Below are 72,089 nucleotides of genomic sequence, written 5' to 3' on the forward strand. Positions count from 1 at the left end.
GGATCTCTGTGATTTACCGATCACTTGCTAGGGCTGAGATCAAATCACTCTTCATGAGGGAATGGGAAAGTGATCTACAACACACATGGAGTCTTGGGGAATGGCATAGAGCTTCTACTGCAGCATCTAAGGACATTTTGAATATAGCTTTAATTGAAGCAAATATGAAAGTCCTCATGCGGTGGTATATGGTCCCTCTCAAAATCTCCAAAATCTACCCAAGTGCTTCCCCTATGTGTTTTCGTAATTGTGGGCATATTGGGTCCATGCTACACATTTGGTGGGACTGCCCTAGGCTCTGGGGTTTATGGAATAGGATCTTTACTATCATTAGGAAAATAACGGGCTTCCCAATCCAAAAGTCTCCTCAGCTAGCTCTCCTGAACTTTCCCTGCCCAAAAACCCCTAAAGTAGTCCAACGACTTATTATGTTCATTTTCCTAGGGACCAAACTCACGATTGCATGGGCCTGGAAAAGACCAACTGTTTCCTTTCTCTTGGTTAAGAGAAAGATTTCATGGATCATGGCCCAGGAGAAGACGGTTAGTTTTCTCCTGGACACTACCTCTAAACACGATGCTGTCTGGGATCCATGGGTTAGATACATATCTCCACCACCTTTGGCTTCTCCTTAACCCGGACCTCTGTGGCTGAGCGAATACCGTCTTAGGATGTATCATTCCTTTTTTCTCTATCCTCTCTTTTCTTTTCTCTCCCCTTTCCTATCTTCTTCTTCTTCTTCTATACTATGGATTATTGGCATACAGGTTGGACGACTTTGCTAACACTTGAAGAAGCTACTTCAGCCCATTCCTTTCTTACAGGTGATAGGCTTCTTCAGATGATTAACAAAGCTTATTTAATGCAGACTGGAGCTATGGTTTCGATTTTCTTCACTTATTGGACAGCCACATGCAAATTTCACCATAAGCTCTACTAGTTATCCTGACATTCTGGGTATAATACTCATGATAGACACTTCATATTTGAATTCACTCTTCCTTCTAAAGATATTGCTTCACTTTTATTTCATCATAGATCATAGGTTTAGAGGTGTGGCTTCTCCTGAGAAGGGGACCTCCCCTCCTGGCACAGCGAGTTCCCACGAGGGGTGCTGGGGTAGAGGAGTGGCCCTTCTTATCGGAGTCTGTCTTATGGAACTCAATCTACTGCCAACAACATATGTTTCTCTGTCCTAAATGCAGTTTATGTTTTGTCTGCTACTATTTGGGTAAATGTTGGACTTTTGTTGTACCTGTAATCTTGATCATCTTTTTTTGTTGACTTCTCAATAAAAAACTATTGAAATTAAATTAAGATACTTGCAGAAGGGTTAGAATATAGATAGCAGACAGTGCAAATCCTTGAAGTCCAAATTTGTGCAGGGTAGCCTGTAAGTACCCCCAATGTACCCGATTGAATGCCATTTCGGCATTGAGAGCCAAGAATGCTGATGGTGTTCTTCGCACTTCGAATATACGTATAGGATTAAGCATACAATGGGTGCCATTGGGAGCCTGCCTACCCTGAACAAATCCCACTTGGTCTGACTTGACTAATATTGGGGTGATATTTGCCAGTCTATTAGCCAATACCTTCATGTAGATTTTAAGATCTGAATTTAACAATGATATGGGGTGACAATTTTGTGGGCAATCTGGAGCTTTCCCTGGTTTTGGCAAAGTCACTATCGTTGCTTATATAATTTCTGAGGGGAAAGAAGCTGTAGAGGCTGATAGGTTGAACAATGCATTCAGATGTGGTGTTAATACATCCTGAAAAGTTTTGTAATATTCAGCTATAAACCCATCTGCACCTGGTGACTTGTTATTTGGTAATGATTTCATAACAACTAGAATCTCATCATCTCTTATAGTGGAATTTAAAGCATCAAGTTCCTCTTTAAATAAAAAGGAAAAAGGAACATTTGGCTGTGAGTGCAAACGATAGTGCCATCATGTAATGAATCATTCAGTGGACATAAATTAATGCATTTTTTGTTAGTTTTTTTTACATATACCAAGTGCAGACAGTTCGGATGGGAAAAACATTAACCTTTCAATTTATCGTTCGTTCGGCAGAAAATTTCCAAACTTGTCCTTCGTTTTTTTGGCTCAAAAACTTCTAAATGATTATCGATTTTGTGCCCATTAACTGGCCGAAAAACAAACTGTTTAAATGACCACATTTCGGCCGATTTTCATCTAGTGTATGGCCAGCATAAGGCTTTACATCTCCTCAGGGCTTTCTCATGGTTTGCTTCCAAAAGGGATTTAAAGTGCTTGTATAGTCATTTTTTTTTTTACTTTTACCTACAGGTTAGCCTATAATAAGGCTTACCTGTAGGTAAAAAAAAATCTCCTAAACCTGTACGGTTTAGGAAATATTCCCCTTGCTATGAGCCGCTGACTGCAGCGGCGCATGCGCACAGGGGATTCTCGGCTGAAGGCCCGGCAACTGCCGGACCTTGCAAGGAAAAAAATGTCAGCGGGTATACAACCGCTTTAAATTGGTTTCTATAGTGTATCAGTTCTTGTAGTTTGTCCTCTGCCAAAGTAGATTTATGTTGAGATTCAAGCTGTTTAATTCGTAAGAAGTCAGCCATAGCTTGCAATCTGCACCTTTTTTCTTTGGCTACCATATGTATCAATAGGCCTCTAGTGAAGGCCTTGTGAGCACACTAGACCAAGGAAAAGGACACATCTGGGGTGATGTTGTTGTTTTTAATTCCTCTTTAAATGGCATCCTGTAAAAGAGGCTTACATTATTACACCATATGTAAGTGAGCCTTGAAGCATTTAGTTCTGTAAGAGATGTTGAAATTGGAGCATGGTCCAACAGAGAATAGAATTAATTTTTGCTACAGACACTCTGGACAACACTTGCAAGTCAGACACAAAAAGATCAATTCATGTGTAAACCTTATGTGGGGCCAAATAATAAGTGTAATCCTTCTCTGTTGGATTGAAGCATTGCCATATATCGTACAGATCTTCGCTGTGTAAAAAGGGTTGCAATGTGGACAACAATAACATTAAAATCTCCACATATGAGAAGATCTGGTGGATTTTCTTTAGAACTTTGCGCAGGAATGCTATTAGGGGCATATATATTTGCTATGGTTTAAGTGATGTTATTAATGTCACACACTAGGACAATGTATCTAAGTTTAAAGGAGACAGTTTTTGACCGCAATTAAAGTTCCTCTTTTTTTTACTTCTGCGTTTGCAGTAAATACATGGGTAAATAGTCCATGGGAGGTTTGGTGGCTGAGAAATGGGTCTCTTGTAAACAAATGACGTCTCCATTGAGATTTTTGCCCTCTTGCTACATTGCCTTCCGTTTGTATAGGCATTTAAGGAGATAATTTTAAGAGCCATTTCTCAAAGATATATTGCAAAAGGTACCTGGCAGGAAGTTTGTTCTTTGCATAATCCAGCGGCATGGACATAATAGGCAGTTCAGCTGTGGATCTAGAAGCTTCTTGGAGGTGTACTTAGCATCAATGGTGTCAACAAAGAAATTAAAGAAAACTAAGAAGATAAGGTATAAAAAACAAGTAACAAGTCATCTGAAGCAGTAACTACTACTTTTTAGGGTGGGTGTGTCAGTTTATCAGAGCCACAGGGTTCCCTTATATTTCACTTGGGAGCCTTCCAGCTGTAAATTAACAAAACTGATATATTCAACCAGGAGCTGTGTTCCACAGAGGATCAACTTTTGCTGGTGAAGCACCATCTGACTGGCTTTGGTGCTCTGTGAGCAATAGGCCCCATTGCTTCGCTAGGTGCATTCCTTCTTCCACTGTAAGCACCATGTAATTCTTATGCTCCCACGCAACTTGGCTAGGAATCTCCAGTGGTAAATGACACTGTGATTGCGGTACAATTTAGTAAGAGAGACTAGCTTACTACAGTCTTGCATTGTGTGCTTGGATAATTCAGTATATAATGTGATTTCAGAGTATGGTTCCAGCAATTTGGATTCTCACCTTGCTTGCTGCATGAGTGCTTCCTTCACATGGTAGAAGTGTATTACAACTTGTGGTACTTTTTTAGGTAAAAATGATGGTTTGGGAAGCCTGTGCGCCCTGCCTACAATAATTTCCCTCTTTGGCATTTCAGGTAGGAGAGTTGCAATTAGTTGCTGGATATGGTTGCGCAGATCAGCTGGAAGTATTGTTTCAGCTACTCCAGAGAACTTTACATTATTTCTCCTAGAACGATCTTCCAGGTCTGTTAATTTTAATTTAATAGCCGTTAGTTTATCTTCTGCTTCATTATGAGCATTCACGTACAACACGTACGACGGGAGTAGAAAAAGTAAGTTCAATATCAAGTGCACCACCCTTTGGGCTCCTTCTGCTAATCTCATGTTAGTAGAAGTTTGGTGAGAGACGATTCACGCTTTTCAGCCTCGTGCTTTTCAGTCCATTACTGCTCTTCCGTTTGTGCTTGTGGGTTCGTATCTGTTTTTTAGTGTGTGTAGTCAGTTCGTATCTGGTTTCCAGTGCGTTCTTGTCCGCTTGTTTCTGATTTTCAGCTCACTCTTCTCAGGCCTTTCTGATTTTCAGTGCGTTCTGTTAGTTCGTTCTGATCAGCCGACTGTTTCAAAGCCATGTTGTGGGTACGTACTCATTGTAGAGTTCCTGCTATGCAGGGGCTTGGTGTTGGGGTTCTTACTTTGACCTAAGCCCAGTCCATGAACAGGGGGAGGAGGAGTTCATGAGTGAAGAATTGGTTGCTCCAGCGTGATCAATTCTTGTACATGCCTTTGTTGTGGGAGATCCAGGAAAATAATCCTGATGATTTCAGGAATTATCTCCGGATGACGGACCCTGTTTTTCACCGTCTGTTGGCTTTTCTGTCCCCTTATATTACAAAGCAGGACACCTGCATGTGGCAAGCCATCACTCCCGAGCAGAGGCTAGTTGCCACGTTGCGGTACTTGGCGATGGGGAGAAGCCTGCAGGACATCAAGTTCTCGACAGACATCTGGGGATCATTATTCCTGACACCTGTTCTGCCATCATTCTGGTCCTGCAGAAGGACTATATTAAAGTAAGTTTTACCCTTTAACATCACATTCTATGTATTTAATGTTTGCTAATGTATTGTATGTCTTTCATCATTCCCTAATTACCATGATTGTAATATGCTGTGAATGTCCTCTTTATCCTCATGCATGCCGGAAGTTTTTAAAGTTCCTTTTTTATCCTTCATGCATATTTACCTTCACTAACCTCCCCAGCATGCTATCCTGGGCCCATACACACCTAGCCTAGCCACTTAACAATGTATTTTGTCAGCTCCATTGTACTGCTTTACCCTAAACACCCCCTAAAATGTGTTTAAATGTTATTGTTGTCCTTAAATTCAGGCATAGTGCCAGAGGCTTTTTTTGGGGGTCCCAAACACATTTGGAATCCTCCCTCCCCCAATACCTAAGTAAACCAATACTCTATCTGCTGACTTTGCCAAACCCATACACACTATACCTACCTCTTTTGTTGTCAGATTTATGGATGAATTCACCAAAACATGTAGTGCAGGGGCCTGCCTGAATACTTTTAAATGGTAATGTTTAAAGTTTTGTTCTCCTATTATCTTGATAGGTAAAATGGTGCTTCAATTAGGAGAGTGTTTATTTATATTTTTGTATTATGACACTTCTTACCTGTCCAGTGGGCTTTCAATAGTGTAAGTAAGGAGGGCCTGGCCAAAGTAACACACATTATGTATGCATTCAGCTCTCAATGAAGTGGAGAGTGTTACCTGTCCAAAACATCCCCCCTGCTTTTTAAACGGGCCATCAGAGGGGGTGAGGAATCTTATAAGGGGGCCTTAATGACGGCCAGGTGGTGGTTCAGTTGTCCTGACTGGGCATCATATGACATCCTTCAAGATAACAGCTGCCGCGCTCCCATGGGGGCGCACATTGCGGCGATCAGTGGTGCAGTGTGCCAGTCTGACACGCTGCTACACCGATATTGGAAAAGAGCCTCCGGCAGAGGCTCTTTACCATGTGATCAGCCATGTCCAATCATGGCTGATCACGATGTCAACAGGAAACGCCGTTGATCGGCTTTTCCTCACTCGCACCTGACAGACGCGAGTAGAGGAGAGCTGATCGGCAGCTCTCCTGACAGGGGGGTCTGCGCTGATTGTTTATCAGCGTAGCCCCCCTCAGATGCCCACACTAGACCACCAGGGAAGCCACCTGGACCACCAGGGAAGGGGGCAACATGTGGATGGCCAGGTATGTACCCCATGGCCATCCACATGTGCAAATTATGCCCAATCTGTGCCAATCAGTGCCCACAAACTGGAACTGACTGGCACCATTATATAAGATGTAACATCAGTGATGCCCAGCAATACCACCCATCAGCGTCTTCAGTGCCACCAATTAGTGCCATCAGTGCCACCCATCAGTGTCCATCAGTGCCCACCTATCAGTGCTCATCTGTGGCACCTATCAGTGCCACCCATAAGTACCCATCAGTGCAACCCATAAGTACCCATCAGTGCTGCCTACGAGTGCCCATCAGTGCCGCCTACGAGTGCCCATCAGTGCCGCATACCAGTGTCACCTATCAGTGCCACATCATCAGTGCCACCTTATTGATGCTCATCAGTGCCGCCTTATCAGTGCCCGTCAGTGCAGCCATATCAGTGCCCGTCATTGAAGAAAAAAACGTAATTATTTACAAAAATTTTTAACAGAAACAAAGAAAAACTTGTTTTTTTCAAAATTTTCTGTCTTTTTTTATTTGTTGCGCAAAAATGCAGAGGTGATCAAATACCACCAAAAGAAAGCTCTATTTGTGGGAACAAAATTATAAAAAATGTGTTTGGGTACAGTGTTGTTTGACCGCACAGTTGTCATTCAAATTGCGACAGCGCTGAAAGCTGAAAATTGGCTTGGGCAGAAAGATGTCTAAGTGCCTGGTATTGAAGTGGTTAAATACTCCTTAAAATAAATGTTATACTGATGTTGTCCAAGAATGTTTGGGTCTAATCTGCTTGCAATGTTATGTGCAAAAGTACTCATTTTTTTTCTTGTTTGACTCCAATGTTTCCTTCAATGCCACAGGAATGGGAGACTGTGGCATCCCACTTTGCCTAGCAGTGGGACTTTCCCAACTGCGGAGGGGCAATTGATGGGGAAACACATCCACATCATGCCACCCCCCAGCTTTGGGTCATACTATTACAACTATAAGGGGTTTAATAGTATAATGATGTTGGCGGTGGTGTCAGCGACATATGAGTTTCTCTATGTGGACGTGGGGAAGAATGGCCGATGTCAGACGGTGGAGTCATCGCCCAGACCGAGTTCTACCAACGGCTCCAGAGTGGTGGCTTGGGATTGCCACCTGCAGAATACAATGTGGCTGGTCTACCATTCATCTTTGTCGCTGATGAAGTGTTTGGGCTTGGTGAACACCTGATGCAGCCATTTCCCATGGACCAGAGTGTTTTTAACTATCAGCTGGCCAGAGCCAGAAGAGTGGTGGAGAATGCTTTCGGCATAATGGCCAGCCAGTTCCGCCTATTCCTGACGCCAATTCACATGGCGGAATACAAAATAAACCATATTGTACTTGCATGCTGCATTATGCACAACTTTCTAAGGAGAAATGCTTCAAACTATGTGGCCTAAGTTGGGCCTGAGACAGGATTGCCAGATCAGTCAAACCTGACGTCGCTTGAAGCTGGCCGTCCTGGCTTGCCCCCCCAAAGTGCCTACGAGGTCCGTCAAAAATATCTGGAATATTTTGCGGGTAGGGAGGTCATTGATATGCCAGCAAATGTTTGGAGAAACATTTTTAAAATATTTTTTTTAAAAACTGAAATAATATTTCATTTGATTTATTGCTTGTGTTTCTTTTAGCTGTCTCCTAGGTTCTCCAATGGGCTTTTCTTTTTGGCCATTTCCTTCAATAGTGCAAACGTAATTTATTTGATGAGGTGACAATCTCTTCTTTAGCTAACTATTATGTTGTGAGTCTTCTACACACACACACCTTGTTTTTGTTTTAATGTATGTAATGCATTAATGCTAAAAAAACACATCCTTTTCAGCACCATGAATTATTAATTGTTTTGAGTCCTGAAAATGGCCTGATTGTGGCAAATTTTAGAGCACAGTGGGGGTTATTTTCTAAAGGCAAATCCACTTTGCACCACAAGTGCACTGCAAGTGCACTTGAAACTGCACTGAAAGTGCACTTGTAGTGCAAAGTGGATTTGCCTTTAGTAAATAACCCCCATTGCCACTGTAAACACCAACTTACTCCAAAAACTGGTATTGAGCATTGAAATAAGAAGCAACACATTGTTGAGTAGAAAACATTTTACTCAAAGCACATTCACATGTGCATTAGAAAAGGGTTTTGGAACAAACTAACATATTTGTTGTATAACATTTTTAGGTTTGACAGTACAAATAGCCTTTTTTTGGGTTAAACAGGCATTTTTAAAGCCATAAAACATACACAACTCAGGAACTTGCAAAGTTCAACTTTGACAAAATGAAGGCAATATCACAGACATTAGTATGTCCAAACTGTGTTGATATTGTCTTCATCAGATGCGGTGATGTCACCCCTGTAAAAGCCAAATTTTGAAGATGTGCACAAATTGCAAATCAAAATGTGGATTTCTCTCCTGATCCCATGCCTAATGTCAACATGTGCTAGCTCTGATCATAGGGGATCAATGGACATGTTTCGGGGGTGCAACCCCTTCCTCTCATCAACTTTAGTTGCGAGGAAGGGGTTGCACCCACAAAACACGTAGATTGATATCCCGTGATGGCAGATAGCACATGTTGACACACTGTGTGCATCTTCAAAATTTGGCTTTTAAAATACTTTAAAACTTGATTTAAAAGAAAAATTTATACAACAAAAAAGGTACAATTTTTGTTTTAGATTCTGCCTAAAACATCAACAATGTTCTTCATTTTTTTTAACATTATTGATGTTTTCCTTTAGCAGCACTAAATCACATTTGCACACCATGATCTCCCCGATGAGGACGTGTGCACTTGCACTGGTGAAATGAGATTCTTCTTCCACAACATCCACATCACCTAAAAATAAAAAAAAAAAAAAAAACACACCATGTATTATAAATATGCAGGCATACATCTATTACCTGAAGCTGTGGTCTCAGACACTCACCCATTGTGGTCACTATTTCGCCCACTACATAAACCTCTCCCTTCTCCACATCCTGTGGTTGTGGTGTGGTGACTTCCCCTTCTTTAGGAGGTTGGGGGTCCCTGGTGTCCTCTGATGTCCTGAGTCTTTTCGCCCCTATGTGAATTAAAAAATAGGTATACTTAGCACACAGATATTTGAGGACAGAATTAGGTATTTAAAACATTGCTTGGAAGTGACATACAATTGTCTGTTTTGTCAGAGTTCCAAGCTAAAGACATTATTTTTTCCCTTTCGAAAGCTAGAATACTTACCTGTTTTGTTCAAGTTTCACACATGGAGACACCCCTAGTATTCACTGGAGCACCTGTGTGGGACACCCTAAAAAGGAGGTCTGGTGTCCCACATTAGTGCTCCTGTGTCCAGATGTGTAAACAGCTGCTGAGTGTCCTCTCTTTACACTGAATCAAGTTTGCATTTCATTCTAGTTACAAACGCATCTAGAAAACAAACTTCTTTTAATACAAATAGGCATGAACAAATGTAGTTAACCTGCATCTGCCAAAAACATAGTATTAGTGGGCAAACAAACGATGTTTACTATGAAGATTACTGTGCCTATGAACCTGAAACGTGCCATGTTAAATTCCATTTTAAACTGTACAACAGTAAAGAAAAGCACATGGAGCAGCACTAAAGTAATAATAATAATAATAATAATAATAATAATAATAATAATAATAATAGGAACACACGACAAAATACTTACTTTTTCGCAGCACTCTCTTGATTCTGTACTGATCCTGTTCCCTCAATTTGAGGTCTGACCATCGTTTCCTCAGTTGATCCTTCGAATCAACCAAAAATTCTTCTGCAGACTTTTCACAACTTTAGCCATGATCTTGGCCTCTCTCACATTTGGGTTGGGTAAGGACCATGCTTCCCATCATAGTCGGCCCTACGACATATTTGAGGCCTTAATTCTCCTCAGGGATCAGGACGTTTGTGGCTCCGGGCTTTCGTTGTTCTTCTCGTTGCTGCTATCCTCTGCATGCACTTGCTCTTTCTTCACCATGTGCTCTCCCACTGTGCCAAAAGAGAAGGGGTGAGGAATATACTAGAAAGAAGGTCAGGGGAGGGCGGAGTTTCACGCATGCGCAGTGTATATAAAGCGTAACACACGTGCGTTGTACGTACAATCTGTGAGCAGAGGATGGAGTAGCGTAAGCGCCAATCGCGCTAACGAAGGTAACATTTTAACTTGGGGCATCAGTGGCCTATACTGCTTAGAGATTGAGGCCTATATTGGGACAAGATTAGGAGAGTTTAGCCTCACATTAGGGTTTGTTTTGTGTCTTGCAGATAAAATGGATAGATTTAACGATCATGACTTCTTTCCCCAACTTCATTGATAAATACAGGGAGCTGCCCTGTCTGTGGCAGGTGAAACACCCTTTTTATAATAATAAAATAAAGAGGAAGGCAGCGCTGGATCAATTACTGGAATTGGTGAAGCCAGTGATTCCCACAGCAACCATCCCCAATTTGAAGTGCAAAATTGGTGGCCTGAAGAGCACATATAATAGGGAGCACAAGAAGGTCCAGGATTTCATGAGATTAGGAGCAGCAGATGACATTTATGTCCCCAGGGTCTGGTACTACGACAGACTGCGGTTTTTGTCAGACCAGACTGAAATCAGGCCATCACTCTCAACCCTTCCTTCCACTCACTATAAAAAAAAATATAAACATTATTCTGGAGATCTGGCGACAAAAAAAAAAAAAAAAAAAAAAAAAAGATTCATGAGATCACGAGAAATAATAAGGAAATCAGTTTGTCAGAACTCTGTGTGAATATCAGCAGCAAAACAACTTCATTATTCTAGCATTATAAAGAAGAAGAGAATGCGCTGCATTAACCACTTCAGCCCCGGAAGGATTTACCCCCTTCCTGACCAGAGCACTTTTTACAATTTGGCACTGCGTCGCTTTAACTGCGAGTCATGCAGTGCTGTACCCAAACGAAATTTGCGTCCTTTTCTTCCCACAAATAGAGCTTTCTTTTGATGGTATTTGATCACCTCTGCCGTTTTTTTTTTTTGCGCTATAAACAGAAAAAGACTGAAAATTTTGAAAAAAAAAAAAATATTATATTTTCTACTTTTTGTTATAAAAAAAAAATCCAATAAACTCAAATTTTAGTCATACATTTAGGCCAAAATGTATTCGGCCACATGTCTTTGGTAAAAAAATGTCAATAAGCGTATATTTATTGGTTTTCTGGTACATTTTCTGGAATTTACACAGCTTTTAGTTTATGACTGCCTATGTCATTTCTTGAGGTGCTAAAATGGCAGGGCAGTACAAAACCCCCAAATGACCCAATTTTGGAAAGTAGACACCCCAAGGAAATTGCTGAGAGGCATGTTGAGCCCATTGAATATTATTTTTTTGTCCCAAGTGATTGAATAATGACAAAAAAAAAAAAAAATTACAAAAAGTTGTTACTAAATGATATATTGCTCACACAGGCCATGGGCATATGTGGAATTGCACCCCAAAATACATTAGCTGCTTCTCCTGAGTATGGGGATACCACATGTATGGGACTTTTTGGGAGCCTAGCCGCGTATGGGGCCCCGAAAACCAAGCACGGCCTCCAGGATTTCTAAGGGCGTAAAGTTTTGATTTCACTCCTCACTACCTATCAGTTTTGAAGGTCATAAAATGCCAAGATGGCACCACCCCCCCCCAAATGACCTCATTTTGGAGAGTAGACACCCAAGCTATTTGCTGAGAGGCATGTTGAGTCCATGGAATATTTTATATTTTGACACAAGTTGCGGGAATGTGACAATTTTTTTTTTTTTTTTTGCACAAAGTTGTCACTAAATGATATATTGCTCAAACATGCCATAGGCATATGTGGAATTACACCCCAAAATACATTCTGCTGCTTCTCCTGAGTACGGGGATACCACATGTGTGGGACTTTTTGGGAGCCTAGCCGCGTACGGGGCCTTGAAACCAAGCACCGCCTCCAGGATTTCTAAGGGCGTAAATTTTTGATTTCACTCCTCACTACCTATCACAGTTTTGAAGGCCATAAAATGCCAAGATGGCAGAACCCCCCAAATGACCCGATTTTGGAAAGTGGACACCCCAAGCTATTTGCTGAGAGGCATGGTGAGTATTTTGCAGTTATCATTTGTTTTTGAAAATGAAGAAAGACAAGAAAAATGTTTTTCTTTTTTCAATTTTCAAAACTTTGTGACAAAAAGTGAGGTCTGCAAAATACTCACTATACCTCTCAGCAAATAGCTTGAGGTGTCTACTTTCCAAAATCGGGTCATTTTGGGGGGGGGGGGGGGGTTGTGCCACCTGGGCATTCCATGGCCTCCGAATCTGTAATAGGCAGTGAAGAGTGAAATCAAAAATTAAACGCCCTTAGAAAGCCTGAAGGCGGTGCTTGGTTTTTGGGGTCCCGTACACAGCTAGGCTCCCAAAAAGTCTCACACATGTGGTATCCCCGTACTCAGGAGAAGCAACAGAATGTATTTTGGGGTGTAATTTCACATATTCTCATGGCATGTTTGAGCAATCTATCATTTAGTGACAACTTTGTTCAAAAAAAAATTGTCTTTTTCCCGCAACGTGTGTCACAATATAAAATATTCCATGGACTCGACATGCCTCTCAGCAAATAGCTTGGGGTGTCTACTTTCCAAAATGGGGTCATTTGGGGGTGTTTGAACTGTCCTGGCATTTTATGCACAACATTCAGAAGCTTATGTCACACATCACCCACTCTTCTAACCACTTAAAGACAAAGCCCTTTCTGACACTTTTTATTTACATGAAAAAATATTTTTTTTTTTGCAAGAAAATTACTTTGAACCCCCAAACATTATATATATTTTTTTAAGGCAAATGCCCTACAGATTAAAATGGTGGGTGTTTTTTTTTTTTTTTTTTTTTTTTTACACAGTATTTGCAAAGCGATTTTTCAAACGCATTTTTGGGGGAAAAAAAACACACTTTTTAAATTTTAATGCACCAAAACAAAATAAAAAAGATGATCTTAGGCCGAGTACATGGATACCAAACATGACATGCTTTAAAATTGCGCACAAACAGTGGCGACAAACTAAATACATTTTTAAAAGCCTTTACAGGTTACCACTTTAGATTTACAGAGGAGGTCTACTGCTAAAATTACTGCCCTCGATCTGACCTTCACGGTGATACCTCACATGCATGGTGCAATTGCTGTTTACATTTGACGCCAGACTGACGCTTGCGTTCGCCTTTGCGCGAGAGCAGGGGGGGACAGGGGTTCTTTTTTTTTTTTTGCTTTTTTATATCTTATTTTTGAAACTGTTCCTTTCATTTTTTTAAATCATTTTTATTGTTATCTCAGGGAATGTAAATATCCCCTATGATAGCAATAGGTAGTGACAGGTACTCTTTTTTGAAAAAACTGGGGTTTTTTAGACCCTAGATCTCTCCTCTGCCCTCAAAGCATCTGACCACACCAAGATCGGTGTGATAAAATGCTTTCCCAATTTCCCAATGGCGCTGTTTACATCCGGCCAAATCTAAGTCATGAAATGCTCAAAGCTTCCGGTTTCTTAGGCTATAGAAATGTTTTGGAGCCACTCTGATCAGCTTTATGGTCAGCTGGCTGAATCACCGGCTGCATTCTCAGGTTCCCTGTTGGGACAGGAGAGCCAGAGAAAAACATGGAAGACGGTGGGGGGGCATTCCCTCCCACTGCTTGTAAAAGCAGTCTAGAGGCTAATTAGCCACTAGGATTGCTTTTACATGAAAGCCAACCCCTAGCTGAAAAGAATGATACCAAGATAATACCTAAACCTGCAGGCATCATTCTGGTATAACCACTCAAAGTCCAGCAACATACCAGTACGTTGCTGGTCCTTGTTGGGCATATATTGTAAACTTTTTTTTCATGCAGCCTGTGGGCTGAACGAAAAAAAAGATTGATCGGTGGGTATGCCCACCATTAGAATACCTCCCTTCATCCACCCACTTCTAATGATGGGCATACATGCACTGCCGTATATATATGCCGAAGCTAGGTGCATCCTCCCACAAAAGTTAGGAGCAAATCGCTCCTCCACCCACTGCTGCCCCCACGCTTCGGCATATATGCTGAAGTATGTAACTGTGGTGGTGAAATCACCTCCGACAGCATTGGAGTCACGGCTTTATGTATCGTGGGAGCGAACGCTGTTGCTGTCAAGATAAATAAATCCGCGCTGCAACTGAATGGCGTACCTGCTAAGCAAATGATGGTTAACAATAAAACAAAGTAACATTACAGTATAACAGTAAGACTTACCATACCTGCAAAGCAAATACAAAAAAATAAAATATTTAACGCAACCTGTGCCTAAAATATATATATGCCGAAGCATGGGGGCATCCTCCCGCAAAGGTAGAAGCAAATCGCTCCTCCACCCACTGCTGCCCCCACGCTTCGGCATATATGCTGAAGTATGTAACTGTGGTGGTGAAATCACCTCCGACAGCGCTGGAGTCACAGCTTTATGTATCGTTGGAGCGAACGCTGTTGCTGTCAAGATAAATAAATCCGCTCTGCAGCTGAATGGCATACCTGAAAACAAAAAAAATGGTTACCAATAAAACACAGTAAACAGTAAACTATAAAAAAAATTGCATATCTGAAAAGCAAACATGGTAAAACATTGCAGAATAGAATACAGTAAAAAAAGAGCAGAACAATAGAGAGAGAATAGAAAGAGAGAGAACAATAAAATGACAACTATTTTTGTTTTTTTATTTTATATTTTTTTTGTGTTTTTTTGTTTTTTAAACTTTTTTTAGTAACTAACTTTTGTAACTGGTACCAGGTTTGGGTCTCTCTAAATGCAATGGCATCTTGAGAGACCCTGTGAAAGTGTGTCCTAGTCTGTGCAGTGCTGTACCCTACGCTAATACTCAACTAGTGAATGGTAGCGTTCAAAACATTCACCAGTGCATAGACCAGGATTGTCAGGACAGGAGGGACAATAATACCGGGTGTCACGCCTATATCCGCACTTTCTACAGACACGACATCTTCTTTGGGGGGCTCGTTGGGTAGGGGTACTCGGGAGAACATAAGGAAAATACCACTCATGCAGCCGGCTTACTGCATTTGGTTGGGGAAGGTGAGGTGGAGCACCGTCTGGAAACAGAAGGGCTCTGACGATCTCTTCCTGGAATTTAAGGAAGGATCCAGTCCATCCTGAAGCTCTGTATAGCACATGAGCGTTCAGCAAAGCCAATTGAAATAAATAAACAGACACTTTCTTGTACCAGCGTCTGGTCTTACGGGCAACTAGGTACGGTGCCAACAATTGGTCATTGAGGTCCACCCCTCCCATATTTTGGTTATATTCGTGGACACAGAGGGGTTTCTCCACAACACCAGTCGCCGCAGTAATTTGGACCATCGTGTCTGCATGAAGGGAGGGAAGAATGAAAACATTCTTATTGTCCCTCCACTTCATAGCGAGCAAATTATTACACTGCAAGCAGGCTCTCTCCCCTAGCCTAAGACGGGAATCTACAAGCCGCTGGGGAAAGCCCCAGTGATTAGGTCGCACGGTGCCACATGCTCCAATCTGTTGATCAAAAAGCTGACTAAAAAGTGGCACTCTCATGTAATAATTGTCCACGTACAAGTGGTACCCCTTTCCGAATAAGGGTGACACCAAGTCCCACACAATCTTGCCAGCCCTTCCTATGTAGTCAGGGCAGTTTGTCGGCTCTACGTGACTATCTTTGCCCTCGTAAACCATAAAACTACATGAATAGCCTGTGGCCCTGTCACAGAGCTTATACATCTTGACCCCGTATCTGGCACGCTTGCTGGGAAGGTACTGTTTGAAAGCAGTCAGAAAACTTAATCAGGGACTCATCAACGCAGACAACTTGATGGGGAGTAAACAAGTCTGCAAAACATTGGTTGAAGTGGTTTACGAGGGGTCGAATTTTGTAGAGCCGATCGTATCCAGGGTCTCCATGAGGACGACAGAGTTCATTGTTGTTGAATGCATGAACTGCAAAATCTGCTCGTATCGTGCCCTGGTCATGGAGGCAGAGAGCCATACAGTGAATTGGGTCAGTGGACCAATATGACCGCAACTCACTCTTTTTAGTTATGCCCATGTTGAGGGAAAGGCCCAGAAAGAGCTTAAATTCGGAGATCATAATTGGTCTCCAATCTCTGGCAAGGGAGGACTGGGGAATAGTGGCGATGTGTTGACCAGCGTATAAATTGCTTTGGTCCACAATAGATCTATAGAGATCTTTGGTGAAAAACAGCGAATAAAAATCCAGTGGTGTAAAATCAACTGTTTCCACCTGAATGCCGGGTTGGCCAGTGAATGGGGGAAGTACGGGTGCTGCAGAAGTGGTGGGTTCCCAATTCGGATTGGCGAATGCAGGAGGGGCACTATAGGCACGATGGGCCTGTGTTCATCTTCTTGGTGGCAGTGGGACACTACTTGTGCTTGCCACCTCGCCAGCTTGAACTGCACTTATGGGACTCGCCACCTCACCACGTGATACTGCAGTGCTGGATGTACGACCAGGGTGTACTAGGCCGCTTGTGCTTGCCAATTCACCAGAAGGAATAGCGGCGCTAGTACTGCTCTGCTCCATATGAGGGACCTGCAGTTCTTGCACTTCAAGGACAGAAGAAGAAGTTTGGGGTCTGGTAAGCCTGACCTTGGCAGGGACCACAACTCCGTCGTCAGAGCTATCTGTCATGGAGCCGCTGTCTTCTACAGGATCGTATTCTGAACCTGAACCAGATGAGTGACTAAAAACTTAACTTATATCACCGCCGGGCAATTAGGGGGTTAAACCTTTATTAGGTAATAAACGGCTGCCCTAAAACTATAATAAACAAACCAATTAACCAGATTCACCCGTAACAGTTATACGATGATTGCTGGTGAAAGGGTTAACTATGGGGCAATCAGGGGGTTAAAACCTTTATTAGGTAGTATATGGGGGTCCCTGTCGTTATAAAATGCTGATGGCGAACCTATATACTTACCTCCCTAACTAGCGTCACCAGTGTCACTAATACAGCGATCAGAAAAACGATCGCTTAGTGACACTGGCGACGAGGGGTGATCAAGGGGTTAACCTTTATTAGGGGGGGTTAGGGGGGTAACCTAGACCTAAAGGGGGCTAATACTAACTGCCCTACCACTTATAATTGTCACAAACTGACACCAATGCAAAAAAAAAAACTGCTATTGGTGTCACTGTGACAGGGGGTACAGGGGGGTGATCGGGGGGTGATGAGGGTGAAAAGTGTGCCTAGTGTGTTCTACTGAAAGTGTAGTGTTGGTGCACTTACTTGGATGTCTTCTCTCCTAGGCGCCGGAATGAAAAGACCGACACGAGGAGAGATGACATCACTTCCTCTGACTCTATTTACATTACAGAGGCAGAGGAATGATTTCATTGGCTGGGAGCGATCGCGAGGGGGTAGCCATGAATAGATGGCCTCCCCCTCACCTCCGATCGCCAGGGGAAAAATACCGACCACCTCGGGCACCGGGGGGGTCTGATCGGACCCCCCGCCCACGGGGGGCAAGTAACGACGTATATCGTCGTGAGGCAGTCGGCAACTGGTTAAAAGATTAAAAACTTTGCAGCGTGACGAATTACATTATGAATGCTAGTTTTACCAGACTGAGCGTTTCCGTCTCATAATTGATTCAGAGCATGCGTGGAATTTTGTGCATCTGAATTGTCTACACACGCTCGGAATTTACGACAACAGATTTGGTTGTTGAAAAGTTTGAGATTCAGCTCTCAAATTTTTGTTGTCGGAAATTCCGACAGAAAATGTCCGATAGAGCCTACACACGGTCAGAATTTCCGACAACGAGCTCACATCGAACATTTGTTGTCAAAAATTCAGACCGTGTGTACGCGGCAAAAGTGTTTACTCTCATTGCTGGTTCCATCCAATGGTTGTGTGGCTCTCTATTGTTCTTTGTAGCACTTTTTCATGATTTTTGGGGTATGGTCTAATTTTTTTGACCATTTCCTCCCTTGTTGGTCATTTTGCATTTGTTTTAGTAACTCTCCTATATGGGCTAAGCACTCTGTGGGGCCGAGGTGGCGTCTCATGGGCCCATACATATTTGGGGCCATGACTTTACTTACATATTTCAGTTTTGAGATGGCACCGTCTTAGTGCACTTTCTTTCCTTCCTGGTTCGCTCAAGCAGGTATACACCTGTCTTATTGGATCCAGGTCTTTGTCACAGAGAAAGATGGAGATGGTTATTGTAAATCCTTATTGGTTATTAAAATGAAGTGTGAAACTTTAGAATACAACACTAATTATTTTTATAAGGTTTTTTTTACTAATACAGAAGAAACCAGATCTGTTCTTAGAAGGTTATGTATAATCTTTATGAACAATGTTATAAACACTATGTTATCTTGAACGTAATTTTAACCATGGTGAATTATTGACAATCTTTGATGGATGTCTTTAACCACCTCAGTACAGCACACTTACACCCCCTTCCTGCCCAGACCAATTTTCAGCTTTCGGCGCTCTCACAGTTTGAATGACAATTACTCAGTCATGCAACAATGTACCCATATGAAACTTGCGTCCTTTTTTCACACAAATATAGCTTTCTTTTGATGGTATTTAATCACTAGTGTTTTTTTTTTATTTTTTGTGCTATAAATAAAAAAAAAGACCGTAAATTTTGTGAAAAAAAAAATGCCTTTTTTTGTTTCTGTCATAAAATTTTGCTAATTAGTAATTTTTCTTCATACATTTTGGCCAAAATTTATACTGCTACATATCTTTGGTAAAAATAACCCAAATTAGTGTATATTATTTGGTCTTTGTGAAAGTTATAGAGTCTACAAACTATGGTGCCAATCACTGAAAACTGATCACATCTGATCAGGCCTTCAGTACATCAGGTGAATCTCATTTCTTGAGACACTAACAAGTCAGGAAAGTACAAGAACCCCCCAAATGACCCCTTTTTAGAAAGTAGACATTCCAAGGTATTAAGTAGCATACTGAGTTTTTTTAAATTGTAATTTTTTCCCACAATTTTTTGCAAAATGAGGATTTTTTATTTATTTATTTTTTTTACAAAATTGTCAAATTATCAGGTTATTTCTCAAACACAGCATATGCATACAACAAATTACACCCCAAAATACATTCTGCTACTCTTCCCGAGTATGGTGATACCACATGTGTGAGACTTTTACACAGCCTGGCCACATACAGAGTCCCAACATTGAAGTAGTACCTTCAAGCATTCTAGGAGTATAAATTACACATCTCATTTCATTCCTATCTATCACACTTTTGAAGGTTCTTGAGCACCAGGACAGTGGAATTACCCACAAAATGACCCCATTTTGGAAGGCAAACACCCCAACATATATTCTTTAAGGCATGGGCTGCAAATAGGTACTCAGGTACACTGATGAGCTGCAGACAGGTCCCCAGGTAACTTGATGAGCTGCAGACAGGTACTCGGGTACTCAGATGGACTGGTGACAGGTACTCGGGTACTCAGATGGACTGGTGACAGGTACTCGGGTACTCAGATGGACTGGTGACAGGTACTCGGGTACTCAGATGGACTGGTGACAGGTACTCGGGTACTCAGATGGACTGGTGACAGGTACTCGGGTACTCAGATGGACTGGTGACAGGTACTCGGGTACTCAGATGGACTGGTGACAGGTACTCGGGTACTCAGATGGACTGGTGACAGGTACTCGGGTACTCAGATGGACTGGTGACAGGTACTCAGATGGCCTGGTGACAGGTACTCAGATGGCCTGGTGACAGGTACTCAGATGGCCTGGTGACAGGTACTCTATTGGCTTGGTATTATATAGAACATCCTGTGAGCCTCCACTAACAGTAATAAACCAATAAATCCTCTTTGAATCAGCTGCAAGTGGTAAACATGACTCTTAAACCATGTAAAAGTACTAAAATTGCATTAAAAACACTGCGCTATCAAAGGTATAAGCATAAAGCCTCTGAACTGGTAAAATGATATCCTCTACACTGTGATACTAATAATGTATAAAATATATAATAAAAAAATATATAAAACAACAAGTGCTTAATAGCCAAATAATAAAAAGTGACAATGTGCATTCATATAGTGATGAAAAAATATTAAAGCAAATAAGTCCGTGGAAATCTAAATAGATCCAAATACTGGAATTATAAAAAAGTGCACTGTGCAAAGTTTAAATTGATCCAATTTACAGGTGCGTCACCAGGTGGCCCTGCCCCTTACCTACATGAGAACTGTCAAACGGCAGAGCAGGCATTTGGCGGTCACCCTTCCTCATGGGTAGAGCTTTTTTTTTTCATTTTTCGGGTCCAGTGGTGGCGGGCTACATCAGGGAACAATGTTTATTTATAACTGAATTGACAAAACTGTGTTTGTGTTTTTTTTTTTTTTTTTTAAACAATAAGTTTTATTGAAAAAATATATGGTACATCCATCTTATATGCTGTTATGATATAATAAAAATCAAAAGGACATTTTTCTTAACAAAACTTACAGAATTAAACTCCAATGTAGTAAGTATTATTAGCAAACACATAATCCTAAACTGAACTTTGGATGTATTAATTATCATACATCTACTATATATTAACCTTTAATTGATCTATAGCATATACAGAGAGGTTATCTTTGATAGTGTCATGATATTGCAAAAGGAGATGAAATTGAAACTCTTCTGTTATCTAAACATAAAACTAGAATGTCCCATATGGGAACAAGAGATGAAATAAAAGATAGCAATTAAATGGATGGAGAAGGATAACATAGAAAAAAGTAGTGGACTCCGAGGATGAAGGTTGGTCAAAGGGGGGTTTGTTTTGATCCATCAAGAGTGTAAATAAGTACAATGTACAGTTGGCTTAAAGAACGAAGGAATGCTCATAACATGAGTTAAAATAAAATTTGCTCTATTTGTTCATGAGATCTCCGTATCGAACGAATAGTTTAAACAGGAACCAAGTTGTCCAAGTATCATGAAATTGAGAGGTGGATTAATTTGCAATCGCAATAGATCTTTCCATATCATGGATATCATTCATCCTTAGTAGCCAGTCTTTGATTGTTGGCACAGACACAGATTTCCAATGCAGGGGTATGAGGGATTTTGTGGCGTTGAGCATGTGTTTAGTAAGAGAATGATTATATTTTTGCAGTGGCCTAGAGTTTATTTGTAGTAAGTAGGGATGGGCCGAACACCCCCCGGTTCAGTTTGCATCCAGAACATGCCAACAGACTGAAAGTTTGCGCGAACATTCGAACACCGTTAAAGTCTATGGGACTCGAACGCGAGAAATCAAATGTGCAAATTTTAAAGGTTAATATGCAAGTTATTGTCCTAAAAAGGGTTTGGGGACCTGGGTCATGCCCCAGGGGACATGTATCAATGCAAAACAAAGTTTTAAAAACTGATGTTTTTCTGGGAGCAGTGATTTTAATGATGCTTAAAGTGAAAAAATAAAAGTGAAATATTCCTTTAAATTACCTGGGGGGGTCTATAGCATGCCTGTAAAGTGGCGCGTGTTTCCCGTGCTTAGAACAGTCCCTGCACAAAATGTAATTTTTAAAGGAATAAAAATCATTTAAAACTGCTTGCTGCTTTAATTTAATGTCAGGTCCTGGCAATATGGATGAAAATCAGTGAGACAAATGGCATGGGTACCCCCCCAGTCCATTACCAGGCTCTTTGGGTCTTGTATGGATATTAAGGGGAACCCCACACCCAAATTAATAAAAGAAAAGGCGTTGGGCCCCCAGGCCCTATATACTCTGAACAGCAGTATACAGGCAGTGGAAACAGAACAGGGACTGTAGGTTTGTTCTTATGTGGAATCTGTTTGTAATTGTGGAACAGGTACATTTTGTAAGTGTAGCTCCAGCCAAAAAATCTATTTTAAAGCTTTTTGGAAAACATAAGGAAGGGTTATCACCCCTGTAACATTTGTTTTGCTGTCTGTGCCCCTGTTCAGAAGATTTCACCTCACTTTCTGTCCCAATGACAATTAGATTTTGAAAATTTGGGGTTTTTAAGGAAATTGAGTACTGTCCGTGATACTTTTTTTATTTGCACTAACATACAATTTTTCAGGACAAGCTTTCGGGGTATGTCCCCTTCTTCAAGGTCCAAGCAGTACTGATTCACACATTTTTAAGCAGAATGTTAAAGAAAAAAAGGAAAAAAAAAAAAAAAAACAAAACACATACAAATCAATGGTAATAAAGATAGCAGCAGAGTTAGTGAGATAAGACAGAGGGAGAGCTAGGAGGGAATGCAAGGGGGGGAAATACTAATCACAGAGCGGTCGTAAAACTTTAGCATAATGTGTAAGGAACACATTATGCTAAAGTTTTACGACCGCTCTGTGATTAGTATTTCCCCCCCTTGCATTCCCTCCTAGCTCTCCCTCTGTCTTATCTCACTAACTCTGCTGCTATCTTTATTACCATTGATTTGTATGTGTTTTGTTTTTTTTTTTTTTTTTCCTTTTTTTCTTTAACATTCTGCTTAAAAATGTGTGAATCAGTACTGCTTGGACCTTGAAGAAGGGGACATACCCCGAAAGCTTGTCCTGAAAAATTGTATGTTAGTGCAAATAAAAAAAGTATCACGGACAGTACTCAATTTTCTCTGTCACAATTGCACTAATACGGCTACAACAAATCAAGTATGGGTTTTTAAGGGAAACAAGTATTGGTGATAAATCAGTGGAGGAGATACCTTTTTCCCATATTAACTCTTACAGGAGAGAATTTCCCTTCCTAGGGGTAGATTTCCTCTCACTTCCTGTTGTCTCCCTCCATTTGTAAGTAGGAGTCGTTTGTAAGTAAGAGTTGTTTGTAAGTAGGGGCCTGCCCTATATACTCTGCAGAAAATTCAGCCTTAGGTGTTGGTGGTACCAAAACATTATAAGCCCTCACAGTTACTCTTGATGGGCACTGGAATGCACCCTGCTGTGAAATATTATATCAAGAATTGTAAATTATATGCCCCTGTTGAACAGGGTCAGAAAAATTGGGCTTTAGGCACTGGTGCTGGTGCCACAACACTGCAACCCCTCACAGATACTCTAGTTGAGTGCAGGAACGAGCCCTGCTGCAAAATATTACAGCAAAAATTGTAATTACACGCCCCTGTTAAACAGGAGCAGAAAAATTGGGCTTAAGGCACTGGTGCTGTTGCCCAGAACCAAAAACGTTCTTAGAAGCTATCAACATGAACATTGAGGAGGAATAGGATAGTCAGCCAGCATCAGCATAGGCAGTCTTCAAGGGATCTCACATTCATAAAAAAATATTCGGTTACATCAGCATCAGGTGCTTGGTAGCTGGTGATCCAAGACTGATTCATTATTATGAAGGTGAGCCGATCAACCAAGTCGGTGAACATGTGCACTCTGTGATCGGTTACAAAGCCTCCAGCAGCACTGAATGTGCGTTCTAAAAGAACGCTGGATGCAGGACAGGCCAGTAGCTCAATTGCAAACTGTGCAAGCTCTGGCCAGTGATCCATTCTCAAGACCCAGTAATCCAGGGGGTTTTCGGTTGGAAAGGTCTCCAAGTCTGATCTTGCCCCTAGGTATTCCTGCACCAAGTACAACAGACACTGGCGATGGTTGCTGGAACCAATCATACCTTGGGGCTGCAGACTAAAAAATTGTCTGAACGCATCGGTCAGATGGCAACCTTCTCCATTGCTCCTTCTGTGACTGACCAAAGCCTCAGCAACACGTTGTCCAGGACTAGGAATTTGTATCCTCCCAGGCTCTGGAAACGAGTTGCACAAATCTTTCTGCAAGGCCTCCCGAAGATGTTTCATCCTCTGCTCCCTCTGCGACAGCTATATAAGTTCTGCAACCTTACCCTTGTAACGTGGATCAAGAAGAGTTGCCAGCCAGTAGTGATACCTCTCCTCCTTGATCACACGAATCCGAGGGTCCTTTCACAGGCTTTGCAGGATCAGGGACGACCTGATCCGCAGCCACCTCCTCCCAGCCACACACAAGTCCATGGGTTTCTGGGGAATGTAAATGATCCCTTGAAGACTGCTGTTGATGCTGAGTGCTAGGCTCCACCTCCATGCTGACACAATCCTCCTCCTCCTCTTCCTGTGAGATTGGCGGGCCCACAGGAATACTGTCTGGATAAAGGGGGCCTTGAGAGGTAAGGAAGTCCTCCTCTTCCTCCCTCTGTTCTGCCTCAAGTGCCCTGTCCATTATTCCACGCAGCGTGTGCTCCAACAGGTAGACAAGAGGGACAGTATCACTGATGCATGCACTGTCACTGCTCACCATCCTCGTGGCCCCCTCAAATGGTGACAGGACAGTGCATGCATCCTTGATCATGAGCCACTGGCATGGCAAAAAAAAGCCAAGCTCCCCTGACCCTGTCCTGGTACCACAGTCACACAGGTACTCGTTGATGGCACTCTGCTGCATGTGCAGCTGCTGCAGCATTGCCAACGTTGAGTTCCACCTGGTGGGCATGTCACAGATGAGGTGGTTCTTGGGCGGGTTGCATTCCTTTTGAAGGTCAGCCAGCCAAGCACTGGCATTATATGACCGGCAGAAATGTCCACAGACTTTCCTGGCCTGCCTCAGGATATCCTGTAAGCCTGGGTACCTGCACAAGAACCGCTGCACCACCAAATTAAAGACGTGAGCCAAACAGGGCACATGGGTGAAGTGTCCCCGTCCGAGGGCGGAGAGGAGGTTGGTGCCATTGTCACAAACCATCCCTGGCTGAAGCTGGCATGTCGTTAACCACCTCTGAGCCTGCCCCTGCAGAGCTGACATAATCTCTGCCCCAGTATGGCTCCTGTCCCCAAGCAGACCAACTTAAGCACTGCATGGCATCTTTTTTTTGCGTAGCCTCTAGAACGCCTACGGAGCACCGCTGGTTCTGAGGACACATCTGCACAGGAAGAAGAAGAGGAGGGGGAGGAGGAGAGAGGTATGGCAGAATCACCACTACCAGCATTTTGGAGGTGTGGTGGCGGAACAAGCTCCAACAATACGGCACCCTGTCCTGCATCCATCCCAGCTGCCAGCAGGGTTACCCAATGCGCCGTGAAAGAAAGGTAACGTCCCTGTCCATGCCTGCTGGACCATGAGTCAGCGGTAATATGCACCTTACCGCTGACCGTCCTGTCCAATGAGGCCAAGACATTGCCTTCCACATGTCGGTAAAGAGCCAGAATTTCATTGCGAGAAAAAAAATTGGCTTTTGGGAACCTGCCACTGAGGTACCGCACATTCTACAAATTCTCGAAAGGGGGCAGAGTCTACCAGCTGAAAAGGCATACAAATCGTAGTAAAAAACGCAATGGGTGGGGTCCTGATGACCAGTATCATTGGTCAATTCAGGTAACAGGTTACTGGCTCAACTAATAGGGTAGTGTTCCTTGTCAGAACAGGAGGAGAAGTAGTCAAAATAAAAGGGGAGTGGGAATAGGACCCAAGGTGTCCTTACCTTCAGTGAAGGAAAAGGAACAAACTGCGATGCATTAATTCTTTACAATGTTGAAGAAAGCATTGGTTATCTCAGACAAATAAATGCAATTCTGGCTAGAAAGTATTCCTGATAGTTAGTGAACAGTACAGGTTTGATTTCTGGATGTAGCACTGTCAATCATAGAGATAATATGAAAAAAAAATGCAGCACGCTGTGATGTAAGCATGCGACTTGAGTCAAGGAGAAACAATAGATCCACAACAAGCCTGTTAGACATTCGGCACCATGTTTCCATGAAACATTAAAGATAGCACCGCATATAGTTTGGATAGGAAAATATAGTCAGCTGAGTCAAAACACAGAGCCTCCAAAAATAAAAAAAATTTCAGGCTGTGATTGCTTGCTGGATATACCGATTGATAAGAGACTCACTGTTTATATGATATTAGATTGGTCCTCAATTGCAGTGACAAGGTGGTGAATCCAGAGTCCTTTGCAGGGGTCCACAGGTGTGCAGGATGCGAATCTCTGTATTCTTAGTCCTGGTGACACGCACAGGATGTTATCAACTCAAAACCAGCATGGGGCTGCCTGGCCATTTACTTTCAGTTTTCGGCTGTTTGTGGATTTCCAGTTTGTGGAGATAGGATGAGGGCTAAAGAGTGATGAAAAGCCCAAGTTGGCTATCGGCAGAGGGCATGTGAATGCACACACACCGACATGTTTCACCCACTTGTGACGTGGGTTTCTTCAGGGTGAAGTGTTTGCATGGACAGAATCCTTTTGTAGGCAGAGTGACACTCAGTGAATTACTTCCTGTTACATCACTTCCTGCCTAGACATGGTCATGTTAACCCCATAGGGGAATTCAGACTGCTGTAAGGAAAAAGTGTTTTTACACCGCTGCCATCTTGTGGCAGTATATGACTATTGCAGTTCATAGTATATAATCATTGATGTATAAGGTAAAATCGCCATTCACAAGTTGACATTATATGCTTTTAATCACACCAATTAAATTCAACATTAGTTGTATTAAGATGTGAATGTAAAGCTAAATACAGATAGATACATTTGTACAAACTGAGGCTTAGTATGATATTTTGACAACCGATCAATTCAGTGGAGATCAACATACGGAGTCAGGAATACCTGTAAATTCAGCTCAGTGTTTAATCCATTTGGCGCGAGCATCCCCAGCCGAAAAATCCACTCTTTATCTTTTTGAAGAAGTATCAGGTCGAAGTTACCTCTTCTTACTGGGAGTTTTAAGGCATAGAACCCCTTAATTTTGAGTCTGTTTGTTTCCCTATTGTGATATTTTGAAAAGTGTTCTCCTATGGGGATATCGTCATCTGGGGAAAGAATACTTGAGAGATGTTCCCCTATACGGACCTTTAAAGGATGCTTTGTTTTGCCTATATACAGTTTATGACAGGGACATTCCAGCATATACAGTACTACAGTACTCGTGTAGTGGTGCAGTTAATGAAATGTTTAATTTGCTACACCTTTCTTCCTTTTGCATCCGTAAATGAGTCAGATCTATCTACAAATCTGCAAATATGGCATTTTCCACAAGTATACATCCCTCGCAATGGAGACAGGTCCGTGAGCCAATTGGATTGGGTCTGGCATATTCAGATTGGACGAGTTCATCAGTCAGATTTTTGGCTCTTCTTGCTACCATGAAGGGTTTAGGGCCAACTATAGAAGCCATCTGGGGAGCTCGGGTCTGTACGTACCAATGTTTAGTTAAGTTCGTTCGCACATCTTCCCACTGTGTACCAAACGTGGTGATGATTTTCACTTGATCAGAAAGGCTCTTGTTGGCATCTTGGTCATTCTTTGGTATTAGCAGTTCTTTCCAGTCAATTGCGGATGCTCGTTTTCTTGAGTTCTTTAAAGATCTATGTGGGTAACCCCTTTCTCTAAATCTTTTATAGAGTTGCTTTGATTCAGCCTGCTAGTCTCGATCCAGTGAGCAGTTGCGTCTAATTCTCAGAAACTGCCCTGTTGGTATACCTCTGACCAAGGACTTAGGATGATGGCTGGTTGCCTCAAGAAGGGTGTTTGCTGCTGTTGCTTTACGAAACGTTTTCGTGGACAGATGGTCTCCATCAATCCTTATTAGGAGGTTCAGAAAAGAAATTTCATAGGTCAATGTTAGGTGTATATTATGTGTGTTTTCATTCAGTTCGCTCAAAAACTCTTCAAGGGATTCGACAGACCCCTGCCAAAGCAGCAGGACATCATCGATAAATCTTAGCCACAATTTGGCATGGTCTAGATAAGATTCAGAGCAATAAACTACTTCCTCTTCCCAATAACCAATATGTAAACATGCGTAGGAAGGTGCCCAAGGGGCCCCCATGGAGGTACCTTGTATTTGTCTATAATAGACCCCTAGGAATTCAAAGCAGTTGTTAGTTAGGGCAAACTGCCCATAGCCAGCTTGGGCTTTTCATCACTCTTTAGCCCTCATCCTATCTCCGCAAACTGGAAATCCACAAACAGCAGAAAACTGAAAGTAAATGGCCAGGTGGCCCCATGCTGGTTTTGAGTTGATAACATCCTGTGCATGTCACCAGGACTAGGAAAACAGAGATTCGCATCCTGCACACCTGTGGACCCCTGCAAAGGACTCTGGATTCACCACCTTGTCACTGCAATTTAGGACCAATCTAATATCATATAAACAGTAAGTCTCTTTTCAACTGGTATATCCAGCAAGCAATCACAGCCTGAACATTTTTTTTATTTTTGGAGGCTCTGTGTTTTGACTCAGCTGACTGTATTTTCCTATCCAAACTATATGCGGTGCTATCTTTAATGTTTCATGGAAACATGGTGCCGAATGTCTAACAGGCTTGTTGTGGATCTATTGTTTCTCCTTGACTCAAGTCGTATGCTTGCATGACAGCGCGCTGCATTTTTTTTTTATATTATCTCTATGATTGACAGTGCTGCATCCAGAAATCAAACCTGTCCTGTTCATTAACTATCAGGAATACTTTCAAGCCAGAATTGCATTTATTTGTCTGAGATAACCAATGCTTTCTTCAACATTGTAAAGACTTAATGCAGCAGCTCTATAGGCATATAGGGAGTCTGGAGGTCCATGGTTTAGCACAATACGGGTACCGACTTGTACTACCAAGGTTTCCCGGAACTCACCTCGCCTAAACACATGTAAGCATTATATATTAAGGCACACTTAATGACTTGAGATGATTGACACATGTGGATGACTGGGATATGGCTGAGCTCATGGACATGTATTTTTAAGTGACAACGTTGTCAGTTTTTACCTTATGCAATCTCCTATTGTTTATGCTTTCCTTTCAATGATTAAAATGTTTTTCTGCTAATTGTTCTAATAAAGTTATATCAGGTTAAACCGTAGTTTGTTCCTTTTCCTTCACTGAAGGTAAGGACACCTTGGGTCCTATTCCCACTCCCCTTTTGTTTTGACAGCTGAAAAGGCAGCAGTTGGAGTGCTAGCAATTTAGCCAAACTAGCATTCAGCTGCTGAGCATGTGGGTGGCTAGGGAAATTTGCCTGCTACAATTAGAGGTTGGTGTAGTGATAGGAGATTGCTCGCAAGTACTTGGCACACCTAATTCTACACCTTCATTCCTGTCAGTGCTGGTTTCTGAGAGGGCTGAATGTATAGTGGGGTTGGAGATCCCAGCTGATGAGGAGCAAGGAGAGGTCCACCTTGTTCTTTGGTATGGGTCTTTTAAGTACTGTTGCCAACGGACTGTATGGGAGCTCAACATATGTCTGGTCAAGCATGTGGTGCCCAAGTGGCTGCTGTTTTGGCCACGCTTGATACGCTTCAGACATATGTTGCAAACAGCAACAGTGCGATCTGCTGCACATGTCTCAAAAAAGGCCTACACCAAAGAACTTTTGGAAAAACGTGCAGAGTCAGCAGCGCACTGCACATGCGGAACTCTGCAGTGTGATGCAGTCAGTTGGCTGCCCTTAAGCTTGCCCCTGGAGGGCATCTTGCCTCGTTGGATATGTGCCTCCTCCTCTCTTCTATCAGGCACCCACGTAGAGTCAGTGATCTCATCATCCCCTCCCTCTTCGCCACTGGAGAAAACTTGGCAGTATGCTGCAGCTGGGGGAACTTGACTGCCAGTTTCTTGTACTTCTTGGGCACCCCCTCTTCTCTGGGCTCACGTTACTGCCTTCATCCTCAACCTGGGGACCATCATCAGAGCCTTCAAAATGCTGCGCATCCTCCTGCAGCATGTACCCTACACTGTGGTCGAACAGTTCAGGGGACTCCTCAGGGCATGATGGTGGGGCTAGGGAAGGAGTGACTGATGACATTGAGCCAATGGAAGAGGCCGCTTTGGCAGCTGCATTGGCAGACAAAGTACCCTGAGCCTGGGTGACAGAGGATGAGGAGGATGAGGACGGCTTGGCCATCCACTCTACCAACTCTACCACAAGTGAGTGGTCCAGGAGAAGAGGAGATGTCATCCCTTTTAATAATGTGGTGAAAGGTCTTTAGAGTGGCCCCTATTAATGGATGTTGCAGGAATGTTTTAGGGCACCTCAATGAAGGAATCCAAGGGGTAACCTCCAATGGGGAGGTAGAAAAGGTTCTTTCTAAGTGTATATGCAATCCTTTGTGTCTGCGTGACAGTTCCAGTCAACCACCCTTGCAATATGAATTGCATAGTAATATTGCCTGAAATTTGGGAGTCCCATGCCTCTAGATGCTTTTGATTTGGTCATGTGACTAAAGCTGATGTGGGTTTTTTTCTAAAATAGGTGGAGGGAATGGTGTTCGGGAGAGCTTGCATACAGTATAATAGGCATGGCAGAATTGTCAGATGCCCTTCCAAACCATGAGAAGTTTTTGGCTGACCATGTTTTGAGATCTTGTTCAATAGTTGACAATAGGGGTGGGAAGTTGTGTTTCCCATTTGAATGAGCAATTTTGTTGTATGGCAGATAGGTCTTTGGCCTGTAAGGTTATGTTTAATGCTTCAGGCTTGTGGTAATTTATGTTTGAAATAAATCCAAAGTTGTTAAAGGCTGTCAGTAAATTGGGAAAAGATGTGTGGTTGGGATATGAAAAATAGAAGGTTGTCAGCGTAAGCTGCAGTCTTATATTCCCTGTCCCCCAACACTAGACCACCGTCAGAGGCATTGAGATTTATGGTGCGTATGAATGGCTCAAGGGTAAGAATAAATAATAACGGTGACAGTGGACAACCCTGTCTGTTTTGTATTACTACCGGTTCAGATAATGAGCCATTTATTTTGACTTTTGCCGATGGTCTGTGGTAAAGAGAAGAAATCCAAGACTGCATATAGCTGCCCAGCCCGATATGCCTACAAGTAGCAAACATGTAATCCCAAGCCATTCTGTCGAAGGCCTTCTTTGCATCTGTGGAGAGCAGAAGGCCACCGACTTTGTCAGTATGCATTTTATGAACCAAGCTCACTGCCTAAATCACATTATTCCTAGCCTCGCGGCCTGACATAAAGCCCACTTGTCCAGGTCCTATGACCTTAGATAGGAGTGGTCATAAGCGATTTGTTCAAATTTTTGCTAGGAGCTTCAGATCAAGATTCAAAAGTGAAACTGTTCTGTAGCTCGAGCATTCTGTGAGGTCCTTGTCAGGTTTCGGCAGCACCGTTATATGCGCTAAGGCGAATGAGCTGGGTATGTCCTGTAGTTTATTAAGAGAGTTGAATGTATTCAAAAGAGGGGTTTTAAGTAGATATGGAAAGGTTTTATAGTATTGGACAGTATATCGGTCTGGTCCTGGACTTTTACCTGGCTTCAATGATTTGATCGCTATTGTTAATTCCTCATCAGAAATAGGTCTCTCCAGATCATCACTTTCAGCTTTTTCCAATGTGGGAATTTTAAGTAAGTAATCATTTATTATGGAGGTTCTATTGCCTTGCAGTGTGGCAGGTTTATGCTGTGGGGTTACATTGTATAAACTGGAGTAGTAGGATTGAAATTGTTTGGCAATTTGTTCTGTCGAATTTTCTATTTTCCCAGATTTGTTTTTGATGCCATGGATATTAGAGGCTAATTGGGAGTTTTTTAGGGCCTTGGCAAGAAATTTGACAGTCTTAGCCTAAACACCTTTTCGTAGAAACAGTATGTGTTTATCTTTAGAATCTAAAATATTCTGAAGGAGTTTGTGGGTTTCTAGGAGTTCTTTGCTGGTCTTGGTAGCTATTGATTATTTGAGTTGGCTCTCTAGTGTTGCTATCTTATAAACTTATTTGGAGATTTCAGATTCTCTTTTGCGTTTGCATTTTGCGCCCCATTTTATGAATTTGCCTCTTATAGTGCTTTTGTGTACCTCCCAAATAGTTATGGGGACAGTGTCATCTGGGGTATTGGAAACGAAAATGTGTGAAATCTCTTCAGAGATATGTTGGTGAATTTCAGGGTCTGTCAGTAGGGAGGAGTTCAATCCCCAGTTAAATGTTTTCCACGTTAGGTGAGTTGATGGTAACAGTTGTAAGGAAACTGGGGAATGGTCAGAGATTGTTTGAGTTCCTATCCTTGCTTCCTTGAGATCTGCCAAGTCTTTTTGGGTTATGAAGATATAATCAATACGCAAGTACTTATCGTGGGCCATAGAGTAGTATGTAAAGTCTCGACCATCTGGGTGTAATGTTCTCCAAGCATCTAATGTCAGGGATCATAGTAGTTCTTTGAGTCTTTTAAGTATGTTGTATTTGATACTTGAGTGTCCATTTGAGGTGTCCGCAGAGGGGTTCAAAGGTACGTTAAAATCACCTCCTAAGATGATACATCCTGTGGTAAACCATCTGGGTTCTTCTACAATATGTTTGCAGAAAAAAAATCTGTGCAGTATTTGGGAAGTAAACATTGGCATATGTAATAGGTCAGTACCTTTGAGAAAAAGGTATCTGCCTTCTGGGTCACATACTGTAGTTGTTGTTCAAGAACAAATGGCTTCTCTTTGTTCACCAAAATGGACACTCCTTTGGTTTTTGATGTAGATGTGGTGGCGTGGAATATTCTAGTGAAGCGTTTGTCAGATTAGGAACATGAAAGATGTGGGAGTGGGTTTCCTGTAGGAAAACCACTTGTGAATTGTTTTTTTTAATTCTCATAGGAGCGGGATTATTTTCTCGGGTATGTTTAGGTCTCTGCAGTTGAAAGAGATCACTGTGGGGCCTCTTCCGGGGGCAAAAAAGGTCCTTGTGGATCAAGTTGCAGTGAATATGGAGTAGGAATCTGTCTCTGTACTTACAGTGAGGTGCATATGACACACTTGTTCCCTCAACTGGATTGGGTGCCTTGTGGTCTCCATTCCTTTAACTGGATCGGGTGCCTTGTGGTCTGTTCGTCTAATGCGGACCTAGTATCTCAATAGTCCAGGGATGTCAAGAGGGAAGTAATAGCAAAGATGAGATAGGAAGAAAAGTATTATATGTCTGGCTAATAATAAAAACAAAAACAGAAGATGATTATTATAAACCAGTAAATGAACCAAGTAAACACTCTGTATAGAGAGAATAAAGCACTAAGATACAGTAACAATGCCTTTTGGTGTATCACACCTGAGGCAAAAATAAATGGTAGTAGTTTCAATATTCTAGTCTAAAAAGCAGTTTGTATAACTGCTTAGGTGGGGTGCGTGGGAGGAGCTATATGGCAACCCACAAACTATAAACAGAAAGTTAGTAACTACAATGTAGTTCCAAACCCATAACTTTTTCTTTGAATTCTAAAATAAAATACAAATTAAAATAGATCTCCTTTATGGTGGCACCAGGAGCAGAGGATGAGGGGAAGGGTAGGGAGAGGAGGAGAGGTAAGGGTGAGGGAGGAAGGGGGAGTTGATGATGGGGGGAGGGGGGAGGAGTCAGGTGGGAAGGAGGGGGCGGGGAGAAGGGAGAATGAGTATATTCACTCCAGCATGAGATCTCCATATATGGAGTGCACCCAATAAGTGTAATTGTTTGCAAGGAGAGATATAGTTGGTTTGTGGAGATATAGCAGCATACAATAGATGAGCACAGGGTGTTTAGTCTTTGGGAATATTCAGTCTCTTTTAGGATCAGGAAGAGCCGTGATCTATGATGTAATAGAGCTGGACCTTCAACAATGTTTCTTGTGATAGTTGATAGTTATGACATGAGAAAATTGGTCTTATCCTTTACGGAAAGATGGTTTAACGTCAAACGAATATTGGGAGTAGCTGCAGTTTCTGTGCGTAGTGTTGATCCAAGCTTAAAATAGAATTGGCATAGATGGGTGGTGTAGATGGGTATCAATGGAGTTGTTTAGGGATCCCAAGTAGGGTGTCAATGGAGAACATAGGATGTTTGATCTGGATGAGGCCAGATGCAGACCTGTCCCAGATCTTGTCTCTAGCCCAAGGTATGGGCGAGTCTCTGGTCCTAAAGGTTTCTGACCAATAATCAAAGTTCAAAATTGGATCAGGTAACTACAGCAAGTGCTATAGTGTGTCAAAGGTCAAGCATTTTAAAAGATGTCTCTTGGTCCTGGTGTCCTGGGAGACTTGGATTGGTACGATACCCGTCCTGGGGTCCCAGTGTGATATTTGTTCACCTTGGATTTTTTATTTGGCTGTTTTGAAGGAGAAAGGAGAGTGTAGAAGGTGGAGGGCTATTAGGCAATAGACTTGTGCACAACGGGAAATTTGGTTTAGTTTCGGTTCGTTGTCATTCGTAAAATACATAATTTCGTTCTGTTATATTCGTTATGTTATGTTAGATTGTTTTCGGATAATTCGTTATTATTCGTAGAGTATCGATATTCGTTATACTGAATCTCAAATCATGTCGAATTCATTCGTTATATCCGCTATAATTTCTTTCGTATTAGTTGAAAATCGGTATTCAGGCCCGGATTTACTCCCTTTGCCGCCCCAAGGCAGGGTCCTTCAATGCCACCCCCCCACACACACACAAAACGTCCTTTATCGATGACTTCTACAATAGATCAATTAAAAACATATCTCCACACACGAGAACACTGAAAATAACTGGCTTTAATTGTACAGACTAAAAATACTTCGGGGTAAGTGCGCGAGGGGGAAGGATTTTTCGCAGGCAAATTTTCAAGGCAATGGCTGGTGTTAGTGCTTCAATCATCCCCGGCATCATGGTTGTTATGGTGTCAGGATGATTGAAACACATTATTTCTATCATTACATTGTAATATAAACTGAAATAGTTCAACTCACCATAATGCAGAACCATTGGGAGCCCTGAGCGTGTCACTTGCCACCATCTCTTGTCACTTGCCACTATGCCTGCCACCAGATGGGGATATCACTTGTCACACTGCCACCAGATGGGGATGTCACTTGCTACGCTGCCTGCCACCAGATGGGGATGTCACTTGCCACGCTGCCTGCCACCAGATGGGGATGTCACTTGCCACGCTGCCTGCCACCAGATGGGGATGTCACTTGCCACGCTGCCTGCCACCAGATGGGGATGTCACTTGCCACGCTGCCTGCCACCAGATGGGAATGTCACTTGCCACGCTGCCTGCCACCAGATGGGGATGTCACTTGCCACGCTGCCTGCCACCAGATGGGGATGTCACTTGCCACGCTGCCTGCCACCAGATGGGGATATCACACTGCCACCAGATGGGGATGTCACTTGCCACGCTGCCTGCCACCAGATGGGGATGTCACTTGCCACCAGATGGGGATGTCACTTGCCACATGATGGGGATGTCACTTGCCACCAGATTGGGATGTCCCTTGCCATGCTGCCTGCCACCAGAAGGAGGAGGGCGGAACAGCGGTGCGGGCAATGAGAGATGTCATCTTTTTCCCCGCCGCCGCACCGCTGACATTACTTGCTACTACTTTCAAAAATGGCGCCGGGCGGCGCAATCACGCTACTGCGCATGCGCCACCCGGCCAAGCGCTTACAAGCTTTCCCGAGCCCGGCCGGCTTCGGAACAGTGCATGCGCAGTTTCGTGGTCGGCTCGCGGCCATCTTTTCTATGGGCACTGGTGCCCATAATAGACTGTAATCGGCAGCACGAAAGGGGGGGGCGGCCGCGAAGTCGCTGCAGGAGCGGCGCCGCCCCTAGACCACTGCCGCCCCGAGGCCCGGCCCTGTCGGTATTGATGTATGTATATATATTCGTGATAATGATTCGTAGTTTGGAAAGTCGTTTGTTTATTGAATCTATAAACACACACAATGACAATATCTCTTCTCCTCAGCTCAAATACAATACAACACCCTTCTCACTCAGTTCTCAGGAATGCACAGTAATCCAACCTCCAGCACAAAATTAATCAGCTGATTGGACTGTAAGATTTACTTTGAGTTGACCTTTTGTTTCATTAGATCTTTAACGAATTACCAAATCATGTCAAATTCATTCATAATATTTGCTATAATTTCTTTCGTATTAGTTGAAATTCATAATTTTTTTATTTGGACATTCAGCTGAATTTTGATTTGTTATGAAACAAATTGTACATGTCTATTAGGCAGTTCCGAGGGTTTAAATTCTGTATAACAGTAACAGTTCTGTAGAACAGTAACTTGCAGTATTTGTATGGTATCCCAAAATGTTGGCAGGTCCTCCCGTGTGTGGAGCAGATGAGTTGCCATTATAAGTGATGCTCAGGGCAAAGGGAAACTTCCATCTATATGTATGTCCATTATTTTTAATGGTGTCCAGCAAGGGGTACAGATCTCTTCTGTTTCTGAGAGTGATAGTGGAGAGATCATGATAGAGAATTAAACATCATTGTTAAACAGAATTTGATTTATTCTTGCTTTATTCAAAATGTCTTCCTTCATGGGAAAGTTCAGCAAGCAGCAGATTATGCCTCTTGGAGGAGAAGTGTCCAGGCCTTTAGGCCTAAGAGCTCTATGAGCTCTGACAAATTCAACTGAGGCATGCTCCAGTCTCTCTGTCAGGCCATTAAAGATTTTTTTGGAGAGCATGTTTGATTTGGTCAGGAGGAACAGACTCCAGGACTCCCCTCAACCCAATGTTATTGTGTCTGCCACGATTATCTAAGGCCACAATTATCTAAGTCCTCAATTTGCCTGTTCATCTCTATTAGATGTGCAGTGTGGGAGTCAGTGGTATGCACCAAGTGTTGAAGAGATTTGTCTCTAGGTTTTCCGGCTCTCTCTGTAGAGGCAAATTTTTCTGTTAGCACCAGCAGATTTGGTTTAAGGTCTGTGATGGCCATGGAAAAGGTTTCCTTTATGTCTGTGGCTATGGTGGTCATGTCCGAGTAGGTTAGTGTATGGTACGGGGAAGGAAACGTCCCTTACCCTGTCCTCTGGTGCTGAGAGCGACTCCTCGCTGTAGTCTGCCTCGTGGCGCCAGGACGAGCTGTGACCTGTGCTTTGAACAGGGAGGAGATGTTCCTGCTCAGGGGGGCTGCTGCTGTTTGTTGCTGATGGCTCTGGGATGAATGGTGGAGAATTCTGGCCATGTCTGTGCCACGGGAGATCACTGGCTCTGGAAAGGCTGCTGGGTTCACAGAGCTCCTCTAATGTGCTGTCATTCATCATGACGTCCAAGCCACGTCCCATTGTTTGTGTTTTTTTTTCTTATTGACACTTTTTTGGTGAATGAGTAGGGTTACCACATACCCCATTCTTATTCACATAGGGGGGCAAGGATCTGGGGCCCCCTTATTAAAGGGGGCTTCCAGATTCCAAGAAAACCCCGCTCACAGACTCCCACAACCACCTGCCAGGGTTGTGGGGAAGAGGCCCCTGTCCCCATCAACATGGGACAAGGTAACTTCAGGTAGGGGGGGGCACAGCCCCCCTGCCCCAAAGCACCCTCCTGTGTTGAAGGCATGTAACCTGGTATGGTTCAGGAGGGAGGGCACTCACTCATTCCCCCTTTCCTGGCCTGCCAGGCTGCATGCTTGGATAAGGGTCTGGTATGGATTTTGGGGGGGCCCCACATTATTTAATAAAAAAAAATTGTTGTGGGGCTGCCCTTAAAATTCATACTAGACCTGAAGGGCATGGTATGGATTGGGGGGTTCCCCACACCATTTTTTTTCACTCCTTTACATTGCTGGCAACTTTTTTATTCATTCCGCTTTCAGCAGGGAAGCCCATTGACAGCTGATGACTCATCAGTTGTTAAGGATGCAGTGGCCAGCTTTGCAACCCTGCTCACTCTGCGTCTATCGACGCCCTCCCGACACTTAAGGCCCTGCCTTGTAGCTGTCTTCCAGCTATAGTACGGACGGGAAGTGGTTAATAAATGTTATATTTGTGTGATCTCTCTTTGCACATATTGAATAAAAACCCTAAAAAAATGTAAACTATCACGTGACCATGATACAACAAAATTATTCTAACAATTACAACATTTTATTACAGAGAATTGAGATGAGCCAAATGTATCTGGGTTTCGTTCTAGACAGGTTTTCAGAATACAACAAAAGTTCAGGTGCTGAATCCAAACCCCTTGATCAATAGGAGCTGAATGTTAAAAAAAACAGTAAGGGTAATGGCCATTTTCTAGGTTAATAGGCAATGTATTGTAATACAAATGTTATGGGGGGCTGAGCATTGTCCCAGGGAACATATTACAAATCAAAAACTTTTTTTAATACCATTTGGTGAGGAGCAGTGATTTAATAAAGCCTTAAGGTCAACTTGAAAAAATGTAAAATTAGAGCAGGGAAGTATTAGAAGATGATAGATGCCGCACACCACTAGCTCAACAGGTGAAAAGAAATGTGAATGGCCTCAGCCTTTAGCTCCCCCTGAGCCCTGTTACTGATGCATTTCACCCTGCCCATCGGGGCTTAATCATAGAGATGAAGTGGGGATGCCCTTATCCTGAATATAAAGTAGTGCATCTGTACAATGTATACAACAATACATTACATATACAATACTACTGCAGAAAAATAGGCAAAAAAGAATGCTGTTTAAACTGCCAGTAAATGGTAAATGACAGCTTTCTTCTGTTTGTAAACAAATCACTCAATTTCCTTCATCTACATCAGACTTTTATCCTAGATGAGGGTCTAATATAGATGTTATCTGGTAAACCTACAAAAACATTACATACCTGACTCTTATCCTTAATGAGAGTCTGGTAAGAACATCAAAAGGAATCCCACAAAAAAAGGTGTGCAGTCCCAAAAATTCTATTCCAGACCCTTTGGGTTTAAATATACCTTAAGGCTGTGTAGTCTTTATGAACTGGAAAACTGAGCAGAGTTTAACTGAAAACTTTACGCAGCAGCAGAAATCTTTTTAATAAAACTGTAATATATTTTCTGCTAAAGTTGTTCATTTTCTTAAATTTAGGCTATAAGTTATGCCCATTGATTAATTACAGTTAAAACTATATATAAAATGAAACACACATACCTTGAACATACTGCATACTGGCTTATTCCTTAATACTTGACACCAAAAAAAAATATGAAGGGTTCTACTGCATATTCCATATTCTTCCTACTTGGCTCACAAAACTTCCTTCGCTCCTTTAACATTATCATAGTCTGTCATGCAACTTCCAAGGGCATAAGTCACTATAATTTGGGTTGGATCTAGAGAGAGACAGAACTCCTGTTGAAGTGTATCCATAAAAGCCTTCTTTGTCTCTAATTTTAATGACAGCTAGTTCAATTACAACTCAAAGATTTCATTTTTGTTTTATGTCACTGGGAGAACATCCTAAAATATTACATTAAAAAGTAGAGACTGATTTAAGGGTATGTGGTATATGAGAATACATTGACATCGTTTTATACATTTATGAGATTTGCACAAGTCTATATTTATTATATTTATATAGTTATTGTAAATTTAAAGAATTTCAGCAAAATGACAATTCAATTAAACAATAAAACACAGAAAGTGATATAAAATGTCACCTGCATAAGTACAGGTACAGTCTAATGACAATGCCTGCGCACTGGTAATTAATCGTATAAACTATGAATAAAACTATTAATGTACCAAGATGATTTGCAAAGCCAAAATCAAAGTCAAGAAATAGCACAATGGCATAGTAGCGTTGTTAATGGTGAATATATTTAATGGAGGGGAAGTTGCTGTTTACCATTTGCCTGAAACCGACAGCACATTTCCAGCACTCACTATGTGTTTAATATAAATATTCTTTATTTGGTACATATTTCAGGATTAAATATAGATATCAACACCCCCCCCCCCCCACAACTAATAAACCTGCAATCAACGTGTATTGAGTCCGGGTTCACAGCCGTCATTACTCAGGTATTGTGCTTTCAATCTGTTCTTGATTAGCCGCAGTGGAGGGCAGGGCAGACATTGGGCGTACAATAGACTCCTGATGTCTCCACGAAGAAGACCTGTCACCTGACCAATGCTATCACAAAGGGGGCCTCTTAGCCCCCTTATAATAGCAATAATGCTAAATATATATATTGTATACTGTATATTGTATGTGTGTATGTGTGTGTGTGTGTGTGTGTATATATATATATATATATATATATATATATACGCAGTATAACTTAAAGTGGTTGTAAAGGCAGAAGATTTTTTATATTAATACATTCTATGCATTAAGATAAAAAAAACCTTCTGTGTGCAGCAGCCCCACTTAGTCCCCCTAATACTTACCTGAGGTCCATCTAGATCCAGCGATGTTGCACGAGAGACTCAGCTGTCCAGGACTCCCCTCCTCATTGGCTGACACAGCAGCATGACACCATTGGCTCCCGCTGCTGTCAATCAAAGTCAGTTAGCCGATGAGGTAAGAAAGGGGGTGGGGCCAAGGTGCAGCGCCATGTCTGAATGGACATAGGGAGCTGTAGCTCGCCTTGGGTGCCCCTTTAGCAAGATGCTTGCTGTGGGGGTACTCAACAGGAGGGAGGAGCCAAGAGGGACTCGAGAAGAGGAGGATCTAGGCTGCTCTGTGCAAAACCATTTCACAGAGCAGGTAAGTATAACATGTTTGTTATTTTTAACAAAAAAAAAAACAAGACTTTAGTATCACTTTAAGTTTTCATCCTGTACTGCTATATAGGCTGTTAGAAATCTGGAGTAAATGTCAATGAACTACAAGGGCACTCATCAGCACTATCGTAGTTGATGGAGGTCAGATCTCTGTGAATGAATGATGCAGCTGTGGGTGGAGCCCCACACAGCTTCGCCAATTTTAAAGTGTCAGTAGCTGTGGGGGAGAGCATCTCTCACCCACTGTCACAGGGAGGGGGGATCAGGGGAGGGAGGTGTTGGAGCACAGTACATGTTACACCCTAAAGATGGGTGTAACTTGTAACTTGTTCAAAATATGACATGTTCCATCCTTTACAAAAAATTTGGGTATAATATTGTGTTTTTTCACTAAAGTTACTTTTTGTGTATTTTTCCTGAAAATATGTAATTAATAAACAGCTGCACAAATATTATGTGGCATAAAATATTGCAACTACCATTTTATTTTCCAGGGGAAAATGTATACTTGTTGGTGGATTTAAAGTGATTTCTAGCAAAAATGCAAATTTGAACGTGTGTGAAAAAATGTAAAAAATTGCCGTGGTAGAAAAGTTATTAAACCAAAAATGTTATATATCACAGCTTACCAATCATTAGATGGTAATTAATGTTAATTAGTTAATAAGATGTTAATTAGATGTTAAGTTAATTGATATGGATAAGGGAAAGAGAGTATGCAACAGTTTTTCCTTTTGGGGTGAAGGTTTTACATAAACAAAAGCTGACCATTGCAAGTACCCCTGGTAGTGGTAAAAAGTTTGTCTCATTCCTCTAATCTGCACAATCACTATGCATCAAAAATGAAATATCTAATGAAAATGCTAATAATAATATCAATGATGATCCCAAAATCCATTGCTTGCTGTGACACCCAAGCAACGATTTCTCCTCACATCAATGAACAAATGATAATAACAATTAAAGCAGTGTTCCAGCTGCAAATAATTTTTTTTAAAAGTCAGCAGCTACAAACACTGTAGCTGTTGACTTTTAATAAGGACATTTACCTGTCCAGGGAGCCTGCAATGTCAGCCCCTGAGGCCGATCAGTCCATCGGATCGGATCGGGTGCACGCACCGCCATTACAACTAAGGGAAACCGGCAGTGGATATAAACGAATAAAGTGCAGCGCTAAGAGTATCTAACATACACTTAATATATGTATAAAAAAATTGTATCGTTAAATATAACAGTGAAAACGTGAACCAAATGTGAGAAACCAGCAGCGTACCCGTGGGTTTAATCAAAGTGTCTATAGTGAAATATGAAACAGCAAGGGACGAAAGTCCATAATGTGTAGAATAATGGGGGGAATCTTCTCCAACAGGGGGGTACTGTATACCCAGGAAGTAAGCTGCCACTCGAATGGAAAGGCGACCACAGATACCAAGGCGCACAAATCTTAAATAAAAAAGTTGGATACCCTTACCAGATCCGTAGGACGCATATGCCATATAGCAGTGCGTCTAATAGGCATGGGGGGATGGTCTCCCATGATGTCCTACTGAATGGTGTCCTGTAGGTACGATCACCGGTGAGGAGTAGTAATCGTAGGTAGATGTTGAACCGCTGTCACACACGCTCTCCAGTTCCAGAACAGGATGAACAGGAGGAAACACTTCAAAATGGAGCCATGGGAAAAGAAAAAAGGGAACTCCACATAGTGTAGGTCAAAAAATTTGGAGTTTATTGGATAAAAACCATACAGGAAAAAAGTGATCAGAGAAAATTAAAAATAGCAGTGTGGGAAGCTGAAAATGCTAGCTGTAACGAGCCCCTTGCTCGCTCGGTTCCACTCTCCTGACACTCCAGCTATTGAATCAGATTGCAACGTCTGATGGTTCGGTCATCCGATGCTTCAGGACTAGAACTACAGCTCTGTGCCATTCTAGTCCAGTTGTGATAGCTCAGAACAAACACCAGGCAGGCTGTATGTAAGTTCAACCAGGCATCTCACTTTATTGCAAAATAAGGCTTTTATACACTATAAGTGGAGGTGCAGACCTCCTGCTCATAACTAATTTTACATGAGCTAATTAACTAATCCCTTTAGACAGCCTAGATGACTCAGACATGACTTTTAGGCCAGACTGGCCGTCTTGTAGTTCAGAAAATCCAATCAACATTATCACAATCAACATAGACTCTTCACACAAAAGCAGAGTTAATTAACACAAACAACAATGGGAATCTAATGACTCTTAGATCCCATACTATAGACTTATTTACAATACACATTTTATCAGACAACAGACAGGCAGGTGCTGGAATTTACATCAGCATCTCCTAACAGTATCTGTCCCAGCATTATGAATCAGCCACTATTCCAATATGGCAAATCCAGGGTCCCCAGAGTCTGTGTGTCCTGGGGGACCAGGACCCTAATCCACAGTAATACCACCTCAAGGGTCCCCAGGCATACAGCTCACAAAGAGCACCGTTACCCCAAATGCAAGGGCCCACGATCGATCGGCATACAGTCCCCTCCAAAAGTCTTCAACAGGGGCATGCCTGTTTGGTTGCATGCCTGTTGGAGAAGATTCCCCCCTTTATTCTACACTTTATGGACTTTCATCCCTTGCTGCTTTGTATTTCACTATAGACACTTTTTTTAAACCCAACGGGTACGCTGCTGGTTTCTCACATTTGGTTCACGTTTTCACTGTTATTTAACGATACAATTTTTTTATACATATATTAAGTGTATGTTAGATACTCTTACCGCTGCACTTTATTCGTTTATATCGTGATGTGACTTGGTTTGTTTGTGTGCTAGCTGTTTTTTCATTTGCTTCGTTGGGTTAGCGCAGCATTTTTTTACACCCTGCAAACCGGCAGTGGAGCCTTGTGGCTTCACTGCCGATTTCTGACTGCGCATGCACGAGTCGCGCAGCACTGTGTGAATGGCCAGCTTGTCTTCTGGGAAACACACAGAAGACAGCGGGGGGAGCTCACCACAGAAGAGGACGTGACGTCCTGGGCAGCAGCCCGGCTGGAATAGAAGAACAGTTAGTACTCCCAAAAAAGGTACTAAAAGGAAAAAAAATGTAATAACCAAAAATGAGGGGTGGAGAGGTGGTCTTTCCTTTAAGACCACCTCCCAAAAGTGGATGGAACTCCGCTTTAAGTGATGAAATGAAACTTGAACGTTTTAGACAAAGGTCTTAAATATGCCCCAGTTAAAAACATGAACAAATTAGATACATATGTTAATATTCATAAGTTTATGAAAATTCTGAATATGAAAAACTATATTTTGTCTAATTCAGGTGTTAGACCACCCCTAGTAAATTAGGGTCTTCATTCTCATCTTAGAAACAAATCTGTTTTTAATCCACAAAATTCTGATAGTTAACATATAGAGGTGTTTAGAAACTTGGTGTTGGATGACCTTAAGAATTTAAACATCAAAAAGGTACATACCCAACATGGGGGCGTGGTCTGGCTGCAGCAGATGATGGCCGCTTAGATTCTCTGCTCTCCCTCAGATCGGGGCACAATAGCAATTTACAGAGCTATTATTAGCCGCCTCTACCTCTGGTACGGGGGGCCACTACTTCTGGGACTCCCCAGGACATGTCCAAGAAGAAGAAGAAGAATAACAACAACCAGAGATCGCGCTGTTTACATGATTACTTCATGAAGCCGGCTCTCTCTTCTCCACAAGATGGTGCCAAGCGTGATCGCCGTTCGGATTCACCCTCACCCACTCAGCCTAACACAGCACCGGACAACCAGTGAGACATGGAGGAAAGCGATCAGATGGATCCCACTACCTCTCCTCACCCCCAGGACAGAGGTAAGAGAGCCGCAGAGTCCCCAGCAGGCTCACCAGCCAAATCACCTGCTCTAAAGAAGCAGCACTGGGCTGACGCCGCACACATTAACTCCCTAGCTGCCTTCCCAGAATCAGATAACACTCCAGCCTAAGAGAGATCCCTGAAGTCTATGCTTGTCACATTACAGGCTGACCTGCAAAGAGATCTAAAAATATCTATTAATCATATCCAGAGAAGAGTAGAAAAGATAGAAGACCGCACTGACACCATTGAACAACAACTGCACTCAGTGGCTCAGGCACATATAGCAGCTATAGCCACCCAGGATGATCAGGCAGCAGCAATTCGCCAAATGCAGAACAACTTAAAATTCAGGGGAATACCAGAGTCAATCAAACCAGGGGAACTAGTAACATATCTCCAACAACTTTTCCGCACGCTAGTACCCAACCTGTCTGCACATGACATGATTATCGACTGAGTACACAGAATACAGAAACCTAAACATCTACCGGATGCTGTCCCTAGGGACACCTTAGCTCGGATGCATTTTTATCACACCAAAGAAAGTCTGTGACGAGCTACAAGATCCATGCACGCATTACCAACCCCATATACTGCGATTTCCATATTCGGCGACATTTCAGCTGCCATGGCCCAGGCACATAAACGGTTTGCTCCTGTCACCTCAGTCCTGCAAGATAAACAAGTCCCATACCGATGGGGCTTCCCTACAAAGCTTCTGGTTACCTTCCAAAACCAACTGGTCCCAATACTGACGCCCAAAGATGGCCTAAAACAACTGCACAACTGGGGTCTCATTCTTCATATTCCTCCTAGCATACCTCGATCCAAACAATCAATCAAGGTCCCTGTTTCCTGGTCGCAGGAAGACGGAACCTAATGGAGCGTCTCAAGGCCTTCCACTCCGGGAATTCTAATATCTTTTTGGCTAATATCATCAGAGTTACTCGGTGTCTTTTAAAGGGAGAACGGGGGTTCTCCAGAGTTGATTTGATCACTCCCAGATACTTCTAGTGTACTAAGCACATACGTATTTACATGTTAACTTTTCGTTTCTTTTTTTTTCTCTCTTATTACTTGTTCATTGAGATTTGCTGTCACATATTTCCTAGAAGCAGTCCTAGCTGTCTGTAAAGCAAATTCTTAAGTCAATAATTCGATTGCAATATCTGATTTATCTGTTTGTCACTAATATTGCATTGTTAACATCTTTTCTTGCTCCTATCAGTCCCTTAACCACTGACCACTCCCTGGTGTGACACAGCAAACGGTGTTGATCCCCTTCCGTTACAACACGTGCACTTCACACATCCTGCCTACAGAATGTTGTCAATTACTAACATTAATGCCAAGGGTCTTAACCACCCCTTTAATCCATCGCGTCTCTGGAAGGATCCATATCCCAAAAGGCTGATATTCTTTTTGTCCAAGAGACGCACTTCACAAAAATCAAAGCTCCAGCCTGCAATCATAAACAATACCTACACTGCTTCTTTGCCAACGTAGATAAAAAAGCGAGAGGTATAATGATAGCAATACGCTCCTCTGTAGCATTCCAACTTCATCAAGTTGAACAAGACCCTCAAGACAGATTCCTCATCCTTTCTGCGTCCTTTAATAATTGCCCACTTGTCATAGTCAACCTATACTCGCCTAACGTAGGACAAAAATCCTTTTACCAGAGTATACTAAACAAGCTTTCTACCTACCCCAAGGAATGTATAATTCTTTGCGGAGACTTTAATGAGATTGTGGACCACTCTTTAGATTCCTCCAATTCTCAAAGAAAAAGCTCATCTGCATTGTCCTCACTTCTCCTCAGAGAGGACCTTTATGACATATGGAGATGTGTTCATGGTACGAAATGGGATTATACCTATTTCTCACCCACTCAGGGATCATATTCCAGACTCGATTTATTTCTCACATCTATACTATTACTACAACAAGTTACCTCAGCCCACACTGGGCTCATCACATGGTCTGACCATGCCCTGGTAACTATCTCTCTAAACACGGCACATACCTCCAATACAAACAAGATATGGCGAATGAATGCCTCTCTACTTACTCATTCGGTCTACAAACCACAAATCGAGACTGAAATAGAGTCCTACTTTTCTGTTAATACTGGTTCAGTAACCAATCCTACAACGACCTGGAATTCACATAAATCGGTACTTAGAGGGTTGTTTATCAAACTCGGTGCCCATGAGAAAAGAAGACGGTCAGAAATCACTACCCAGTACTTAACCCGTATTAGGGATCTCGAACACAGTAATAAAACCTCTCCCATTGTACAACAGTCCAAAGAGCTCCACCAACTTCGACTAGACTTAAGCTCCCACCTCCACAAAAATTTTGATTTCTACATTAAATGTCTCCGACTATCCTGGTACTCCCATGGAAATAGGCCAGGCAAAGTTTTGGCCAACCAATACAAAGAGTAACTCAATCCAAAATACCATACCTAACTGACCACCGAGGTCACAGATGCAGGAATCCACTAGACATAGCCTACTGTTTTAAAACCTTCTACTCAACACTATACAACATTGCCACATCTTCCGCAGAACCACCTCCCACAGATGTTACCATCCAGTCTTTCCTATCATCGGTCCAACTCCCATCGATCACTCCCTCCCAATTACACGCCCTCTCGCATCCGTTCACAGAATTGGAACTCAAAACAGCCATTAACTCCCTCCCCCTTCACAAGAGTCCGGGACCTGATGGGTTCTGTAATGAATAATACAAATCGTATTCCGACTTATTCACCCCCCTCTTATGTGCCTCACTAAACAGATTTGTAACGACCGGAGACATCCCCAAACAGTCTCTAGAAGCCTTAATTGTCACCATTCCCAAACAAGATAAATCCTATGATGACCCAGCTAACTATCGACCCATATCCCTACTCAACACTGACTTAAAGCTCTATGCCAAACTGTTAGCAATTTGTCTAGCCACTCTCATCCCTTCCCTAATACATCCCGATGAAGTAGGGTTCATTCCACATCGCCAGACCTCAGATGGCACACGCAGGTTTATCGACCTCATTTAATGGACGGAACGTTATCGAATGCCTTCTCTGTTCATCTCAATGGATGCGGAGAAGGTGTTCGATAGAGTGCATTGGAAATACCTGGAAAGCGTGCTCATTAAATTTGGCTTGACTGGCACCTTCTTACGAGCCATTCTAGGCCTTTACACTAATCCTACAGCTAGAGTTTGGTCGGGAGGGTGCTTGTCTGACCCGTTCTCCATCACGAATGGCACCAGGCAAGGATGCCTGTTATCCCCTCTAATTTTTGCCATGATTATTGAGCCCTTAGCAGCTGCCATTTGTACCAATCCGCACATTGAGGGTATAACAGTGGGCGAGTCCTCCCACAAAATAGGGCTCTACACGGATGACATCATAGTCTTGCTCTCTAATCCCAAACAATCCCTGCAAGCTCTTCAACGAGTACTTATTAATTTTGGACAAGCATCCCTATATAAAATTAACCATTCCAAATCCTCCATGATGGGTATTCATCTTACTTCTAATGAAAAGAAGAAACTGTCCCAGATAACGCATTTCTCATGGGCACCAAATTCAACACTGAACTATCTAGGGATTCAGTTAGTTACCCCATCATCAGCTCTACTTCACAACAATGTCGAGCTATTGACTAACAGACTCCAACAAATGAGCTTTGAACTCTGGGCAGTAAAAACTTCCTGGGCAGGACGCATAGCCCTGGTAAAGATGTTTCTTCTTCCTCATATTTTATACCTCTTTAGAACTCTTCCAATCCCAATATTGCCCTGCTATCTTAAACTACAACATATCCTCAACTCATTCATATGGGAGTACAAACACCCTAGGCTACACCACTCAAAATTGTACCTAGCCACCAAATATGGAGGAATGGGAGCCCCGGAGATCCGAACATACTATAAAGTGGCAATCCTCGACCAAACGAGACATTGGTGGAACCCATCCTCGACACCTACGTGGAAACAAACGTGGAAACCTTCAGCTAATTTTATGCGCATCGTGGCTCAACTACCACCCACCCACCTAGGTCCTTCTTAGACACTATCAATGCCACAATGAGAGTCTGGCGATAAATTCCACAAATGCTTAAAGGCATCTCCTCTCATGCTCTGAAACTCCTACCACTCACTACTCTGGAACTCTTAACACCCAACTTATCCCTAAGCCACTGGACCAGAGCAGGCATCTGCAACTTAAGCGACCTATACACACCTCAGGGATTTACTACCTTCCAACATCTCTCTACCATCTTCAACATACCACGCGAGGACTTCTTCCTATTCCTGCACATCTGGCACACTCTGTCATCGCTTCAGTGGTCCCCCAACCGAACTACCAATGAACTGTTGCAGTATTATGCCACACAAGGACCCCGCACCAAAGGTCTATCCTTTATGTACTCACTGCTCACCTCCCCTCACTCTAAGGGTAAATCCACAGCTATGCAACATTGGGAACAAGTACTACATTTTTCCATACAAGAGGATGTGTGGTACAGTTCTTTTAACAGCACACAGGCTCATTCCAGGAACGTCTTCCACTGAGAAATGGTTATGAAGCTCTACCACCACTGGTACTATACTCCAACCAAACTGGCAGTCATCTTCTCCTCAACATCCCCTAACTGCTGAAGGAACTGTAACACACATGGATCCCTGGTCCACATATGGTGGACTTGTTCTGCTCTCCAAAGATTCTGGAAAGACAGTCTCATATGCTCAGTCACAGGCGTTAAAGCTAAACTAACACCACAGTTGGCCATGCTTGGGTTAGGGTTAACCGACTGGCCATCTACTCTATGGTCAATACTTACGCACATTTTGATAGCGTCAAGACTCTCAATTGCCTGAAACTGGAAAAATCCTAACCCACCCACTATCCAATTAGTAATTTCTTTACTCAATGACCAATGCCTCTTGGAATTTATAATCTCCAAAGCACACCTATTGACAACTAGATTCTTCACCCAATGGGAACCTTGGCTTCAAGATCAAAGAAGTAACCCTCTACCATAATCTGGCCTCTTCATACCTGCGGACACGACCCTCCCAATCTGGAGCTGAACCAGATGCTACACAGTTCTACACTCAGTCTAAATACTTGATAACAGCTGTATTGTTTGTGCATGCCTCCTTTCTATAAAGTGCGCCCTCCCCGGGTGCGTCCTCATGACACTGCATAGATGTCACCCCTACCCTCCTATTTAACATTACTGACATATAAATTACCAACTATATTGGGTCCCACAGCGACCCTCTGTTCTTCTCTGACCTCGGATGATGGCCCACCCTTAGGGCACCACTTTTCACTTTTCACCAACCAGCATTACTAATTCTACTACTTCTACTCTCGGCACCTTTCTATGCTAGTCTGCTTCAACTGTCCCCTAGCTAGATATTATACATTGTCATGATTGTGACTTGTGAACTACTACTGTTATGCTTTATTGTTCTCCTGCCCCCTTTCAGGGCATTATGTTAGATATGTGAAAAATCCAATAAAACTATGGTTTTAAAAAAAAAGTACAGAATTTGAGTTATATTAAGAAAGGCATATGTCAGGAAAGGCTTGCTGGGACCAGTAGTTCCATACAAACTGGTGCAAGGTTGTGGGTGCCTATGCGCATGCGCGAGCGTGCCCGCAATCCCCGGCACCAGGCGGGCTATTTGAACTGATTTGTCTGATCTACAGCATTCCCTGAGAAGTTACCTGCTTATCTGATCTGTTCCTGTGACTACCAGGCTTGTCTTTTGACTACCTCTGCTGTCCGCCTGCACCTGACCCTGGCCTGTCCATGACTCTGCATCTGCCTTATCCACTGGTTCATCTGTGCCTGTCTGTTAATGACCCGGCTTGTCTAAGTGACTCTGCTCCTGCCTGCTACATCTGTTCCAGTACCGTCTGTGTTTGACCCGCCTGCCTGACCCTTCTGTGTCCCAGTCCCTGGAACTTCCTCCCTGCCTACCTGCCTTTGCTTCTTGTGGGTGACCCTCTGACACAAGCCTGCTCCTGCCTCCAGTCAAGTCTGCTGTCTCCAGTCTGCCGATTTCCTGCCACAGTGCCATCCAGAACTCCAGACCTACCTCTCCGCTGTTGATCCTGCCAGGCACTCGTGCTACTCTGCACTCCCGTGCCTCCTGTCCACTCTATCAGGGGCCGTGAGTCAGGGGTGTAAGAGAGGCCTTCCTCTGCATATCGGGATCATCTACTAGGTATGTGATAGTATCAGACAGCCATGTCTGAGCCCAATCAAGGAACCTCTCCCATGGATGAACTTTGACTACATCTGGCAGGCCTGACACAGCTATCAAAAGTTTGCAAGAGGGCTATAGCCATTTGGAGGAATGTGTTCAAGCACTTTCATCTCCTGCTGCAACCCAGGTGGCCGCCACAGCCAGTCCACGTGCAGTAGTGATGCTACCCCCTGAGCCTCGTGTGCCTACACCCGAAAGATTTTTGGGAGAATGCAGCAAATTCAGGGCATTTCAAAAAGCCTGTGAACTTTACTTTGCTCTGCAGTCACATACTGTCAGGAAAGGGTCCATCCGCTGGTAAGATATATCGTTTGGCATGCAGTACTGGGGTCCACCAGCAGGTGTCTCCTGGCAGTGTTGAACTGTCAGGAGAATATTTCCCTGCTGGTGTCACTTCATCTTTTGGCCGCAGTACTGATGTCCACCAGCGGATGGATCCTGGCAGTATGGAGCAGACAACACTCCCTGCGCTCAGGTGTGACTTGAAGCCAATTATAGGCAGCCCTATAAATACCCGGCAAGCCCTCACATGCTCGCCTTGGTATCTTTCTCCCTGTGCCTTGACGCTTGTATCCTGTTTGTGTACCTGCTCTGTCCCGCTCTGCTCTGCTCTGCTCTGCTCTGCTCTGATCCGATCCGATCCGATCCCTATCCCAGGCCCATCCTGTTCTTGTCCCTCCTGATTCCTTTGGATCCCTACCCTGCAGCTTTACCATCCATCCTCTCCCCTTCCTGCTGGTTTCCCGTCCTTACCCATCTGCTGACCTCCTGTGTATGACCCTGGCTTGGCTAACGTTTATGCTTCTGGTTTATCCCTTGTTCCTGCTTACCTGCTGTGTATGACCCTGGCCTGGCTGACACCCGTGATTCCGGTATTGCCCCTTGCTGTATATACTATTGTTTGCTGTGGGTTTTTTGTGTTGGTTTTGCACTGTTTGTATTTTCTGAGTTATCACTTATTTTTAATAAATATTATTTATTCATTTACATGCGTTTGGGTTATCTCTGTGCAGTCCATACAGTCTGGTCTACTAGTCTCCTGACAGTATACCAAGGCCATCCCTGACCAGACGTGGCTGCACTGAGAAGCCGTCCTGTTACGGTGGGCGTGCAAAGAATGGACTTTGATGAAATTGTTTATTATTCTCTGCTGGCGGCAGAGGATAATGAATATTGCCGTCAGACTCTTAAAGGTTGGACCCGTGACCAACTGCTGGAAACGATCCAAACAGCCCATTTACTAGTAGATCAGGGTCATGCGTTATTTGAGGATGTTCAGCCTTTGATCCAATTATGTACAAAGTTAGCCTTGTCATGCATTCCCGAAGGTAGTGACGATTTCTCCCCTCCTTTCAGTTGTGACCAGGTTGAATCCCTGGTATGGTTGTTAGAGGATGATCCGGCTTTCTTTGATGAACATTATTCTGCTTGTTCCCAGCAGGTGTTATCCGATTGCATTTATTCAGTACAATCTCTGGTTAGTCAGGCTGTGTGTGAATCAGCGTTTGTTCAACCTGTGCTGCAGGCATGGTCAGATCTCCTGTTCTTAGCTAAGCCACAATATTCTAGCCCTGCCATTAATCATCTGCCTTCCAAAAGATCTATCTCCCCGTCACCTATGGCAACCTCAGCTACAACCCAGTTTAATCAGCTCCCTACCAATTACTACTACCCAGTCTCCAAGTGTAGCACCTATCCCGCCTTCAATCCACCTGTTTCTTCTCCTCCACCTGTAACAGTCCCACAAAACCCCTCTCTAACTACAGTTCCTTGGTCTTCCTTCGATCCAGCTACTTTCTTTTCTTTCAGCCCTGCACCTACATACAAAACTGCACGGGCTAAACCAAAAAAGAAACAAAAATTCTTTCCTACCCACATGATCCTGCCAGTAACCCAACTTGCTTCTACACCAACTAACCCACCTGATTCTGTCAAACCTCTGCCTGCTACCCAGCCTGACAGTCCAGTGCCTGCTACCGAGCCTGATGCGCCAGTGTCTTCTACTCAACCTGTTGTGCCAATGCCTGTGCCCGCTGTCCAGTTGGAGGTCCCAGTGCCTGCTGCTCAGCCTGACATCTCAGTGCCCATGTTCCAGTCTGACGCTTCAGTGACTACTGTCCAGTCCGATGTACCTATTGTTCAGCCTGGTATGCCAGCACCTGCTGTTCTGCCCGATGTGCCAGCGCCTGTGTCTGCTGCCCAGTCTAAAGTTCCAGTGCCCGCTCCCCAGTCTGATGTCTTCATGCCTGCCTCCCAGCCTGATGTCCCGAAGCTTGCTTTTCAGCCTGATGTCTTGGTTTCTGCATTTCTACCTGATGTTCCGATGCCTGCCTTCCAGCTTGATGTCCCTGCCTTCCAGCTTGATGTCCCTGCCTTCCAGCTTGATGTCCCTGCCTTCCAGCTTGATGTCCCTGCCTTCCAGCTTGATGTCTCTGCCTTCCAGTCTGGTGTGCCCACCTTCCAGTCTGATGTGCCCACCTTCCAGTCTGATGCACCCGCTCTCCAGTCTAATGCACCTGCTATCCAGTCTGATATGCCTGCCTTCCAGCCGGATGTCTTGAAGCTTGCCTTCCAGCCCAAAATCCCAGTGTCCATGTTCCAGTCTGACGCTCCAGCGACTATTGACCAGTCCGATGTACCTGTTCAGCCTGTTGTGCCAGTACCTACTGTTCAGCCTGATGAGCCTGCTTTCCGGTTTGATGTGTCCATCCTCCAGCCTGATATCCTGGTACCTGTCTTCCAGCCTGATGTCATGATGTTGGTACCCCAGCCTGAGGTTTCGGTGCCCGTGTCTCAGCCTGAAGTTTCGGTGCCCGTGTTTCAGCCTGGAGTTTCGGTGCCCGTGTCTCAGCCTGCTGAATCGGTGCCCGTTACCCAGTCTGTTGAATCGGTGCCCGTTACCCGGTCTGCTGAACTGGTGCCCATTACCCAGTCTGCTAAACCGAAGTCCGTCACTTTACCTGTCAAGCCAGTATCCGTTATCCGGCTTGCCGAACCAGTGCCCGGTGTCCAGCTCGCTGAGTCGGGGCCTGTTACCCAGCCCGCTGGGCCGGGGTCCGTTACCCAGCTTGCTGAGCCGGTGCCTGTAATCCGGCCTGCCCTTATGGTGCTCGCTGTTCGGCCCAATGTTCCAGAGCCTGCTGCCCAGCTCGATGACCCGGAGCCTGCTACCCAGCTCGATGACCCGGAGCCTGTTGCCCAGTTCGATGACCTGGAGCCTGCTGCCCAGCTCGATGACCCGAAGCCTGCTGCCCAGCTCGATGACCCGGAGCCTGCTGCCCAGCTCAATGACCCGGAGCCTGCTGCCCAGCTCGATGACCCGGAGCCTGCTGCCCAGCTCGATGACCCGGAGCCTGCTGCCCAGCTCGATGACCCGGAGCCTGCTGCCCAGCTCGATGACCCGGAGCCTGCTGCCCAGCTCGATGACCCGGAGCCTGCTGCCCAGCTCGATGACCCGGAGCCTGCTGCCCAGCTCGATGACCCAGAGCCTGCTGCCCAGCTCGATGACCCGGGGCCTGCTGCCCAGCTCGATGACCCGGAGCCTGCTGGCCAGCTCGGCTGGTCCCTGTCTGCTGTCCAGCTCGGCTTGTTCCTGTTTGCTGCCCAGCTCGAGTTGTTCCTGTCTGCTGCCCAGCTCGAGTTGTTCCTGTCTGCTGCCCAGCTCGAGTTGTTCCTGTCTGCTGCCCAGCTCGAGTTGTTCCTGTCTGCTGCCCAGCTCGAGTTGTTCCTGTCTGCTGCCCAGCTCGAGTTGTTCCTGTCTGCTGCCCAGCTCGAGTTGTTCCTGTCTGCTGCCCAGCTCGAGATGTTCCTGTCTGCTGCCCAGCTCGAGTTGTTCCTGTCCGCTGCCCAGCTCAATGACTCTGACATGCCAGCCGTCTGCCCGGATGTGCCTGATGACCAGCCTGAAATGCCTTCTTCCACCATTCTACCTGATGCCATAGACCATGGACAATTAAGACCAGTTGGAGCGTCCGGAGGCCGCTCCTTTAGGGAGGGGTACTGTCAGGAAAGGGTCCATCCGCTGGTAAGATATATCGTTTGGCATGCAGTACTGGGGTCCACCAGCAGGTGTCTCCTGGCAGTGTTGAACTTTCAGGAGAATATTTCCCTGCTGGTGTCACTTCATCTTTTGGCCGCAGTACTGATGTCCACCAGCGGATGGATCCTGGCAGTATGGAGCAGACAACACTCCCTGCGCTCAGGTGTGACTTGAAGCCAATTATAGGCAGCCCTATAAATACCCGGCAAGCCCTCACATGCTCGCCTTGGTATCTTTCTCCCTGTGCCTTGACACCTGTATCCTGTTTGTGTACCTGCTCTGTCCCGCTCTGCTCTGATCCGATCCGATCCGATCCCTATCCCAGGCCCATCCTGTTCTTGTCCCTCCTGATTCCCTTGGATCCCTACCCTGCAGCTTTACCATCCATCCTCTCCCCTTCCTGCTGGTTTCCCGTCCTTACCCATCTGCTGACCTCCTGTGTATGACCCTGGCTTGGCTAACGTTTATGCTTCTGGTTTATCCCTTGTTCCTGCATACCTGCTGTGTATGACCCTGGCCTGGCTGACACCGGTGATTCCGGTATTGCCCCTTGCTGTATATACTATTGTTTGCTGTGGGTTTTTTGTGTTGGTTTTGCACTGTTTGTATTTTCTGAGTTATCACTTATTTTTAATAAATATTATTTTTTCATTTACATGCGTTTGGGTTATCTCTGTGCAGTCCACACAGTCTGGTCTACTAGTCTCCTGACACATACCTTCTCCTTAGAGGCCACCAAGGTGGGCTTTGTGATCTCTCTACTACAGGATGAACCTCAGTCTTGGGCACACTGCCTTCTTGAACAAAAAGCAGTAGATCTGACCAACCTGACCACCTTCTTCAATGCCATGGCTCAGCTATACAAAGATCCCTAGCTGTCTGCATCTGGGGAAGCCACATTACATACCTTACAGCAAGGTCGCAGAGCAGCAGAGGACTATGTTGCAGAATTCAGACGATGGAGTGCTGATACCAACTGGAATGATACTGTCCTCAACTACCAGTTTCATATGGGACTGTGAGACCCCCTAAAAGATGAGTTAGCCCAAGTTGGGGTGCCCCAAACTCTGGATGCACTCATTAATCTGGCTATACAGATTGACCAACGCCTGTGAGAATGCAGATCAGAAAGGGCCACTGGACAGCCTTGTCCCACCTGGATGTTACAAAGAGTCCCTAGCTACTCCAATATGGCCCCACTGGTACAGCCAGCACCTGCTTTGGACACATCCGAGCCTATGCAGCTGAGCATGCTACGTCACTCACTCAAGAGTGAAGAACGCCAACATTGTCATCTCAACAATCTTTGTCTGTACTGTGGAGAACCTGGGAACTATGTGAGATCCAAAACTCTGTAAGTGCCTTTCAAATTTATTCTGACTGCACTTCTGCTGTGACCAACACTTCATCTCACTTTTCTCTCCCCGTTCTGTTGTAGATTCCCTGAAGGAACAACGAGGTGTCCGCTATTATTGAATCTGGAGCTTGTAGCTGCTTCATGGACTCAGTTTTCGCAGCTAAACATCTGATTCCCTTATTACCCAAGGCTCAGGGACTCTTTGTACATTTAGCCGATGGGTCTGCCATCAAGTCGGGTCCTGTTATGCAGGAAACCACCCCTCTACCTGCCATAATTGCCAATCACCACCAACAACTGCTACAATTGGATATCATCACTTGTCCACTGTTCACAGTTATTCTTGGCATGCCCTGGCTACAGGCCCACAACCCTAACATTAATTGGGCTACCAGGGAAGTCACATTTTATTGTCATCAACACTGCTTTCAAGAAGTTGCCAGGGACTCTTCTTCCTTGATGTGTCTGGGCTCCGAAGTACGCCGCCAATCAGTCCCAGTAGCGTACCATGACTTCTTGGACGTTTTCAGTGAAAAGGGAGCCGAGACTCTTCCTCCCCACAGAGTCTATGACTGTCCAATTGAACTCCTTCTGGGGGCTGAAGTGCCTTTTGGAGGAATTTTCCCTTTAAAAGAACTGGAGCTAAGTATACTAAAGGAATATTAAAACTGAAAACACCCTATGGATGACTAGTGGCGCTATATTCCTAATAAATCGAGTGAAATGACCAATCAATACACTCTAAATGAAAACAATCTGTTCACACTGGTCCTATAGGATCCGGTACACCCATAAAAATATGATAAATTGGTGTATGGTGTGATCAACCCAACTATATGTGTTAAATGCAATTTCCTCTCCTCCCTCGAATGCTAGTAAGGGATTGCAGCGTAGCCACGCCCCAACATGTTTCGTGAACCCCATGACTAAGTCCGTATGACGAAACATGTCAGGGCGTGGCTACGCGGCAATCCCTTACTAGCATTCGAGGGAGGAGAGGCGGCGGAATGAGCGGAGCATTGTTGTGAGCAGTCGGGAAGCGCCAACAACGAACCGGTGAGGTGATCTGCAGGCATCCATACTCCACACTCACTGGGTCCGCCGTGACCATTTAGTGGTTCTAGTGTCAATATTTTTGCTGCATGTGTTACCAAATTTATCCTGCTTGCTGTGAAGTGCTGTGACTACATTTATCCTGCCTGCTGTGATATGCTGTGAAGTGTCATGCCCATTCTTTTTATGGATCATCTGAGTGCAATGGTTTTAGTTTCAGTTTGTGATTAAATCTTTTAAATGTTAATACACTATCTGGAGCATTTTTTATTCTTTATGTGGAACCATCATCCCAAGAAAGGTGTTCGGCACATTGAGCAGTGGATGACTGTGCTCACATGGTAACCCCCATGTTAGTGGGTTAAAGCCTTGTCTGGCCAAGCACGAGAGTGTAAGGCCTCAACAGCTGGTGAGTTTGCCATCCGTAAGGGAGTGGATTCATGTCACTGAGGTGTGGTGGACAGTACGGCACAGGATTGTGAAATAGAGACACTCACTTTTTGGAATATCTTCTTTTCTCGCTTTTGGCACAATTACACATATATTGTGGACTTTTCACCATCATTTGCTTTCATCTGGCTTTTCGTTTCAAGAATGTGCTGAAGCCTAGTCACTAAGGCTGATCATTTTTGTTCACTATGTCAATTTATGGTATTTTTTTAAATGTATATCTTATGATGTTCACCTTATAACATTTTTTTGTATATATATATTTTTAGCACTTCAGGTATATAGTCTCCTAAGTGTGGTGATACACCACACTAGGAAATTGCATTTAACACATATAGTTGGGTTGATCACACCATACACCAATTTATCATATTTTTATGGGTGTACTGGATCCTATAGGACCAGTGTGAACAGATTGTTTTCATTTAGAGTGTATTGATTGGTCATTTCACTCGATTTATTAGAAATATAGTGCCACTAGTCATCCATAGGGTGTTTTCAGTTTTAATAATTTTTTTGGTTTAAGTGGCAGCTCACAAGTGATTGATTATCCTAGGCGCAGTGGTGCAAGGACAGGTGTGGGCACCATTTTTTCCTGGTCATCTTCAGTTTTTAATACTAAAGGAATACATTGATGACAACCTGAAAACGGGGTTCATCCACCGCTCCACATCTACGGCTGGAGCAGGCATCTTCTTCGTGGAAAAAAAAAGATCACACCCTACGGCCTTGTATTAATTACTGCAAACTTAACTAAACCACCATTAAAAATCACTACCCTCTCCCTCTAGTGCCTGAATTATTCCAGAGACTCGGAGCTGCAGTCATCTTCACCAAACTACATCTTCGAGGGGCCTACAACTTGGTCTGCATCAGGAAAGTTGACGAATGGAAGATGGCTTTTCACACCCGATTCGGACATTTTGAATACTTGGTGATGCCATTTGGGTTATGCAATGCTCCTGCTACCTTCCAGCACTTTGTCAATGACATTTTCTGTGATTACCTGTGCCTGTTTGTCATTGTTTACCTAGACAATATCCTAAATTCTCTTCCTCCATAGACAGTCATCGCAAGCATGTCAAATGTGTGTTGGGTCGGCTCTGGCAGCACGGCCTACATACCAAATCTGAGAAATGCAAATTTGAGCAGCAAAGTATCCAATTTCTGAGGCTGATTATCTCTTTCAAAATATTTTATTGCATTTCCAAAGAAAATACTGTATAAAACAAAACATTATAAAACAAAACAATACAAAACAGTACCCTTTGAGGTTACAATATAAGATAGAGACATAGAGTAGGTATCAAGTAATCGTCTAACAGAAGAAAAGGGGCCGTAGAGGCTAATATCACTCATCCAACTGTAGATTGTTTGCCCGCCCTGAGGACAAAGTGGGGCGGGGTCAAGGAGAGGCTCCGCCAGCACCCCGAAAGAGATCATGCTGTGCCCGGCTGAACCTCCACCCGCCCCAGGTATCAAAACATCACCAGTCAGGCCTGGATTTTACCGTAAGCAATAGGATTGCTAAAACCTGCTTCATAAGCCCTAAAGGGACCGTCCTCCCAGAGAAGGACATGCTACTTAAATGTCAGAGGATCACTCTGAGTACCTATGAGGGCTAGGAGGAGGTGGGATGGAGAGAGGGGAGGAGAGGAAGAGGGGGTGGAAGAGAGAGGAGAAAAGAGCCTATCAGTGGGAGAGTACCGCACGTCCTCCTGCGGGCCTAAGAACTTGGCGGTTGGACACCTGGAATAAGGTGAATCCCCATATAATGGGCCCAAGGTTCCCAGGTAGCTTCAAATTGCATTTTGGTGTTGAGGAGAAGTTTCTCTTGGGACATGATCCAGGATATTTTACATGTGGCAACCTTGAAGGAAACCTTAGATTGTTTCCAAGCTTTGGCAATGGTCAGCTTGGCACCCAGGAGAATGAAATGTATCAATTTACACTTCTGTTTCTGTATTTTGAGGAAATTTGCATTAAGAAGGGCAATGGCTGGGGTCTTTGGGATCTGAATTTTAGTGACTTTTCGGATCAGGGAGAAAATCTTGCTCCAATAGGGCCTTAATCTCGGACATTCCCACCAAATGTGTGCTAAGGAACCTGAGAGTTGACACCCTCAGAAACACCGGGGGTCTGCTGAGGGGAACATTTTGGAAAGTCTGACCGAGGTAAGGAACCATCTGGTGATGACCTTGACGCTAGATTCAATTAGGGAGACATTTTTAATGCCCTTGAAGGATCTATTAAAGGAAGCTCTCCAGCTTTCTATGTCCAAGTTGAGGGATAAGTCGCACTCCCAAGCGATCATATATGGAGCCTTAGTGGATTGTTGTGCCAGTGACTGATATATGATGGAGATTCCGCCCTTCTGTTCTGTGGACTGTCCACACCATAGTTCGTACGGTGTGAATCTGGGAGGCAAGGGTTTCCCCACCCAAATATGGTGAAGGAAGTGGCTTATTTGGTGAAATCTGAAACAATCCAAATTCGGGATCTCGAGATGATTGACACAAAATTCCAGGGAAATGGGGCCATTGGAAGTGAAGAAGTGTCTGATTTGATACAACCCCTTGTCGAGCCACCATTTAAAGGCTTTGATGTTTAGGCCAGGAGAAAAATCAGAATTATTGAAGATATGTGCTAGAGGGCGGGTGCTCAAGGTTAATGCAGGGTTGGTTCTCAAATTGTCCCATATTTTCATTGAATGAGAGAGAGTAGGGGAAAGGATTGGGGGACGGCTCCCTGGGGGGACCCAGAGTAGGAAGTCTAGAGTGTATGATGGAGCCGCCTGCCTTTCTATTTGAATCCAGTCTGGTTTCTCTGCCCTGGAGTAGACTGAGGAGAGTTGGGCCAGCCTGGCAGCTTGATAATACCAGAATAACTGGGGGAGCCCTAAACCCCCCTGAGATCTGGATATGAAAAGGGTTCTTTGCTGGATTCTATGACCTCTCCCTGCCCATATGAATTCAATGATTTTTCTTTGGAATGCAGTCAAGTGATCCTTTTTAATGCTGATTGGGAGGGCAATGTAGAGGTAGAGGAGTCTTGATAGCAGTGTCATTTTTATTGCGTGTATTCTACCTAGCCAGGACACCTCCCCTTTGGTCCAATTTCCCAAGTCCGTTTCAAGCTTACGATACATGGGTGGGAAGTTAGCTGAGTATAATTGTTCCATTTTTGCTGTGAGTTTAATCCCTAGGTAATCAATGGAAGAATCACTCCACTTAAAGTCGAAGGAGCTTTGAAGAGAAGCTACTATTTCCATCTTGTGGGAGATGTTTAGGGCATAAGACTTAGCGTAGTTCACCTGTAACCCTGATATCGCTGAGAACTCCTTCAGGAGTTTGCAAAGGTTTGGGAGAGAGGTGATCGGAGATGTGATGAATAGGAGCATATCATCCGCAAATAGACCACATTTGTGGACTTGATTCCTGCAGAATATGCCCTGGATATTGGGGTTAGAACGTATTGCTATTGCTAATGTTTCAATTGCCATGACAAAGATAAGAGGGGATAGAGGGCAACCCTGTCTGGTGCCTCACGCTATATTAAGGGGGTTGGAGTACTGGCCTTGTTGAATCGAAGGCCTTATGTAAGTCCAGTGAAAGGATCATTCCCTCTTGCCTGGGACCCCCTGCCCAATTAGATTGGAGTAGGGATACAATTAGGGATGAGCTTCGAGTTCGAGTTGAACTCATGTTCAACTCGAACATTGGCTGTTCGCAAGTTCGCCGAACAGCGAACAATTTGGGATGTTCGCGGCAAATTCGAATGCCGCGGAACACCCTTTGAAAGTCTATGGGAGAAATCAAAAGTGCTAATTTTAAAGGCTTATATACAAGTTATTGTCATAAAAAGTGTTTGGGGACCTGGGTCCTGCCCCAGGGGTCATGGATCAATGCAAAAAAAAGTTTTAAAAACGGACGTTTTTTCAGGAGCAGTGATTTTAATAATGCTTAAAGTCAAACAATAAAAGTGTAATATTCCTTTAAATTTCGTAGCTGGGGGGTGTCTATAGTATGCCTGTAAAGGGGCGCATGTTTCCCATGTTTAGAACAGTCTGACAGCAAAATGACATTTCAAAGAAAAAAAAAAGCCATTTAAAACTACTCGCGGCTATTGTATTGCCGGTCCGACAATACACATAGAAGTTCATTGATAAAAACGGCATGGGCATTCCCCACAGGGGAACCCCGAACCAAAATTTAAAAAAAAATGACGTGGGGTCTCCCTAAATTCCATACCAGGCCCTTTAGGTCTGGTATGGATATTAAGGGGAACCCCGGCCAATTTTTTTTTTTTTAAATGGCGTGGGGTCCCCCTCAAAATCTATTCCAGACCCTTCAGGTCTGGAATGGATTATAAGGGGAACCCCGTGCCAAAATTAAAAAAAAAAACGGGGTGGGGTCCCCCTAAATCCCAAAAAATCCATACCAGACCCTTATCCGAGCACGCAACCTAGCAGGCCGCAGGAAAAGAGGGGGGACGAGAGAGCGGCCCCCCTGAACCGTACCAGGCCACATGCCCTCAACATTGGGAGGGTGCTTTGGGGTAGCCCCCCAAAACACCTTGTCCCCATGTTGTTGAGGACAAGGGCCTCATCCCCACAACCCTGGCCGGTGGTTGTGGGGGTCTGCGGGGGGAGGGCTTATCAGAATCTGGAAGCCCCCTTTAACAAGGGGACCCCCAGATCCTGGCCCCCCCATGTGAAATGGTAAGCGGGTACAAAAGTACCCCTACCATTTCACTAAAAAACTGTCAAAAATGTTAAAAATGACAACAGACAGTTTTTGACAATTCCTTTATTTAAATGCTTCTTCTTTCTTCATCTTCTTCTTCTTCTGGTTCTTCTGGCTCTTCTGATTTTTCCTCCGGCGTTCTCGTCCAGCATCTCCTCTGCAGCGTCTTCTATCTTCTTCTCCTCGGGCCGCTCCGCACCTATGGCATGGGGGGAGGCTCCAGCTCTTCTCTTCACTTCTTCTCTTCTTCATCTTCTTCTTTTCTTCTCTTCTTCTCTTCTTCTCTTCTTCATTTTCTTCTCCGGGCCTCTCCGCATCCATGCTGGCATGGTGGGAGGCTCCCGCTGTGTGACGGCGTCTCCTCGTCTGACGGTTCTTAAATAACGGGGGCGGGGCCACCCGGTGACCCCGTCCCCCTCTGACGCATGGGACATGACGGGACTTCCCTGTGGCATTCCCCGTGACGTCACAGGGAAGTCCCGTCAAGTCACTGTGCGTCAGAAGGGGGCGGGGTCACCGGGTGGCCCCACCCCCCGTTATTTAAGAACCGTCAGACGAGAAGACGCCGTCACACAGCGGGAGCCTCCCTCCATGCCAGCATGGATGCGGAGCGGCCCAGAGAAGAAAATGAAGAAGAGAAGAAAAGAAGAAGATGAAGAAGAAGATGAAGAAGAGAAGAAGATGAAGAGAAGAGCGGGAGCCTCCCCCCATGCCATGGGTGCAGAGTGGCCTGAGGAGAAGAAGATAGAAGATGCCGCGGAGGAGATGCTGGACGAGAATGCTGGAGGAAGAAACCAGAAGAGTCAGAAGAACCAGAAGAAGAAGAAGAAGATGAAGGAAGATAGAAGAAAGAAGAATCATTTAAATAAAGGAATTGTCAAAAACTGTCTCTTGTCATTTTTAACATTTTTGACAGTTTTTTAGTGAAATGGTAGGGGTAAAGTACCCCCTTACCATTTCACACAGGGGGGGCGGGATCTGGGGGTCCCCTTGTTAAAGAGGGCTTCCATATTCCGATAAGCCCCCCGCGTGCAGACCCCCACAACCACCGGCCAGGGTTGTGGGGATGAGGCCCTTGTCCTCACCAACATGTGCATCAACCTATGCATCAACCTATTTGTTAAAAAGTTTGTATATAGCACTACAAAACATACAGTGCACAGTCCACATGTCTTGTGAACATGTGGACTGTGCACTGTATGTTTTGTAGTGCTATATACAGACTTTTTAACAAATAGGTTGAAAACCTCAGCTGTGTGTTTATATTAGAGGGTTGGCAGGTTACAAACATTGAGTACCTCTATTGTGAATTTTGCAGTTGAATTTCCTCACAAAGGTTATAGCTACGGAGGCTTTCTTTAAGTGAGCAGCAGCAGGGAGCCTGAAGTATATGTTTCAGCATCTTAAACAGGTGTGTTCGAGGATCACAAGATTACTGATAAGGGAGTGCAATAAACTGGAGTACTACAGCTATGCTTGGATGAAAAATCAAATTACTGAGCAGGTTTATCTCGGTGACCCCGGGACACTACTTGGAGAGACTTACGTCCGTAAAGGAGACAAGCCAGGACAGGAGTGTATCACCACCGCCCCCACTGTTTGCTGATTCCATGGTATTAACAACTAAAGGCTGCCATGCCTAAAAAGTGGCTAAATGCGAGCACCCCATTACCCTCAGGTAAGGGGCCACTGCCCACCGATGTGTGCCCTGTTGCATGAAGAGAGATCAATCACTATTGTCACGTTTATCTGGCACCGAGTGGATCACATGCATATATAATTTTCTGGACTTTGTATAGAACATTTTAAGTGAAACACTGCTTTTTGCACGTTTATTAGTGGACTGTATATCACTTGATTTGTTATGTTATAAGAGCACTATTCACGTTGCATTTATACACCTGGTTATGTGTTGAGTTATACCAGGTGTACACTAGTCCAGTCAGTGACTGGAATATTTTTAGAGCTGATTTTTATTTTATTTTATTTTATCTTATTTTATTTTTATTTTTTTGTATAAGGGTGTAATTATCACTTTCATGAGCACCAGTCACGTTTTATTTTTATTTGGATATTCATTTGTTTGGTATATATCTGGTTATCCTTTTTAGCCATAATTGTTTATGAAATAGTTTATGATCATGTTTTTATGATATATACACAGTTTTGGTCACTCTCGGATAGAGGTTTAAATTATCACGGTATTGCAGAGTTACATATAAGCATTATTGCTATGTTTTATTGCAATATATCTGCATTTTAGAGACACCCGCCATCACTGTGTTACCACATTTAAGCTATCCATTTTTTTCACACATTTAAAAGGATTAAAAGGACTTTTATTGATTTTGCCTCTGATGATAGCCTTATGGGCTGCCCATAGGGTCTCCGGGGATATGTTGTCAACATCATTTAAACGGAAATATTCTTTGATGGCGTCAGCTATTACTTTGGTATGTATTGGGTAGCTAAGAAGTGATTCATTAAGACGCCAATATGAGCCCCGTTTCCCAGAAAGCATGTTTCTCAGGGTAAAGAGTGGTCCGACCATGCTGTGTCTATTATAGATGCCTTTTTAGACAGGGTAATAAGGTTTGTTGGGATAAGTATGTGATCGATCCTGGCATAAGATAAGTGGGGGGTGAAGTGTGTAAAGTCTCTACTCTTGGGGTTCAGTTCCCTCCAAATGTCCACCAGGCCATTGGAGTGCAGGATTTTAGCTATTCTGCTGCTCATTTTCATGGGACGCGTGAGCTGGTCTTTAGGGGGGTTCATTTTATCTAGTCCCTGGTCGAAATCCACATTGGAGTCACCCCCAAAAATGACCTTGCCCTCCAACAGGGGGTTTAGAGTTGTAAAGAGGTTCTGAAAAAAAGTGGCTTGTACCTTATTAGGAGTGTAGTAGGAGATTATGGAATACAAAATTCCCTCTATAGTACCCTTTACAAGAATAAACCTTCCCTCTGGGTCCCTAAAATCAGAGATGTGGGAAAATTTGCTGTTTTTAGAGAAAAGTATTGCAACCCCTTTTGTCTTATTCGGTGTGTTTGCAGTGAAAAAGGATGGGTAGTGGGAGTGGAGGAACTTGGGGTTGTATCAAGTCGGAAAGTGCGTCTCCTGCAGGAGCACTACATCCAATTTAAGGGATTTGTAGTGACCAAAAGCCACCCTCCTTTTCCTAGGAAAATTCAGACCTTGAACATTATGAGAAGCCACCCTGAGATCTACTCCCTTCGTTATGTTGTCAGCCATGGGAACAGAGGGGGAGGACACCATCACACTGGCAGCTACTTACCCTTCGGCGACTTCTCCCTTCGATTAGTTGATTGTGGGTGTTGAGAAGACCATTATCGGTTTGGGGACTGAGCGGAGTCATCTTCCACTGATAGGCTTGAAGAAAAAAGAAGAAAGAAAAGGGCAAATGGAGAGAGGGTAAGTAAAACAAACATGAAAGCAAAGACAAAGACATGGGTCTTCTAACCAGATCCGCCAATCCCCAGCTCTTATTCGTCGGACGCCCTTTAAGGGTGACCGATAACCCACTCCAGACAAACACAGTCGGTTTCCAAGGAATGGGTGGAGGCGCAAGGGGACCACCCTGGACCCTTGCAACAAAATGTGATTGAAACATAAACTTTGCACAGCCAAAATATTCTCAACTTCTGTGCATTACACAAGTTACACAAAGCGGAGCATTTGCATGAAAACAACAAAAGAAAATATGAACTCTAGTCCAAACCACCCACAGAAGGTGTCCCCGTAACCCACTCGACCCCCCCCTCCGCCCGACGGGGGGGGGGCAGACAGGCCAGGGGGAAGAAGGTAAAAAGGGTTCCTGGACCCATCTAAAGGAGGGGGAATGAAAGGATCCCTGGAAAATTATTAGTAAGAATCTCCCTAGAGATTTGGGCCCGTCTGATTCAATCACCACTGAGCAGTCCTGGAGGGGGAGGAACCTTCACTTCCTGGGGGTACCAGTTCCAGTTGGATTCGAGTCCCCGGCTGGAGGGTGGAGGAAACCGGAAACATGCCTCTGAAATGTCTGAAGTGTATGTGATCATTATTATTATTATTATTATTATACAGGATTTATATAGCGCCGACAGTTTACGCAGTGCTTTACAACAACATTAGGGCAGACAGTACAAGTACAATACAATTCAATACAGGAGAAATCAGAGGGCCCTGCTCGTTAGAGCATACAATCTAGGAGGGAGGGTCAAGTTATACAAAAGGGTAATAGCTGTGGGGGATGAGCTAATGGAGAAAATAATGCAGTTGTTAGATGGAGGCAGGATAGGCTTCTCTGAAGAGGAAAGTCTTCAGGGTTCGCCTAAAAGTGGATAAATTTGGAGACAGTCTGACAGATTGGGGTAGGGAATTCCAGAGGATGGGTGAGGCTCGGGAGAAGTCCTGGAGGCGGATATGGGAGGAGGTGATGAGGGAGCTAGAGAGCAGGAGATCTTGGGAGGAACGGAGATGGCGTTTAGGTTGGTATTTTGAGACTAGGTTAGTGATGTAGCTGGGGGCACAGTTGTGGATGGCTTTGTAACTTATTGTTAGTATTTTGAATTTAATTCGTTGGGCGAGTGGTAGCCAATGGAGGGATTGGCAGAGAGGGGTAGCAGACACTGATCGGTTTGTAAGGTGGATGAGTCTGGCAGCAGCATTCATGATGGACTGAAGGGGGGATAGTCTATTTAAAGGTAAGCCAATGAGGAGTGAGTTGCAGTAGTCAAGGCGAGAGATAACCAGGGAGTGAATCAGGAGCTTTGTAGTTTCACTGGTTAGAAAGGGACGTAGTTTAGAGATGTTGCGGAGGTTGAGGCGGCAAGCTTTGGAAAGTGATTGGATGTGGGGCTGAAAGGAGAGTTCAGAATCTAGGATAACACCTAGCACCCTGACATGTGGGGACGGGTGGATGGTTTTGCCATTGCTCTTCACAGAGAAGTCAGGGGAAGAGGCACGTGGGGGAGGAAATATTATAAGCTCGGTTTTGGACAAGTTGAGTTTGAGGAAGTGGTGTGACATCCATACAGATATGTCGGTTAGTAAGTTAGTGATGCGTGAGGAGACTGATGGAGTGAGTTGAGGGGTGGAGAGATAGATTTGTGTGTCATCAGCATAGAAATGATATTGAAAGCCATGAGAGGCTATCAGCTGACCCAGGGAAGAGGTGTTGATTGGCGCATGACTTCCTCTTTGACAGCAAAAAAGTGCGGTTTAACAATGATATCTCTGGGGGTGCCATTCTTCCTGGGGGGTCCCAGGGCCCTATGCGCTTTGTCTAGTTCTAGATGGCGTGGTGGGATATCTGGGATGAGCTCGGAGATAATGTCCTGTACTGTGAGGGGGATGTCGGTGAAAGATTCAGGGAGGCCTCTAATTCTAAAATTATACCTCCTGGACCTATTTTCAAGGTCGTCAATCCTAGAGAGGGCCGTATCAAGCTGTTCCTGGAGGGTTTGCATATGTGCATTTTGGTTGGTTCTGGAAACTGTACTTTCTATTTTGTCCCCCATGGCCTCTATTCTAGATCCCAAACTTGTGAGATCTGATTTAATAGAATTAGTGATTTGGATCGCTGTGTTGGCTAAGCCTCTCTCTAGCAGAGTAGAGAATTTAGCAAAAAGGTCTTCCTGAAGTGTGGTAATGTCCCTGATTGAAAAGCCCGGGGATGGGCAGGCTGGAAGGTGAGGTTGTGAAGGCCCTGACGGAAACAGTGCAAACTCCTCCATGTGCCTGCCAATCAAGGACTCCGTGGAAGCCGGAGAGGAGGCCTGGGGCTGGTGGAGGCCATGAGGGGTTGTCTGGGGCATGACAGAGGTGCCCTGGGCCGCCTGGGCGTAAGTCAGTGTCCCTGGTGTGAGGACTTGCCTGTGCTCCAGCGCCTTGGCCTGTGAGGCTGTATGAGGCTGTTTAAGTTCAGTGCTGGTGGCCATCTTGGTACTCCCGGCCTCCGCTACCATATTGAATTGCAGTCCTAGGTCGCATCTTGCTGTGGGACCGGACATCCCGGGGTGATCCCCAGAGGCACCCGGTCCCGAGCTGGTAGGTGGGATGCTTCCCCAGGGGATGTAGCGCAGCTTGTGCGGCTCATCGGTCCGGGGTGGCGCAGAGTTCACGGCTTAGGCGGCCATATCGGAGCTCTCACGCATGCGCACTCTGGGGCTGATTATCAATCGAAGGCATTAAGATGGATCCCAAAAGATTTCCGCTCTACTGGAAGGGCCAGTCCCTGTGGACAAGAAGGGGATTCAGCGTTTCATGAGATTTGCAAACTTTTACCAGAAATTCATTAAAGGGTTCTCAGCCATCATCTCCCCCATTATGCAATTAACCAAGCAAGGAATCCAGTTCCACTGGACTCTTGAAGCTGAGGTTGCCTTTGATGTCCTCAAGAGACTGTTTACCTCTGCTTCTTTTTAAAGCATCCTGACTTTACTCTACCATTTGTCCTGGAAGTTTATGCTTCTGAAATCGCTGTTGGAGCAGTGCTTTCCCAAAGACAGGAATCCAAGGCTCTCCTATACCCCATTGCTGCCTTCTCCCGTAAATTATCTACAGCAGAGAAGAACTATGATGTGGGGGACTAAGAATTATTGGCAATAAAGACTGCAATAGAGGAGTGGCAAAATCTTTTAGAAGGTGCAGCCCATCCGATTCTGATCTATACGGACCACAAGAACCTGGAATATCTGATAACTGTGAAGAGGTTAAGGCCATTTCAAGCCAGGTGGGCATTGTTCTCTTTCAGGTTCTCCTTCCATGTCACCTACCGCCACTGCTCGAAGAACACGAAACCAGACACCTTGTCTCGCATGTTCAATGACTTTAGAGAAACGCCACCCCCGAACACCATCCTGTCCTCAGAAAAAAAATTTCTAATTCAGGAAGATCTACTGTCCAGGGTTAAACAGCCTTCCACTGAAACTCCTCCTCCTCCTGAAACAAACTTGCTGGCCTGTTTTGGCACAATGACAAGATCTTCATACCTGAAAATCTTCGGGTCACCCTGCTTGAACTCTGTCATGACCATGTGTTAGCTGGGCATTTTGGCACATCCAAGACTTGATCTGGTTCAACGCTCATTCTGGTGGCCCCAGGTAGCAAGAGACTGCTGGAAATATGTGGAATCCTGTACCACCTGTATCCGAAGCAAGAGTACTAAAACCATGGCCTGGGGCTTGCTTAAATCACAGATAGACCTTGGAGAATGATATCCATGTACTTTATTGTTGAGCTTCCTCCCACAGAGGGTTATACCACCATCTATGTGGTGGCGGATCAGTTGTCCAAAATAGCACACTTTATTCCAATGAAAGGAACACATACAGCTTCTGAAACAGCACAAGTCTTCATAAGGAAGATTATTAGGCTTCATGGAGTGCCGGCCAACATTGTCTCAGACAGGGGAGTGCAGTTCACCTCCAGGTTCTGGAAAGCACTATGCCAGTCCCTTGGAATTTAATTATCATTTTCTTCAGCCTACCACCCACAGACAAATGGGCAGATGGAGAGGACCAATCAGACCCTCAAACAGTACCTAAACTGTTTTTTGTTTTCCTTTTTCCCAAGATGACTGGATCTCTTTGCTGCCATTAACTGAGTTGACGTACAACTCTACCCACTCCTCCACGAAACAGACTCACAACTTTAGGTACCATCCATCATTCTTGCCATTCCATTCCGGAATGCTCAGTGCCAGCTGTTCTCAAGACTGTAAACTTCTTTAGCACCGATAACAGACTACTACAGGAAACTATAGCTAAAACACAGGAACTCAACAAGGAGACTTTCGACAAAAAGAGACAGGGAGGATTGATGCTGGAAGCCAGAGACCAGGTATGGCTGTCCACAGTAAACCGAAAGTTGGCATGCCCTTCAAAGAAGTTGGGTCCTAGGTTTGTGGGTCCTTTTTCAGTAAAAAGAAGGATCAACAAGGTAGGCTACAACCACAAAAAAGTGTTCATAATATTATTAAATTTATTACAAAGGTTAACAAGTTAAAAGGTTACAATAATGACAGATGCCTTTATTCTGTGTATTGAGTATCAATTATGGTCAAATAGTTATGTATTGATCATTGGCAGTGGCGTCTCCAGCTTTCATATTTAGGGGGGGCACATCGGGGGACAGGGACAAAAGTAGGGGGGCCAACTATAAAATGCAATTCTATACCCATACCTATATATTTCAAGAATAAAATAAAAAATTTTTTTGAAAGTTCAAAGTATTGTACTTTCAAATTTCAGTACAAACAAATGGCCACTGCCCTCACCTATAACTGGCCTTTGCAGCAAGAAGCACATGGAAGGACAATGCATGCAAAACAAAACCAAAGACATTCCCAGATCAACTTACTGACCAGCCTGCTAACCAATTAAATTATTCTGTCCAACAGTGTCCATTAAAAACAGGGTTTTAGTCAGCATATATTTGCAAATACATGCAAAATCTACAGAGCCCCATCAAGGCACCCCATTTTCTGTAGTCCTAACTCTAAATTTTGAAAGCCTCCACAGAGGCTTCCAACCAGTAATAAGCTTACACCACAGACAATCCACAAAGTGCACCCCACTCTGGATATCACTGTTTCAGCTATGCCCCTCCACAAAAACCCGCTGTCGGCTGATGTCACAGAGCTGCTCCAGGCTCTGCAGTCATCATGACCAGTGGTTCAGGTGACAATAAAACCATGGTTTAAATTCCTACTTTTTTGCCCCCTTACTGCAAATGTAAATGAGCCCTTACATTGGTGGCATATATATTTATCAGATTAGTAAAAAAAAACCTTTATGGTAACATGAGGGGGGAGAGGGAATGTTCACTTTACTTATATTGAGAAATCCATCTTTTGGAGAACAAGCACAGCATGATTGGATAATACTGAGCAGGTGCTTCCAGGATCCCTCTCTCCTTATGCTGCATGGGGCACATGAATGAGATCCTCTTGCTTTGCAACTGGCATTCTGTTTGCGATCTCTGGACACACAGGGGTGGGCTGAGGGACAGGAGTGTCACTGGTAGCAGCAGACCCCATTAGTGCCTCCTGTCAGCGCTGAATGCAGTCTGCATTCCAGCATGGCTCTGAGCTGAGAGCGTCTCTCATAGAACAGCTCAGAGCTCGAGAGCTGGCATTGATGTCTATCTCTCCCCTCCTTCCTCTCTCGCGCTGAATGATACACAGCCGATCTGCTCCTTTTCCCCCTCCCCTCTCCTGTGTGAAGTCAAGTGTGAAGCTAAGGAGCTCACACTTTCCGCGGTACACACACAGGAGAGGGGAGGGGGAAAAGGAGCCAATCAGCTGTGTATCATTCAGTGTGAGAGAGGAAGGAGGGGAGAAAGAGACATCAATGCTGGCTCTGACATCACTGTTTGCTAGACGCGAGGCGGTTATAGCAACCAGTGGCCGAGGGTAGATTCAGGAGGTGAAGGCTGAGTTGGAGCCAGCAACACAGCAGCTCAGTCCATACACGTCCCCTGCATTCCCAGTGTCCATTTTTTTTAGTTGGGGGGCACATAGGGGGGCACAGTATAATGTTGGGGGGCCATGGCCCCCTCTGGCCCCCCCTAGT

This window comes from Aquarana catesbeiana, linkage group LG08 (assembly GCF_042186555.1).
Source record: "Aquarana catesbeiana isolate 2022-GZ linkage group LG08, ASM4218655v1, whole genome shotgun sequence".
Lineage (NCBI taxonomy): Eukaryota > Metazoa > Chordata > Amphibia > Anura > Ranidae > Aquarana > Aquarana catesbeiana.